The 72,089-nt window shown below is 42.6% G+C and overlaps 3 protein-coding genes, 1 long non-coding RNA gene and 1 pseudogene across 4 annotated transcripts in view; 1 reads left to right on the forward strand and 4 right to left on the reverse strand.

Annotated features, from left to right (window-relative positions):
• Positions 1 to 22,270: 22,270 nt before the first annotated feature.
• LOC108922490 (uncharacterized) lies at positions 22,271 to 24,205 on the reverse strand. Its single transcript, XR_003797550.1, has 3 exons — positions 24,159 to 24,205; positions 23,773 to 23,878; positions 22,271 to 23,229 (listed from the first exon to the last, which is right to left on the reverse strand). It is a non-coding gene; the product is annotated as an uncharacterized LOC108922490 (long non-coding RNA).
• Positions 24,206 to 27,818: 3,613 nt separating this feature from the next.
• On the reverse strand, positions 27,819 to 32,158 carry LOC114909041 (uncharacterized). Its single transcript, XM_018732667.2, has 2 exons — positions 31,849 to 32,158; positions 27,819 to 31,660 (listed from the first exon to the last, which is right to left on the reverse strand). Exon 2 carries the CDS (start codon positions 30,855 to 30,857, stop codon positions 29,454 to 29,456), a length of 1,404 nt encoding a protein of 467 aa, XP_018588183.1. The 5' UTR covers positions 30,858 to 31,660; positions 31,849 to 32,158; the 3' UTR covers positions 27,819 to 29,453.
• A 5,986-nt stretch (positions 32,159 to 38,144) lies between these two features.
• On the reverse strand, positions 38,145 to 38,733 carry LOC114910214 (serine/arginine-rich splicing factor 1 pseudogene; annotated as a pseudogene).
• Positions 38,734 to 43,684: 4,951 nt separating this feature from the next.
• LOC108922517 (transmembrane channel-like protein 6) lies at positions 43,685 to 58,117 on the reverse strand. The gene is made up of 21 exons (XM_018732708.2): positions 57,480 to 58,117; positions 57,013 to 57,134; positions 56,700 to 56,843; positions 55,562 to 55,699; positions 54,325 to 54,430; positions 52,508 to 52,595; positions 52,134 to 52,391; positions 50,305 to 50,489; positions 49,463 to 49,663; positions 48,979 to 49,090; positions 48,559 to 48,723; positions 48,320 to 48,471; positions 47,673 to 47,763; positions 47,105 to 47,202; positions 46,784 to 46,873; positions 45,842 to 45,917; positions 45,087 to 45,220; positions 44,816 to 44,977; positions 44,574 to 44,652; positions 44,355 to 44,453; positions 43,685 to 44,042 (listed from the first exon to the last, which is right to left on the reverse strand). The coding sequence occupies exons 1-21, from the start codon at positions 57,533 to 57,535 to the stop codon at positions 44,022 to 44,024; spliced, it is 2,577 nt and encodes an 858-aa protein (XP_018588224.2). The 5' UTR covers positions 57,536 to 58,117; the 3' UTR covers positions 43,685 to 44,021.
• A 10,489-nt stretch (positions 58,118 to 68,606) lies between these two features.
• The window catches only part of syngr2a (synaptogyrin 2a), a 7,073-nt gene continuing 3,590 nt past the window's right edge, over positions 68,607 to 72,089 (forward strand). Inside the window, exon 1 of the mRNA XM_018732674.2 lies at positions 68,607 to 68,865. Within this exon, the coding sequence (XP_018588190.1) occupies positions 68,767 to 68,865 (99 nt within the window). The 5' untranslated portion in view covers positions 68,607 to 68,766. The remainder of the gene's footprint in view (positions 68,866 to 72,089) is intronic.

Genomic DNA, 72,089 nt, shown 5'->3' on the forward strand with positions numbered 1-72,089 from the left:
ATATTGTGAGCTTGTTTCAATACTCTCAAAGAGGGGAAGTGAGACAGTGTACCTCTCTGTAAATCTCTGGCAAACACTCTCAACTTGCGCTCAAATGCCAAAACCTCCTCCAGCATGTGTAGAGCTGTGCCTCCTTTCCCCTGAAGAGTTGTGTTCAGCGTGTTTAGGTGCGCCGTCATGTCTACCATGAAGTGTAGCTTTTCCAGCCACTCGGGCTGTTCCAGCTCAGGAAAAGTGAGCCCTTTGCTGCCCAGGAAGGTTTTCACCTCTTCCAGACATGCAACAAAGCGTTTCAGCACCTCCCCTCTGGACAGCCACCGGACTTTGTTATGCAGCAGGAGATCAGAGTACGTGCTTTCCGCTTCGTCCAGTAACTGACGGAACTGACGGTGATTTAAACCTTTTGCCAATATTTTATTGACAATCTGAATGACAACATTCATTACTTCTGTACATTCCGGAGGAAATGTTTGAGCGCACAAGGCCTCTTGGTGCAGGATGCAGTGAAATGTCAGCAACTTTCTATCCAGCGACTTCTGCAGTAAAGCCACAAAGCCCTTCTGCGCTCCTGTCATGTTCGGTGCCCCATCAGTAGCCACTGACACCAGGTGGGTGGTGTTTATTTCTTTGACTCTTAAACAATCCAAGACAGCCTCACATATGTCCTCCCCCCGTGTCTGGCCTTTTAGTGGTATCAACTCAATCATTTCTTCCTGTGGCCCAGCGGAGTTCACATATCGGCAGAACAGCGCTATTTGTTCAATATCACTTTTGTCTTTGGACTCATCACAGGCGATTGAGTACGCCACAGCTGAATTGATGTCTTTAATTTGCTTCCTGGTGATGTTTTCTGCCATTTTTATGGTTCTGTCTTTGACAGTCTTAGCAGAGAGAGGCATATCTCTGATTTTCTGCACAATTTCACTCTTGTTTTTGAAGTCCGTGAATAGATGTTCTGAAATCTTAATGAATGATTCTTTTATATATTTTCCATCTGTGAACGGCTTCCCGTGCCTGACTATTTCCTGAACAGCCACAAAACTAGCATATGTAGTTGAACTTCCAGACTGCATCCACTTCTTGAAATAATTTTTGCTCATATCAACCTTCCGCAACAGTTCCGGAACGGCTTTTTTTTCTCTGATCTCCATCCGGATATTTTTCAGCAAAGGCTGTGTGTTTATTGTGGAAATGTCTAGCAACATTTGACTTTTTGTTGTTTGTGAATTTTCACCACATATTTGGCATACTGGGAAGCCACTCTCGCCAGCAGTAAAAGCAAATGAATCTGTCCACATCTCATTAAATGTTCTGTTTTCTTCAGAAACTTTTCTTTTCTTGCGTTTATCCATGTTTGCCTACCTGGGGTTGAAAAGCTTGATCTGAATTGAATGGAATTTTCAATTTCGCGCCGGCGGATTTCGCAAGTCGGCAGTTATGACGCATATTTTGAGCGACAAAAAAATTAAACACGGTTTATTTTAATGTTACAAGAGCATCATAATCTTAGAATTTAGAATTAAATATTTATTATTTATTTTCCAAATCTGCAGGGAGCCGCAGCAGAGGGATGAAAGAGCCACTTGCGGCTCCGGAGCCGCGGGTTGCCGACCCCTGAACTATATCTATGCTTGCGTCACGTGGCCTATCCATCCAATAACGTAATAGTAAGAAATAGCGTGAAGAATAACGGTTTTCTCCTAAATGACCACTAGGTGGCAAAAACCCAAAACAAATCTAGGAATATCTCACAGAACAGTACACTCCCCGCCTGGTATTGAATAAATACTACTATCTAGAACAGGGGGAATAAAGGTCAGTCTATTGCTTCAGCATTCCTGAGTAGGACTGTCTCAGAGACAGGCCTCAAAAAAGTCTTTGCTGACCCAGATCTTGTGACCTTGAGTTCCACCTTCCTGACCTTCCCATCCTGGTCAAGGAATGTTCTTGTTACCAAGGTTATAGGCCACTCACTCCGCTTCGCCTGGCTATCCTTAAGCAGGACCAAGTCACCGTCTTTAAGATTAGGCTGTGCATCCTGCCACTTGGCCCGGCTTTGCAGAGCCGGAAGGTACTTGCGTCTCCATCTGTTCCAAAAGGTGTTAGCTAAATGTTGCACCTGCCTCCACTGTTGACGGTGGAGATCCTTGGTGTCAAAGTTTCCTGGAGGTGGAGGGTACGTACACAACTTTTGTGTTAGGAGAGAAGCAGGAGTCAAAAGAAAAGGCGACTCTGCATCTGAAGAGATAGGTGATAGGGGCCTAGCATTAATGATTGCAGTGATCTCTGCCATCAAAGTAGACAACGCCTCATGCGTGAGGCGAGAAAGACTTGTCTGCTTGAGCATAGAGTCAAGTATGCGTCTGGTGATACCAATCATCCGCTCCCAGACTCCTCCCATGTGGGAGGAATGAGGGGGTTAAAGACCCCGGAACAATCTTCTTCTCCCAAGTACCTCCTGATGTTGGGCTGATTAGGATCAGTAAGAAGTATCTGCAACTCCTTGCAGGCGCCTGTAAAGTTAGTGCCACAGTCAGAACGGATTTGTTTAGCAGGTCCCCGTAAGGCATAGAATCGTCGCAAGGCGTTGATGAAACTTGAAGTATCCATCGCCTCAATGAGCTCTATGTGCACCGCACGGATGCTCATACAGGTAAAGAGTACTCCCCAGTGCTTGCTATTGGCCTGTCCACAAGTTCGCCTTGTGATAACAGTCCATGGGCCAAACATGTCAACACCCACATAGGTGAATGGTAGCTCTGTGCTCAGGCGATCAGGCGGTAAGTCTGACATCTTCTGTACCGTCATTCTTCCACGAAGCTTGTTACACATGACACATTTATGTATGATACTATTGATGCACTTCCTGGCTCCGATAATCGGAAATCCTGCTGCGCACACAGATCTTTCTGTGAAGACACGACCTTGGTGCTTAACCTTCTCATGGTAATGCCTCACAAGCAGTCTGGCAATGTGACTGTGGCCAGGAATGATGAGAGGGAGTTTCTCTCCTGTCAAATGCTAATTGGCTGAGCCTACCCCCAAGTCTTAGAAGACTTTCTTCATCCACACAAGGGTTCAACTTCCTCAATGGGCTGTCTTTTGGGATGTGCTTTCCCTCAACCAGGCAGGTGAACTTGTTATTATACGTCTCTTTTTGCACACACCTGATGATCAGAGTTCCTGGCTTTGCCAGGTCTTCGGCTGTGGGAGGTCTTTTACACTGATGCCAACCATTACATGTCGCATGCTTAGGTTCTCCTGCATTTCTTTTGGACTGAATGATGTGTGACAAGAAGGCTCTTACCAGAGACTTCCAGGAAGAAAACCGCTCAAAGCGATGGGATCCTAGATCAGGTGGAGAAACACTTGTGACATGAGAATGAACCTCAATGTCAGAATCTGGGTTAACTAGTTCATATGACTCCTCCCTTAAGGTGGATACTCCTGCAGGAAGAGACAGGAATGGGGGTCCTGTGAACCATGTTGTGGTAGCTATCTCAGCTGTGGACACAGATCGAGTTGCCTGGTCTGCTGGGTTCTGAGTGCTACAGACGTAGTGCCACTGATCGGGCTTGGTGAACCTCAGGATGCGTTGTACTCCGTTGCAAACATACACATAGAACCGTCTGGTCCTGTTATATATGTATCCCAAAACAACCTTGCTGTCTGTGTAGAACTGCAAGGTATCGAGGCTAATGTCCAACTCATTCTGAATCAGCTCTGCCATTTCCACTGCCAACACAGCAGTTCCAGGCTCCAGTTGTGGGATGATGTGCACGGACAGAGGTGCAAGTTTCGTTTTTCCCAAGACAAATCCCACGTGGCACTTTCCATCGCGGCCAATCACTTTGAGGTGTAAGCCACAGCGGCAATGACCTTCACAGAGGCATCTGAGAAAACACGCAGCTCTTTTCTTTGAACAGTGGCAAACGTTGCATTGGTGTAGCGTCTTGGTATCTTGAACTTACTCAGGTCTTGCAAGGAGTCTGTCCATATTCTCCATTCTGCTTCCTTGTCCTCTGGCAGAGGGCTATCCCAGTCAAGAGCTTTGCTGTTGGTGAGCTCTCGCAGCAGGAACTTCCCTCAGATGATGACTGGTGCGACAAATCCGAGAGGGTCAAACAGCCTGTTAACTGTGGCTAAGACACCCCTACAGGTGAAAGGTTTCTCTGCCGGTACCAGTCTGAAGGTGAAAACATCCTGTTTGAGATCCCGGCTTAACCCTAAGCTGTGTTGGATGAGAGATGAGTTGTCATCAAAGTCTACATTCTGCAGGTTCTTTGCATGGTCTTCTGGATGGAAGGCCTTCAGGACATCAGGGTGGTTTGATGCTATCTTATGAAGCTGCAAATTGGAGATAGCAAGCATGTCCTGTGCTCTTTTCAGGAGGTCAGTAGCTTCAGCCTCTGGGAGTGACTTGAGACCATCGTCGACGTAGAAGTTACGTTCCACAAAATCTTTGACTTCCATAGCATACTCATTTGCTCCATGCTGAGCTGCTCGACGAAGACCATAGATGGCTACGGCTGGAGATGGGCTGTTGCCGAATACATGAACTTTCATTTGGTACTCGACAATCTCTTCGTTGAGGTCGTTGTCCTTGAACCACAAAAACCGTAGAGAGTCTGTGTGATCTTCCCTGACGATAAAACTGTGAAACATCTGCTCGATGTCCCCTATCCCAGCCACTGCCTCTTTTTGGAAGCGCAGCAAGACTCCAAGTAGGCTGTTGTTGAGATCTGGCCCAGTAAGCAGCACGTCAGACAGACACCACAATGCTGTGCACTGGAGTTGAAGACGACTCTGATCTGACTTGGCTTGCGAGGATGGTACACGCCAAAGATGGGCAAGTACCGTCGTTCCTTTCCCTCAAGCGGTGGTGGAGCTAGCTCGGCTTGATCGTGATTGAAGATCTTTTGCATGAAGTTCACAAAGTGAGTTTTCATCTTAGGTTTTTTCTCTAAGATACGACAAAGAGATTTGAGGCGAGTAAAAGCTTGGTCCCGATTGTTCGGGAGCCGCTGCCGAGGGGATCGAAAAGGAAGTGGTGCCACCCAGCTATTGGTATCGTCCATAAACATCTCTTTCGCCATGACCTGTAAAAAGAGTCTATCTTCAATGGAGAGACCAACTTTGTTATCGTCCTTGGTTCTCTGAAAGATCATACTACCAAGGTTGCAGTCCTCAAGTGTTGCAGTGTCGTGTGCAAGTCCATGCAAAGGGTTGCAGTGCTGGGCCTCAACGTCAAACCTCTCCTTGACCTGGAGGTGATTGGGACATGGAGTAAAAAAAAAGTTGGATGTCCGTTTTCCAGAATGTTGGTCCAGAAAGAAGTTACAGGACCTGGCTTGTGTGCTGAGCCCAGGCAAACATTGCCTATAACTACCCAACCGAAGTCTAATCTCTGAACATAGGGCGCGTTGTTTGGACCATTGCGTTGCTCTCTGACTTTGTGAACCTAAAGGATGTCACACCCTAGAAGCAACAGTATCCGGGCTTCTGGATCTAGCTGTGTTATTCTGTGAGCAATGGGCTTAAGATGACTGTGGTGCTGTGTGACTACTGGAGTCGGAATCTCTGCCCGATTGTCTGGCATGTGATTGCACTCAATGAGTGTGGGGAGCACCACACTTGTCTTTCCATCCAGTGATTCCGCCATGAATCCTGTGGCTCTCCTCCCAAATGTCTCGGTGATTCCTGAGGATGTGCGGAGAGTATATGGCGAGTGTGAAAGAATTCAGATTTTGCCAATGATCTATTACTCTGGTTGTCCAGAATAACATAGACTTTATTGGCCTTTCCTTGGCGTCCAATGGAATAGATCTTCAGCAAACAGATTTTAGAGCAAGATCTAGGCCCTTTACCTTCATCACAGACTTCTGTGCACGTCGAGGTGACCACGGACTGAGAAGACTCTTGTTCACCCTCCCTGCCATGCTCTGAGGAGGGGTCTGCTACATTCCACGGAGGCGGTCCAGGGTGAAACGCAGAAATGTGAGCGTCACTGTCACATTCTTTACACTTTAAAGCTGCCTTACAGTTTTTAGCCAGGTGAGTAGTAGAACAACAGCATCTGGAACAGATAGTGTTCCTTGAGGAAGGTCGTGCTCTCTTCAAGTGGTTTGCTCCGAAAACCTCTGCACTTTTTTAGAGGATGAGGTTTCTTGTGGATAACATCTGTCGATGTTACTCAGCTTCCCACTTGAGTCATCTTGCTGAGAAGCCTGTTGATGTGATGCGACTTCACTCTTGTGAGCAGAAACCTGAGTCTTGAAATATTCTGATCTCCTCTCCCCTCGTTCAGGTTTTGGTGATCCTGATGAAAACCTGTAGGAACTATCTGGCAGAGTGGTAGAGACTGTTGAGAGAGTAAAGCTAGGATCATTCCTTCTGCGTACTTCACTACATACAAAGTTCATGAAGAATGAAAATGGAGGAAATGAGACACCGTACTCTTTTTTGTATAAAGAGCCTTGAACTAACCACCTCTCTCGAAGACTAGGTGGCAACTTTTCCACTATGGGGTTGACGCCCTTGGCGGTGTCTAGGTAGGAGAGCCCAGGCAAATAGCCTTCAGACTTAGCAGACTCTAGTTCCCTAAGCAGGTCTCCTAATTCCCTGAGCTTTAAGGGATCCTTGTGACTGACTTCAGGAAAACTTTCTATCCTGTCGAAAAGAGCTCTTTCAGTTACTTCGGGGGAACCATAGCACTCCTCCAGGGTGTTCCCAGGCCATCTTCAATCCTGTAGAAGAGCTGGCAACATGCACAGGACGGATTTGCATTACATGCTCTGAAGACTGTGGGCCTAACCATTTTGCTAAGAGGTTGAGCTCCTCGCTAGCAGTTAAGTTTAGCCCTCCAATGCTGTTGCAGAATGAGGACCTCCATGCCTAATAATTTTCCGGTCGATCATTGAACTTGATGAGACCAGAATTCACAAGCTCTCGGCGTACCAGGTAAGTTGCGATGTCACTCACACCAGTCCTGTCGTCCTGCAGCTGGAATGAGGTTCTGTTGAAAGAGGGAGGCTGCAAATAAGCAGAGGGGAGCTGACTATTGTGATGGTAATAAACTGCAGGCATTGGTCCTTCAGGTAGCTGTACCCTGTGGTTGTCGTTGTCCCTCGTGATGTGTTGACCTTTCAGGCTGCCTTGCTGCATGTCTAGGTAATGTGTGAGGAGCTCCGCTGTGATCGGGAGTCTGCTTCTGTGCACCTGATGTGGCTTCGGGTTTGGTGTGGAGCAGAAGAGATGGTTTAAGCGTTGGGGGTTCTATATCACTAACAGATAGCTGGGAATGTTGTTTGACATAGTCGCGGGTACGCTGCATGGCGACACGAGCCGTTGCATGGTAACTCCCACTGTCCTCTCGACCCTCCATCTCTGCTGCTGCCTCAAAGACTTTAGCTTCTGCTACAGCTACTGCAACTTCTTTCTCCTGCGCCAGTGCTGACAGCTCGGCAGCTGTGCGTGCTTCTCGGACTTTCAACTCAGCCTCTCGCTGAATGAAAGCTGCACGAGTGTGTGCAGCTTCAACTTTGGCACGTGCTCTGACTGCAGCTAAGCTGGCTGAGGAAGATTCAGATGAAGTAGAATGTTGTGATTTTGTTTCATGCACATTGTGCTGTTGTGAAACACCCTCATCGGCAATGGACAATCATTCCAGTTCGGCTACTGGGGTGTGCGACATCATCTGCTGCGTTTCCCTTGCTTTCCCTTTACTGTAGTGCCCGCCGTGAAGATGCTTTTTTACTGTTCTGTCCTCAGTGCGCATCTAAACGCAAATTGATAGATAGCTAACAAGCTTCCAGAGAAAGTCAGAGTCAAGTTGAATGCCTTTACTGTTGTCTTCTTTCTCATGAAAGTAGTCTTTTTTGTAAAACTAAAACAATACAAAAGCAACACTACTTACTAAACGTTAATTACACATCTTTAAATACAAATATCCATAAATATACATAAATGTCTACACTGTTGACATTAACGTAAATATTGCATTCATGCTGCTATGATTTACTAAAAATGTAAACGCAACTTGCAAGCGATGCTTTCCAAGGCACAAACAAGGAGGAAAGGCACTGGAGTTGCAAGCTGACCGCATGGCACACATCGACTGAAAACACTTCCTGATTCTTAAACTATATCTATGCTTGCGTCATGTGGCCTATCCATCCAATAACGTAATAGTAAGAAATAACGTGAATAACGTTTTTCTCCTAAATGACCACTAGGTGGCAGAAACCCAAAACAAATAGAAATATCTCACAGAACAGTACAGTAAACATAAAATGTTCAATTAAACATGAGCAATCAAAAATTTTGAAAAATAAAATGACTTCTGCTCAAAAAAGTGCAAACATGAGAATTCCCATACAACTTAAACATGAACACAAAGGGGTTCTTAAACACTTACATAAGCACTGCTCACACCTTCTAAGTGAAGAGTTTTGTCTTCAGCGCCTGTGCTTTGGCAGACAGCTTTTTTGAGTCTAGCTCCAGGATCACTTTCTGGAGCACTTCAAAAGTGTAACGGAGCTCTTGTGGATAGGTAAGATTCAAAGAGTATATTAGTCGAAGTAGCATGGCTGTAGCCAATGCTACATTACCTAAACCAGAGAGAACCTTCACATCTTCCAGCACAATGCCGATATCTTCAGGGTCTTCTGTCGCATCTGCAAATTGATGCTTTACAACATAGATGCCCAAAACAGTCTTCTTGATGTCCGCCTCTTTGCTCTCAAAGTCAACATCCTTCGGGAATAAAAAAATAAATGCAATTAAATTCTATTGCATATAAAAAAAATGAAGACTTGCATATTCCTTACTAATTACAATTGTGAATGTTGGTGCCAATAGCTTCATGGTTAGCACACTGACATATAGCACAACTGTGCTCACTGCGACCTGAGTTCGATTCCTGACTCAAGGTCTTTTGCTGATCCAACTCGGTTCTCTACTGTCTTATCTACATAAAGGCATAAAAAGCCCAAAACAAAGCCTCAGAACATAGCAAAAAGAGAGTGAGGGAGTACTGGTTCTTTGCTTTTAATGAAAGAGAGCTCTACACTCACCAGATACTCCTTCACCAGATCCTGTGGATCTTCATTCAGGTAGATGCATAGCCTCTTGAGAATGAACTCTTGCTTGGTCTTTATGGTGTCATTCTGAGAATACAGACACAATGATACGTTTTATAAAAGATTTGTGTTGATGTTCATATAATTGACATAACACCCTCCAATACACATCTCTGAGCTTTTATGCACTATGGGGCGCTATAAAAATAGCTTGTATTAAAATGCAATTTAAAAAAAAAAAAAAAAGAAACAATACAACCTGAGACATTGGCACCATCACATCCTGAATCCTTTTTCTGACTACTCCACCCCTTTTGGTAAACACTTTTACCAGATCATCAGAGAACCGATCCAGTTGGGACAGGAACTTGGACTGTAAAGGAAGGGTTGTGATCCGACGAAATTCAGCATTTATCTAAAGACATAAGTTAGAGAGGTCTTGTTCATGGGCAATTCAGCATAGACACATACAGGTCAGCTCTGATATCATACAAGAAAGGAAACAGCCAATTACTTACCTCACGCACTTGAAAAAGAGCAGGCCGTCTGCTTTTAAAGTCTGCGACTAAAGGGGAATCATGGACAACCTCATGCCTTCTGTATGCGAAAGTCGTGTTCATCATCTTTCTCAGTTTCATCATTGTTTCTTTTCTTCAGTTCAGAAAGGAGCTCCACCCTCATCTTTTTCTGGCTTTCTGCTGTTTCACCTGCAGGAAATACTGGACGGTAGTTCACTTCTGCCTTCTTATGTTTTTAATCCCATAGGCAGGCTGTGCTTTCCTTCTGGTTTGTGCTTAAGGGCATTAACTGTAACTTCAGGGCATCCCAGTCTTCTCAATTTGCTCCTGTAGTTTGCAAGTTTAAACTTTAAACTCATCTTCCATCCACTGTAGCTGCTGACAGAACCAGTGCTTCAGCCACATCACTGAACTTGGAGTCAGATGGATATGCCTTGTAGCAAATAATTTTCTCTGCCAAAGCATCTAGGATTCCTGACTTGAGTTTGGGGTCAGGAATCAAAAATTTGCCATTGGTCCTGAATGCTGAGTTGCCCTGATCCAGTTTCATTTGCACATCATAAGGGAAACGAGTCAGAATGAAAGGTGTTGGCCATAATGATGACCTTGCTGATGTGGACTCAGAAGAAGACAAAATGTCAGTGTCTGAAGTCTCAGCAGATGAGTTCTCATTATCAGCATCATGGGAGTCAGAAGAATGAGAATGGGCAAGGGGATTGAACTCATCGGGCATATGGCTGAAGGAAGTGGAGCTTGAGGTCAAAAAAACAACCCTGACCGTGTCTTTGTCATTGAGGTCAGAGACTGATGTCAAATTCATAAACTCATTGAAGTCTTTATCCATATATTGAAGTTGAAATTGCTGCCCTTGAAGGCCACATTCATTTTCAATCTTTTTGGAGAGTACATTCAGAGATGCTGGCATGCCATCACTGAAAGTGAGCCTCTGTGAATTGTCATTGCCCCATACTATCCGGAGTTTGAATGATGCCATTTCTTATCTTTCCTAATCTGTAAAAGACAAGACCATGTTTTAGTGTCAATCAGATATATGAAGCCAATTTATTAACATAACTATTTAAATATGAACAATACATAGATGTTTACAATGTTTGACATAACATCATTACACGCCCAGTACGCACAGGCCACAAAAAAGCAAATGTTTTGCAGAGCCATAGACATTTTTACACAATGATTATGTAAAACAGCCTGTAAAGTTGAACCCAGCAAAAAGGGAAATCGCACATTAGCATTGCTTGGGCAGAACGTACATGTTGTACTACAAGGGAAAAGCATGACTGCTGGACCACAAACCTGTCACGGTCAGGAATCGTTTCGAAGTAACCATCCTCATAGATTCAATGGAGTAAGCTGCCAAAGGGTATGGATCTGGTAAATCAGCAACTTCAAGCAAGGTGATGTCACTTGTAGCATTTATTTCAAAGGCACAGTAGTGTTCTCTGTACCATGATGACAGCCTCTTCACAATGAAGCACAACCTTTCCTGAACCAAGCAGATTTGAAGGATCTCACAAAAGTCTGGCAGCCCACTTGTAGAGCCTTGTGCAACTATCATTCCATTTCACCCCTACTGATCACACTTTTGGTCAGGTGTACTTCAGTTGTACTTGGATACTTCAACTTAATTTTGTCAGCAGCTGCTTGATTCAAAACATTAACTGAAACTGTTGATACATCATGGGCTTCAAAGTCAGGCTTCTGTAGGCTACAAGGCCTCACATAGTAAGAAATCATCAGCTGGTGTTTCACTGCTAATGACAGTGGCACATTCTTAAAGCATTTTGTATGCTGTGAGACCTGCTTGAAGAAGCTGTGCTTAGCTTCAAAACGCATGGTCCACTGCCCTGCAAGTGGATCATATAACTTTATGAGCTCAGGATAGTGCTCCACAAAATGACGTTTTGGTCGCAACAGAATTCCTGCAAAAAGCTATGTGTACTTCTCTCTATGTTCAGTAATTTTGCATTCAAGGTATTCAATTGTGTCATCTGTGTGAAACCTAGCAACAGCAAGTTCCATAATGTCCTTCAAATCTAAAAGAACATGCCATGCCAATTCACCCTCTGGAATCAAATGACCTAACATCAATGGAAGCAACCTTAACAATGTCCAATTTTCATGTCCATTGCCTCCTATGGTGTTTATGCTTGAAAAGTTACGTGGTATCACTTGTGGTTTGTTTGTCATATCTGTTCCTGTATAAGGAAATTTAACAATGCTTTTGTTGATTTTCTACAGTGAAATATTTTTTGCATACAAGAACAGAAAGGTACTGTGCAAGCTCAACTGGTACGATTCCCTCCAATAGATCATGCAAAATATCTGGTGGATACCCAGAGGTAATACAAAAGTGTTCGAGATGCTTTGTGAACACACATTCTTTTTTAACACCGAAGGAGGAAGCATTTGTCTGCTAAGCCAGCTTCACATGAGATTCATGAACTTCTTTTGACCTTCGTACAAAAGAACCAGAGCGGACCTCATTTGTCTGAATATCTGAGCGTTTCGCTAAGTAAAATTGACAGAAATACCATACCATACCATCTTTCTCCGCTATCCGGGGCCGGGTCGCGGGGGCAGCAGTCCAGGCAGAGTCCCCCAGATTTCCCTCTCCCCGCACACCTCCTCCAGTTCCTCTGGGGAAACCCCAAGGCATTCCCAGGCCAGGCGGGAGACATAGTCTCTCCAACATGTCCTGGGTCTGCCCCGAGGCCTCCTCCCAGTGGGACATGCCTGGAACACCTCACCAGGGAGGCGTCCAGGAGGCATCCGGAACAGATGCCCGAGCCACCTCAACTGGCTCCTCTCGATGCGGAGGAGCAGCGGCTCTACTCCGAGCTCCTCCAGGGTGACTGAGCTCCTCACCCTATCCCTAAGGGTGCGCCCAGCCACTCTGCGGAGGAAACTCATTTCTGCCGCTTGTGTCCGCGATCTTTCGGTCATGATTCAGAACTCAATGCCAATAGGTGAGGGTAGGAACGTAGATTGACCGGTAAATTGAGAGCTTCGCTTTACGACTCAGCTCCCTCTTCACCACAACAGACCGGTACAATGACCGCATTACTGCGGACGCCGCACCGTTCCATCCGTCAACCTGCCGCTCCATTTTTCCCTCACTCGTGAACAAGACCCTGAGATACTTAAATTCCTCCACTTGAGGGAGCGGCTCCCCCCTAACCCAGAGGGGGCAATCCACCTTTTTCCGACTGAGAACCATGGCCTTGGATTTGGAGGTGCTGATTCTCATCCCTGCCACTTCGCACTTGGCTACAAACCTCCCCAGTGCACGCTGCAAGTCTTGATTTGATGAAGCCAACAGGACCACATCGTCTGCAAAAAAACAGAGACGAGATCCCGCACTCACCAAAACAGACACCCTCCGTTCCCTGGCTGCGCCTAGAAATTCTGTCCATGAAGATAATGAACAGAATCGGTGACAAAGGGCAGCCCTGGCGGAGTCCAACATGCACCGGAAACAGGTCTGACTTACTGCCAGCAATGCGAACCAAGCTCCTGCTCCGGTCATACAGGGAACGAACAGCCCGTAACAGCAAGCCCCGAACCCCATAATCCCGAAGTACCTCCCACAGGATGCCATGAGGGACACGGTCGAATGCCTTCTCCAGGTCCACAAAACACATATGGACTGGTTGGGCAAACTCCCATGAACCCTCCAACACCCTAGTGAGGGTATAGAGCTGGTCCAGTGTTCCACGGCTAGGGCGAAAACCGCATTGCTCCTCCTGAATCCAAGGTTCGACTATCGGTCGGATTCTCCTTTCCAGTACCCCGGCATAGACTTTCCCAGGGAGGCTAAGGGGTGTGATCCACCTAGAGTTGGAACACAATCTCCGGTCCCCTTTCTTAAAAATAGGGACGACCACCCCGGTCTGCCAGTCCAGAGGCAGCGTTCCCGAGTTCCACGCAATGCTGCAGAGACGTGTCAGCCAAGACAGCCCCCCAACATCCAGAGACTTGAGAAACTCGGGGCGGATCTCATCCACCCCCGGAGCCTTGCCACCGAGGAGTTTGTTGACTACCTCAGCAACTTCAGCCAGGGTAATGTACGAGTCCCCCTCCGAGTTCCCAGCCTCAGCTTCCTCTACGGAAGGCGTGTCGGAGGGATTGAGGAGATCCTCAAAGTACTCTTTCCACCGCCCGAGGACATACTCAGCTCAGCAACGCACCACTTCCACTGTAAACAGTGTTTGTGGAACACCGCTTCCCCCTTCTGAGTCGCCGGATGGTTTGTCAGAATCTCTTTGAGGCCGACCGAAAGTCTTCCTCCATGGCCTCACCGAACTCTTCCCAAGCCCGAGTTTTTGCCGCGGCAACTGCCAGAGCTGCGTTCCATTTGGCCCGTCGGTACCGTGAGCCAGCCAGGCCTGATAGAACTCCTTCTTCAGCTTGACGGCATCCCTTACCTCCGGTGTCCACCACCGTGTTCGGGGATTGCCGCCGCGACAGGCGCTGGAGACTTTATGGCTGCAGCTCGCAACCGCCGCCCCGACAATGGAGGTGTGGAACATAGTCCATTCAGACTCAGTGTCCCCAGTCTCCCTCGGGACCTGGTTGAAGCTCTGTCGGAGGTGGGAGTTGAAGACCTCTCTGACAGGGGCCTCCGCCAAACGTTCCCAATAGACCCTTACTATGCGTTTGGGCCTGCCAGGTCTGTCCAGCTTTTTCCCCCGCCATCGAATCCAACTCACCACCAGGTAGTGATCAGTTGACAGCTCAGCCCCTCTCTTCAACCGAGCGTCCAAGACATATGGCCAAAGATCGGAAGAAACGACTACAAAGTCGATCGACCTCCGACCTAGGGTGTCCTGGTGCCAAGTGCACTGATGGACACCCTTATGCATGAACATGGTGTTTGTTATGGACAAACCGTGACTAGCACAGAAATCCAATAACAACACACCGCTCAGGTTCAGATCAGGGAGGCCGTTCCTCCCAATCACGCTCCTCTAGGTGTCACTGTTGCTGCCCACATGGGCGTTAAAGTCCCCTAGTAGAATGAGAGTCCCCAGTTGGAGCACTTTCCAGCACGCCCCCCAGGGACTCCAAAAAGGCCGGGTACTCTACACTGTCGCTAGGCGCATAAGCACAAACGACAGTGAGAGACCGTTCCCTGACCCGAAGGCGCAGGGAGATGACCCTCTCATTCACTGGGGTAGACTCCAACACATGGCGGCTAAACCGGGCGGCTACTAATAAGCCCACACCCGCCCGCCGCCTCTTACCCTGGGCAACGCCAGAATAGTGGAGAGTCCATCCTTGGTCGAGAAGAGTGGTTCCAGAACCCAAGCCGTGAGTGGAAGTGAGCCCGACTATATCTAGATGGTATCTCTCAACTTCCCGCACCAGCTCAGGCTCTTTCCCCGCCAGTGAGGTGACATTCCAAGTCCCAAAAACCAGAGTTGGCGCCCGAGGTTTGGGTCGGCCGGGCACTCGGCCCCCACCACCGCCCAAATCACAATGCACCGGCCCCTTACGGTTTTTCCGGCAGGTGGTGAGCCCACCGAAGAGCGGCTCCACGTCATGGCTTCGGGCTGAGCCCGGCCAGGCCCCGTGGGCATAGACCTGGCCACCAGGCGCTCGCATGCGAGCCCCCCCCCAGGCCTGGCTCCAGCGTGGGGCCCCGGTGACCCCATACCGGGCGGGGTAAGCAAAAGCCTTGGTTTTATTTTCTTCATAAGGGGCTTTTGAACCGCACTTTCTCTCGTCTGTCATCCAGGACCTGTTTGCTATGGGAGACCCTACCAGGGGCATATAGCCCCAGGCAACATAGCTCCTGGAGTCATTCAGGCACTCAAACCCTTCCACCACGGTAAGGTGGCGGTTCACGGAGGGGTCGACAAATTTTCTCCAGAAAAGTTTTCAGTAAAGCCTGCTATCCCATGCGCTGCAAGGTTATATGCTACTCCAAACTGAAGAGCACTTTTGAGGAATTTACCCAATTGAGAGACAAAGACTCCATGTTGCTCAAGAGTACGCAAATCTTGAATGAGAGGTTCCAGAACTCTATGGTACCCGAATTTCTTCACATCAGTTTTACAAAGCAGTGCTAAGTAAATATTAGACAAAGCTGAATGTGATCCAGGAGGTCGATTGTTTAAAATCCAATAAATAGCACAGAGTTTGTGTATTTTCCAAGAGGTACCAAGGGGATTGCAGATTTCTAAATGATCCACATATAAACTTAGTCTCAACTCCTCCCCTGAGAAAAAAATGTTCTTTGTAAACTTTGCCATTCTGAAAAGTTTTGTACTCTTTACAATCACTGTGCTGCTGAACTCTGTGGTTCTGAACAATGCTGTCCACTACATCTGTTCTTTTCAAGATCTGCTGTAAAGATTATAATATGGGGATATACTGATAAGTTTTGTTTTCCTTAAAATCAAAAATATATTAAATTGGCTCTACAACATGAAAATTGTCTTTGTAATACCTCCTGCGCTGGTAATCAGAGCTAAGAGGACCACCCTTGCCAATAGCTTTGAAAAAAGGGGTAGATGCGGAGGCTGCTGAAGCAATTTCCTGTACAACTGCTTTATCAACAATAATGTTATGGCTCTGCAACACGTCCTGAATATTTTTTTCGAGAGGGGCGCCGATGCAGATGTATGCAAAAAATGCAATTCCTCTAAAAATCTGACTACAGTAGCTGGCACATGACTAACATGCTCTAATTTTAACGGCGCTGCAGCAAAATTAGTCAATTATTTTTGACAAGTCTAATACTACAGAATCACTGTTTTGATAAACATTGACTGTTACAGCTACAGTACACACATCGTCATTCTCCAAAATGTGACCTTGCAAGTCCTCAGATTCCCCTGCAGGTTTAGCTACACCAGGCTTGAAATCTTTGACTGAATGCAGATTATGCTTTCTGTTCTTGTGCGACTGATAAGTTGCATATATATTTGTGTGAAAGCTACAACCAATAAATACACACTGGACTGTCTAATTACTCTGTAAATGGGTATTAAAATGCAGAAAAAATGCCCTCTCAAATGCAAGATCACTACATGCACATACAGGGCAACTAAATGTTGACAAAGGGATTTGTTCTTGTGTGTTTTTTGTGGACTCTACTTAAATGTATACAAAGGCTATTCCATGTTTTGAAGGTTCTAGGGCAAGTCAAATATGGACATGGATAACGCCTGCTACAATAAAAATGCCTATGCTTTAGTCTGTAATGTTTAAGCAACCCAGACCTACTGGATTCTACAACAGCACACTCTCTACACTTCCACATGCACTGAAAAAGAAGAAAGAGAAAAATTAAAAAAAAAAAAAAAAAAAAAAAAAATGTAGCTTTGGACCATTTGGAGCATAATGAATTTGCACTTCCCTCTAGTCAGTTACAAGTAGTTACAATGGTTTGTGATGATGACAGTGTACTCAAATCTAAAATAGAAAAACAGAACAGGAACCAAGTCATAACCAGGATTGTCAATATAAAATAAATCAATAATCTCGCTAACATGCAAGTTGAGTAATTTGTAGATAACGCTCAGGTTGTGGAAGTAGTACACAAATTCTATAACATTTAAATGAACTTTAATATTTTGCAAAAATAATCATGTACATTAATTCATGGTACTGAATATATTGACAGGATTTTCTGTCCTCTCTGTTCCTATTACACCTCGAGATTCATCATGCGATTTGATAGTTTTAGTAAAAATGAATGATTGAACATATTAATGACTGCACCACATGTAGCTGAGACCTGAAACCTAATGTCAGCTACAAATGACACTCCAAACAGCTATTTTTCATACAATGCTTATAGAACATTTATTTTCTGATATGCAACAAGATGTTAATAAGCATGTTTTAATTAGTTAATTTACATTAAGTACATGGATGGTGATTGATTAAAAATTACTACTTACCTATCACACACGTCCGCCGCTTAACAGTCCATCTGCATCAAAGTTTCCGTTGATGACGTACATCCAGTTAAGACGAACAAAAAATATTCATGTAGACTCAATTTAAAAAAATTAGGTAAACCTAATTTTTTGAAAAATTACATTGAGTACATTTAATGAAATTAAGCTGGGACCATTTTTATCAAGAGTTGTGTTGTATGTGCTCATTTTAATTAATGAAATTAAACAAATAGCAAAAATAATTTTTTGAGTGTGCAAGGAATTTGTCTTGGTGACAGAAACTTCCACAGCACAGACAGAATGACAGTGACAAGACAGATGAGAAGATAGAATATGTGAATGAAGCATAAAAAATATATAAAAATATTAATTACCCAATATACAAAAATAGTCACTAGACATTGTGTGTATGTACAGATATGTTCTATACAAATGCAAGGGAGTGTGAGTAAGAGATATGATGTGATAAATAAATATAAATATAAATAGTGTTGTGTATTGCACTGGTTTACTCTCTAGGGTAGCTGTTCATGAGGTAGATGGCCTGAGGAAAGAAATTTTTCTTGTGTCTGGCTGTCCTGGTGCTCAGTGCTCTGTAGTGCTGGCCAGATGGCAAAGGTTTGAAGAGGAAGTAGCCTGGATGTGAGGGGTCTAGAATGATTTTGCTAGCCCTTTTACTGCCTCTGGACGAGTGCAATTCTCTGAGAGCTGAGGGGATGTGCTGATGATTCTTCCAGCAGTCCGAACTATCTGCTGTAGTCTTCTGATGTCTGACTTCGTAGCTGAGCCGAACCAGACAGTTATAGCGGTGCAGAGGACAGACTCGATGACTGTGGAATAGAATTGCATCAGTAGCTCCTGTGGCAGCTTGAACTTCCTCAGCTGGCGAAGGAAGTACAACCTCTGCTGGGCCTTCTTCACAATGGAGTCTATGTGGGGCTCCCACTTCAGGTCCTGTGAGATGGTGGTGCCCAGGAACCTGAATGACTCCACTGTTGCCACAGTGCTGTTCATGATGGTAAGTGGGGATAATGCTGAGGTGTTTCTCTTAAAGTCTGCAATCATCTCCATTGTTTTGAGCATGTTCAGCTCCAGGTTGTTATGACTGCACCAGACAGCCAGCTCTTGGACCTCCTGTCTGTAAGCAGACTTGTCACCATTCCGGATGAGGCCAATGAGTGTGGTGTCGTCTGCAAACTTCAGGAGTTTGACAGAGGGGTCTTTTGCAGTGCAGTCGTTGGTGTACAGGGAGAAGAGCAGTGGGGAGAGCACACATCCCTGGGGGGCGCCAGTACTGATCGTGCGGGTATTGGATGAACATTTTCCCAGCCTCACTAGCTGCTGCCTGTCTGTCAGGAAGTTGGTGATCCACCGACAGATGGAGGTGGGCACAGAGAGTTGGGTTAATTTGGACAAATAGGAGGTGTGGGATGATGGTGTTGAAGGCCAAGCTGAAGTCCACGAACAGGATCCTCGGTATAAGATATATGGTATAAGATATGGGCATGGAGGCCCACATCTATGGTGCCATACGGATTTCTTACAAAATAACAAAATAGATAACATAAATGCAAATAAAGGTTTTTACTGAACATCATCAAAAGCAAAACACAGAAATATAAATTAAAAAACATAGCAAAAGATCTTAACTAAAACAAATTTTCATTACTAATGAACATACTGAACAGATAACTATAAACGTGATTTGATAGGTTATACATACACATGGATATTGGTTTGATTGATCTTTAACCTGTGGTGACCTTTCCCATCACTACACCTAAGCTGAACCAAAATCCCAATGTCAGACCTTTTTGTTGGCAAAGTCACCTATAATGTCTTTGAAGTCCAGCTGTCTGCTTAGCTGGCTTTCAATTGAAAGAAGGCAAGGCTATTAAACCTCTCTTGGGTTATTGTGGACCTGAGAGTTTTTGACAAGCATCAACTTGCTGAAAGCCCTTTTCCCAGCAGAAACTGTGACAGGTAGAGTGCAGAAGATGTGGATTGCGACACACGCTTCTCCAAAAATGTTCTGGAGCTGCATCCTGTAGATAAAATTAGGCAGGTCGAGGGGAGTCTGACAATCTGCAAATGTAGCATTTTACACAGACTTAAGATGTCTCACTTCATTCGCAAAGCCTGCTGTAAGATCCTGTGTATATTTGCTCACTGATGGGTGGCCGGCTGGGTGCGTTTGATCTCATAAGTCTTTTATCTTTAAGACTGCAGCATATCTTCACAGTGGTTTGGAAGCGGGTATCCAATGCGGAGATTATCCAATGCCACAAAGAAGACATTTTTTTCAAAACCAATTTTACATTTATTCATTTAGCTGACTTACAATGTTAAGGCCACAATTATTACATGCTTACAATCATTTACCCATTTATACAGCTGGAAATCAGCAACTTGGTCGAGATCATTGTTTTTCAAGATGAGAATTTGTGAGAGCAGCCACGTGTTTGCGCAGGTGTGTGGATCGAAGGTATTCTGGATTTTTAACACCACACTCACTTGCATAGACCCTAAGACAGTCTTGGCCTCTGTAATGACTTTGACAGTTGGGTCTGGCAAACAGGAAGCCATTGCTATCCGGCACTCCACATTTATTTCTCTTGTGTACAAGCAGTGTCAGTGCCTCAACCATATCTGGCGAGAGAAGAATGGCAACCTTTCTTTCCCTTTTACCCCTGATCTCAACTCGACTAAAATGGCTGCAGAGCTTATGTTCAAACTTGCTTAGGCCAACGGCAGCATCATCATGGAGAGAAGTGCTGCCCCTTTCATTGAAACTTTTAATATGCATTTTTGAGACCTCTCCAGCACGTCTACCATTGAAAACAATGATTCTCTCAAGTGTGGTTTTACCTAGTTCTGCATAGCTTTGAGCTGATGCAGTCTCTCTTAGTTTCTGACATGCCATATGTGCAGTCTTCTCAAAGAACTGATGAAGACACTACATCCTGGGTAAATGGTAGTGTTGAGGGCTTGTTAAATTTTGCCTCATTCACTGTGACCAAAGCAGTGTGTGAGATCAGTTCAGACCACTTTGAGGAGTAGAGCTTTTTGAAGCTGTTGAGCTGATTACTGCACTGTCCTCTAGGGCTGTGTATCACCAACAATGTCACGATACGATACGTATTGCGATATGGGTCAATTTGGAATTTAAATTCCTTTTGAGCAGAATTTATTAACGGTAATATCAGTTTATTGTGCATTGAATAGCCAGTGTTATAACAGCTGTGATAACTGAAAAACATTTTTGTTTTTGTCATTAAAAAAAAACAATATAAGTTAAATGAAAATGTCACAAAAAAAACTTAGAATAGCTCTTCCTTCTGCTTTTAAAGTCTCTGCTTCAATAACTTAAATGACACAGTGTCAAATGCTGAAGCATGTCAACAAGGCTCAAGGACTAAACAAAACTTAAAACATATTCCATAAAAGCAAAAACTGTAACAAACTTAGTTTTCTCACACACTTCACATTTTTAAACAGCTATTTAACATAGTGGCAGGTTATCGTAACATGCGACTGGGTTGCTCTCAAAGTCCAAGCATCACAGGAAATGGAAACTCTCTGCAGAAGAGAGTGACAGCAGAACGTCTCGTTTAACTTCATCATACAACCGGGAATTGCCGTTTCTGTTAAAAACTGATGTGTTGGTATTGTGTAGCGCGGTTCACACTCGTGAAGCAATTGTCTGAAGCCGTTATCCTCGACAACGCTGTATGGCCGTAAATCCTGACATATGAAGCGCATTAATGCATTTAGCTTTTGAGAGCGCTGAGACATGGATGGGAGTTTCGAGATAAAACATCGGGCAACGTTGGCTGCTTCTGAGATGACAGGTGTGTGCTGCTACCTGCTGCGACCAGGGCTGGCTGGTCTGGATGATGTCTTGTCATATGCAGAGAGAGTTTTGTCATGTTGCCGCAGTACTTTTGCTTTGCAGTTCTTGTATATCGCATGACTCATGTGTAATGTCTGACTTTCTGTTTTAGTGTAAAACCCAAAATTGTCCCATATTTTTGATTTTACTTTTGTCAGCGCTGGCAAAATCCTCTTATCCATGCACTGCTGCTCACGTTGCTAAAATGCCAGCCACTCGATGTCACGTGATAATTCAAAAGGCGCGGAAGAATCAATACGGCAGCAGCTGTATCGGTGCGCGCATCGTCAGGAGTTCATGACGATGTATCGCTGTATCGATATTCTGAGCATAGCCCTACTGTCCTCAGACATCAGTGCTCTGCAGTGAATGATCTCACAGACTTTCTTCAATGAATGACCCAGTTTTAGTGCAAGGCTTGGACTTTGGTAGCAGTGTCTCTCTTCATTATAGGCTGACACCCGCTTGAACAACTCTGTGAAAATTGGCAGGTATTATAGCCTCTTCCAGACTTTAAATGGAAAACTCTCTCGGCTATATCAACAACAATCTTCCAGTTTCCCTGAGTTTCTGTCGTATATACTCAAATTTAGTAGGGTCATGTCCATGCTTGTTAAAGAAAGACTGTGCCAACTGAAGAATACAAAAGTAATTTCTTGCAACTGATGAAGTGTCATCTTGCTTCATCACACGTAAGAGCTTCCAGACTCCTTGAGATATCTGCTGACTGAATGCAGACTCTGCTACAGTTGCCAGACCCAAAACCCTAGTCCTCCCTCCCTCTTTACTGGCAGCCTCAGGTTTTGATGGGCACCTTCGAACATGACGCCATAGATCTTTCCGAACAAACATCCCTTTGCAGTACGTGCAATGCACAAACTGTTTTGAATCACATTCTCTTTTTGGTACCCGTTTTACTTTGAGTGCCCCTTCTCCACTCTAAAACAGATGTGTTATGCTCATAGTTACACTTGTTCCTGAGTTTTTGCAGCATTGCTTTACGTTCTTTTGAGTGTAGGGGGAGTGACAATGCCTGTCCAACTTGAACCTCAGTCATATAGGTTTCTAAATGTTGTGCTATTTTGGACTGGGGTTTCCCACAGATGTAACAGTAGTTCTTATTTGCTGAACAGGAAATTTTTGATGACTGCACACACTGGTCTGCTTCAGCCATGCTAGTTGCACTCCCTTCCTCTTGAAGCTTACTTGCTGTTAAAACTTTTTCACTATTAGCCTCTTCACTCAGTGATCTGCCTGATGCAACTACCTCTGTGCCTTGCTTTGCATTAACCTTTCTGAAAAGGTGCCATCCACCAGAACTGTCAGTCTCACTATCTGTCTCAACATCTGACGATTCCTCATGGCAAAGTAACTCAGATTCTTCATACATGCAAGCTGCTTCCCTGGACTGTAAGGTTCTTTTTCCTTTGCCTTTGGGTAACGTTAATGGGGATACATCTGAGCTGTTAAGTTCATTACACTTAATGGATGTAACTTCCTGTATACAGTATATGAGTGGTGTTTAGCTTGGTCAGTGGTTGCTGGTTTTTTTGCCAGTTCAGTTGAACTGTCTGTTTCACTGTCTGACTCTTGACTCCGGTATGTATTCCTCATCTGACAACACCTCATCTTCCTCTGAACTTGTTTCCTAATATCAACATATTTAGAATTACTTTAAAGCACTTGCAATTCATAAAACTAGAGAGCAAATATACACAATAAAATACATCCTCACCCGTGATGGCCGTGTTCTCTTATTTTCTTGAAATTTTGCATAGCAGGTGTTATGCCAAAATTGGAGCACACTATGAGAGAAATCATCAATGTATCAGGACATTTTCACGTGTAACCACAAAGTTCTATGCCTAAGCATGCAATCATGTGAAAATAAAATTTCACCCAGTTTCTGATGACCTGGATTTACATATCAGGCTATTATAATAAGTTTGATCCTCACCAACTTTTCTAATTAAATTATATTCATATATATATGTATTCAAATTATAACCTAACTTCAAGTAACAAAGGGGTTGCATATTAAAAGTGCTGAATTAAAAATAACTTCGTAAGTGATACAAAACCTGTTTGTCATGCTGCCAAACTTACGGTAACAAAACATACTAACATTTACACACACACACATTTTCAGAACCGCTTGTCCCATACGGGGTCACAGGGAACCGGAGCCTAACCCGGCAACTCAGGGCGTAAGGCTAGAGGGGGAGGAGACACACCCAGAACGGGACGCTAGTCCGTCGCAAGGCACCCCAAGCAGGACTCGAACCCCAGACCCACCGAAGAGCAGGACTGTGGTCCAACCCACTGCGCCATTGCGCCACCCACCTAACATTTACATCTCAGACAAATCCACTTCAGAGCTGCAACAGGTCCCAGACATGCTGCTCATTTGTTCATGCTTGATATCGGTGCACTGACCACATCATGCTTGCACACCTGCAAAGAAAAAAGTATGAACGTGTGTGATAAAGGTTTAGACTAACATTTTTCTACCAACCAAGTAAATTAATTAATTAGATTTCCCAATCAATAAACAGTTTCAGTTCTTTTTGGTGGAAAGTAAGTTATGGTCATATCATTAAAAAGACTAGCTTATGAGACCAGTTATAATCAGAGAAAACCTACAGTCACAAAACATCTGACATGTAGGAACAAGAAGTCTGGCAGAAGAACTTTGTTCTACAGGTCACTTTTTAAGGACAAACAATTGTTTTACCTTCTTGGATATCTTCTGAGTTGCTGCAGAAGTAGCTTGTTTTTCTGGTTGCAGCTGATTCTTCTCAGTTATCATCTGAGGAAGCAAGTTCATGTAATGTGAATGTGTAAAGCAAGTTACAGACGTGAGCAAACACAATAATTATATAATCTTAATCTTTGAAAATCCAAACACAAAAAAAAAAAAAAAAAATCAACAAGTGATTGATTGTATGCTTGCTATTGTTATACTGAAACACTGTGCAATTAACAACAATCGTCAAAGGCCAACTAGATATTAAAATCCTTCAACACCAAGAATATGTCTACCAAACACTCCGGTCTCTCCAAAAAACTCCCTGAATAATATCCCGAATGATACACTCCCAAAGGAGGCTTGGGCCACATGCAAGTTGACACACACAATTACAGAACCCTGTGCCAGTAATCACTAGTGTCCTCATAGACAAGATTTTTGCCAAACTAACAACACACTGACATTCTTCAGCCAGGTCACACATTGAGAACATGTTCTTAAGATGTCCTTACAAAGCAGTGTCCTCACAAAACACATCTGGGTCATAGACAACTTAATAAAAACAAATTGCTGAACACAGTCCTAGTAATCACTAGTGTCCTCATAGACAAGACTTTTGCTAAACTAACACACTGACATTCTTCAGCCAAGGCAAACAAAAACACATTCTTAGGACATCCTGACAAAGCAATGTTCTCACAAAACAGGTCTAAGCCACACACAATAAGACATACAGACATCATAAAAGCAATGAACATTACCTTATGAAACACATAGGGGGAACTACATTAAAGCATAAACCTTTGAAATAACTCTATCATTTGTCTTTTCTTATTGTAGAGGTTTAAATACTGTGCATTGCCATGGCCACTCTGAATCATCATAGTTGTAAGTTATCTCCTTTCCAGGACAGATGCTCCTTATCGCATACAAACACAGATGAGGTTTTCCATCCACATGGATTGTCTTCATTTTGCTGTTGGGATTAATATGATTATCATTCACAAGTCTTCCAGGGGAACCGTTATCTTGAGCTGCATCAACACTAAACACGTAAGAGTGTAACTTTTAATAATGGATTCTTACTCACTCCTAAAAACAGAAAAAAAACAGAATACCTCAGACCAGCAGTGAGGACCTTCAAATAAATTATTCTTTGCATTTCATTAATGGTCACCCACTGTCTGTTTTAGAGATTATGTAATTAATAATTTCCAGTGCAAGCCACTAAATTGTCACTGCCTAATTAAATAGGCTATAATTACAAACACAAACAAGTACATATCAAATATTTGTACATACCAAAGGAGCTTTTATTGTAATGGAATTCAAACATGAATACTTTGAGTGCATTATGATATATTCTTTGCCTCTGCTCACATTCTTTTTTGCTTATGAGTTCACCTCTGTACTCCAGCAGGAAATCCCCCTTATCAAACTCAGGACAGCTGAATACACCTCTCCCTAATGAATAAAGAATTAAACAGCATTACTGTAAATAATATGTCTGAGCCAACTTTAAACCAAACCCACCTGGACCCTCACAGCTCAAGCTCCTATGAGGGGAAAAAAACAGGCACCAAATAATTTTAATTTTTTTTTAGTGCTACTTAAGAATTAACTTTTACATTTTTAAAACACTTTCAGTCATCCTGTCATGTGTATGTCTGCCCTCTTTTTACAGTTTCAGCATTTTCATCTATCTTGTGAATGTCCTAGGAATTGAACGTCTTTTCCAACTTGAGAACTATATACGGTCACAAAGAATTTTCCTTTACGCAGAATCTGAGCCAGTGTCACTGACCATAATTATGTCAGCATCACTTGACCATTGAGTGTAGTTTGGCTTCCTCCTCCTCTTTGCAGAAAGCCAGCATTTGACACATGATTCAGGATCAAACTCTTCAAGTGATGGGCCTTCTGTGCTGATCCTGATCAAGTCTTCCAAGGTTGAAACATGGAGTGAAATAGATTTTATCCTGTTTTGAGCTGAAATACCACATTCACACTGAGTAGCCGAAATTGGTAGGACAAGCAATATCTCAACTAGACGCAAAACATTCTGAAAATCTGTGCAGTAGGGCTCTTTTGTCAGTAGGACTTCCCACAGGCTGCAATAGGATTTATCTGAAAACTGTCCTTTTTTACAAGAGTTTTCAGCAACCTCCATTCTGCCTGTACAGCACTGCTGTCACATCCATTTTTCAGCAAGATGCCTTGATACCATTTCAGCAGTCTCAGTTTCATTTTCTCCAAAAGTGTGGATGTTGTCTGGCCATGAATCATGACACCAAGAAACATTGAATGATCTCTGCCTCTTGCATGTTTTTGTGCTGTGTGTTCTCATTTCAAACCTCTTGTACTGTCCTCTATACTGCGTTAGGGGTTTGACAGTTAGCTAAACTCCTAGCCTTCACACGACTCTGAAGACAAGTGTTTCTTTTGTCCACAGGTTTAATGGTTTTAGGCAAGGGTGAAACTAGAGACGAAGAAATGAACACACAATATATCAATAACCCATATCCGAATGAGTATACAACCATAAAACATTGCAATTTGTCTGCTCTACAAAAGTAAATATGCATTACTCAAATGAATCCTTACAGATTTGCTCTGATTTATGAAACATTCTCAAAGAATTTTTATACAGTATTGCCAGAAGATAACACCATCAATAAGTTATTAACATAACTACCCAAATTATAACATCTCGTGACAAAATAGACTACAACATTAATAAAGTGAAACTGAATTGAAACATACAGGCGATGCTGTTGCAGGGCTGAGGATGGAAAAGATTCAAAGAGATTAGGAGAAGAGTTCACCATGTGCACTGACGATAATAACAGAACTACTTCCTGCTTTCTTTCAGAGAGGAAGCGTAAAAGTCTCAGTATTATGTAAAATATACAAGAACCCGCCAGTAGATGACACCAACTCACATTTCGACTATTAAGAACTAAAAAACAACTTACGTTCAACACTTGCTCAAGCTTCAAGCCCAAAAAGAACTATAATCAGTTAACTAATAACTCACTGTAACAGCACACTCCCCACCTGATGTGGAAAACATGTCACTACCCAATGACATGGTTCTAGCATTGTCCGGGAGCAAGAAGGAGAACACTGTCGGTGACAAGTCGCATAAAGACCCTAGGCCCTTCTTTCTTGAAGACCTTGATCTCCACTTTCCGGACTTTATCTTTATCAGGAAAGATTTAGACTGGAATTTAGCATCTTCCGGAGTAGACCGTGTTGTCATAGAGACTAATCCCAACATTTCGTTTCCTATGTTGGAAACATCCTCAGGGTTCTGCATCGTAAACCATTAGACGTTGTCTTCATGGATCATTGATGTAGTCTGTTAGGTTGATTGAGGAGTTCGGGTATTTATAGTGGTTGGTGGGCAGGGCTGTAGTCAGCGAGGGGTGTGATTGGATCGTGTATCTGCTGGAGGACGGGGTCGTAAGTAGTAAGGGGTCCTATTGTAAGCGTGTAGACTCCCTTGAGGGTCTGTACCAGCCGGAGGCAGTTCGTCTGTTGGCTGTTCACGAAGGATTTGAGTAACCACACCTATTGGCCACTCATTACGTTTTTGTTGGTCATCCTTGAGCAGCACAATACTTTCTTGTTGAAGATCAGGCTCAGAGGATGGCCACTTCCTCCTAGGCTGTAAAAGGGTCAAGTATTGTTTTTTCCATTTGTCCCAGAAGATTTGGGCTAGGTGTTGAACCTGACGCCACTGTTGTTTGTGGAGGTTTCTGATCCAATCCTCAACTGGAGCTGTAGGAGTTGTCACTTTCTCTGTGAGAAGGGTGTTGGGTGTAAGTATGAATGGGTCATCTGGGTCAGTGGACACAGGGATAAGAGGTCGAGCATCAATTATTGCAGCTACCTCTGCCATCAGAGTGGAGAGTGCCTCATGTGTCAGCTCTGAAGGTCCAACCTGTCTAAACATTGTGTATAGGATCCTTCTAGCAATGCCAATCATCCTTTTCCATGAACCACCCATGTGAGAGGCATGGGGAGGGTTAAACTGCCAGATGCACCTTTGGTCTGAGAGGAATTTCTTGACAGAATTATTGTCAGTGTTGGACGGAATGTTGAGCTCTTTACAAGTGCTGACAAAATTCGTCCCTCAGTCCGAACAGATGAGCTTTACAGGGGATCTGATGGTCAGGAAACGTCCGAGAGCATTAATGAAGCTGGACGTGTCTAAGGACTCAATAAGCTCAATGTGCACAGCTTTCGCACTCATGCAGGTAAACATCAAAGCCCACCTCTTACTATGTGCGTGGCTGCCTCTAGTACATTGTGCTAACACTGTCCATGGGCCGAAAACGTCTAAGCCGACATTCGTGAATAGGGGGTCAGTGGAGACATGATCTGGTGGGAGGTCAGCCATCTTTTGGGTTTGTAGCTTCCCACAAAGTTTACGGCATGTGACACACTCGTGAATGACCTTACAGACACACCTTTTGCCACCAACTTTCCAAAAGCCAGCAGCACGTATGGCAGTGAATAGTCGTCCCTGGTGCTGTATTTTCTCATGATTGTATCTGACTAATATGGTTGCAATGTGGTGTTTACCAGGAATAAGAAGTGGTTTTTTTTTTTTTTCCACTTAATTGGTGGTCTGCTTCGGGAAGGCGACCACCAACACTCAGAAGGGTATCTTCATCTACGAAGGGGTCTAAGCCCTTAAGAGGGCTGGTTTTAGGGAGCTTCTCTATTCTCTTCAGACACAGGAATTCTTGGGCATATTCTTGTCTTTGAACAGCTTGAATGATGATCTTTTCAGCATGGAAAAGCTCTTCAACTGATAATGCTAGGGAGCAGTAATGCCAACCTCTGCAACCTGGTGCTGGTGTTGTTTGGGTTTTGGAAAGCTGACGAGATATATGGACAAGGCATGCAATGGCCTGCGTCAGTGATTTCCAACTGAAAAATTTGGAGAAGCGTACTGTACTGACAGAGTCTAGGTTTTTCTTTAACATGAAAGACATAAGGATAGGGTTGAAAGACGGAAGGCCGTCGCTGTTCTAGGACGTTGGTGCAGAACATACTCACTGTCGTGGACTTGTAAATGCTGTTCAAACAGATATCGCCGACTATCACTCATCCTAGGTCAATCTTTTGGGCATAAGGGGCGTCATGAGGACCATTCACCTGCTTGCGGATCTTATACACTCGGATAATGTCACGACCCAGAAGAATCACGATGGGTGTCTCTGGCACTAACTCCGGGATGAAGTCTGCTGAAGGTCTGAGCTGACAGTACTAGCGAGCAGCAGTAGGTGTGGGAATTTCTGCTCTGTTGTTAAGGATGTTGTTGCACTCTAGTAGACTTGGTAAGGGGATTCTCACTTTCCCATCTATTGACTCAATTTGGTAGCCAAAAGCTTTTCTTCCAAGTATCTCTGTTACTCCAGAACAGGTTTTGAGGGTATATGAAGAAACTCGGCCTTTTTCCTTGAATGTGTCAAAAAACTCAGAGCGAGCTAATGACTTGTTGCTTTGCTCGTCAGGGACCACATAGACCTTGAGTGCTTTGTCACGATGGCCATTGGGAAAGATGTTAACTGAACAGATCTTTGAGCAAGATCTGCTGCTAAGATCACCTCCACAAACTTCAGTGTAATGAGCTGCCACTTCTGATGTTAGCATGGGGTCTTCCTCCCCACCATACTTTGGTGAAGGGTTAGGTTCCTGAGCTTTTGGTGGTGGGCCTGGATGTAGTGCAGAAATATGTTTCTCACTTCCATGCTCTGAGCATGTGACATTATATTTACAGATCTTAGCTGTGTGTGATGTGCCTAAGCAGCATTTGAAACAGATGCCCTTTTCCTTCAAGGCACGGCATTTTCGGAGCAAGTGGGGCCTCTTGTGAATAGGACATAGTCTTTGAGCATCTTCAGTTTTCTTTTCTTGTCTTTCTTTGCTGCTGGGAGCAGGAGACAAGTCAGTCTTGTAAACTGAGATTTCTTTCTGTCTACTTGTTTTCCAAATGCCTTTGTCTGCTTTAGGAGGTGGCTCTCCTTGTCCTGGGTCATTTCTTATTCTAGCTTGCTGACAGATGAAGCCAACTAAAGCTGAAAAAGGGGGGAAAGGGACACGATATGTCTCTTTATAGCTGGAACCATATGATAGCCACTCCTCTTGTAAATTGAATGGTACTTTTTGGACTATAGGGTTGATGCCCCAGGCTGTATCAAGGTATGACAGCCCTGGAAGGTCCCCATCTGCTTTAGCTGACTCCACTTCCATAAGGAGGTCTCCCAATTCATGGAGCTTAGAGTAATCCCTGCTCGAAATTTTAGGAAAACTATTGACACGTCTAAACAGTGCACTTTCTATTACTTCTGGAGCACTATAACACTCTTCCAGTCTGTCCCATATCATTTTGAGACCCTTATGAGGTTGGTTAATATGTACTGACCTCATGCATTTAGCATGTTCGGTTGACTCCTTCCCCAGCCATTTGACTTGCAGATCCATTTCTTCACTAGGTGTCAAGTTCAAGCTGCTGGCTGCATTGCAAAAAGAGCGTTGCCAGGCTCTGTAGCTTTCTGGTTGGTCATTGAACTGGATCAGGCCAGTGTTGACTATCTCACGGCAGGCAAGGTATCTGACGAAGTCTGTAATGTTAGAATTATCGTACTGGAGAAACTGAGATCGGGGCATTGGAAAAGGAGGAGGAGGGCTACATTGCTTAAATCGTGTCTAATGTTTACAGTGGTCCTTTTGCTCATTACTTGCGGGCTGAGGCACATCGGAAGTGAACTGTGGTGGTTGGGATGATCTATTAGTGTGAAGATCAGCATCGTCTGGACCATTCTCTGTTTTGAGACGTGAAGCAGGAACAGGGCTCGATGCTTGTAGCTCTGTGTGAAGCTGTATAGTCTCATCTAAAGTAGATGGATCTATGTCTGGTGCTGATCGTGTGATGTCGTAAGCATTAGAGTGGTCAACGTACTCTCTTGTCCGCCTCATAGGAGCGAGAGGGGTTGCTTCCAGGTGAAGCTCATGGCTGCGTTGCTCACTCATGTCAAGAGCTGCCTCTAGTACTTCAGCTTCGGCTACTGCTGCGACAGTTTCTCTTTTCTAATGCCATTCTGTCCAGTTTCGCCTCCAGTTCGGCTTTTTCCAGCTTTATTCTCATTTCTTGAACTACATACGCTAAGCGTGCCTTGGCTGCTTCTGCTCTGGCGACAGCAGCTGCTGTGTGTGTAGATAAACCACTTGACTGCTTGGATGAGCAAGATGCACATGATCTAGTTTTCAGTGACGGTGCAGACTCCAGTGTCTTCAACAAACGTACTTTGTGTCACTCTGAGCTCCTCTTACCTTGCAGCTGCCTTTTCACTGTACTGTCCTCTACGCTGCGTTAGTGGTTTGACAGTCAGCTAGACTCCTAGCCTTCACACGACTCTGAAGACAAGTGTTTCTTTTGTCCACAGGTTTAATGGTTTTAGGCAAGGGTGAAACTAGAGACAAAGAAGTGAACACAATATGAATATATCAATAACCCATATCCAAGTGTATCAATAACCCATATCCAAGTGAACCACCAACCAAGTGAACCACAAAACATTGCAATTTGTCTGCAATTATAACATCTCGCGACAAAATAAAGACTACAACATTAATAAAGTAAAACTGAATTGAAACATACAGGCGATGCTGTTGCAGGGCTGAGGATGGAAACAATTCAAAGAGATTAGGAGAAGAGTTCACCATGTGCATTGACGATAGTAACAGAACTACTTCCTACTTCCTGCTTCCTTTCAGAGAGGAAGCGTAAAAGTCTCAGTATTACGTGAAATATACAAGAATCCACCAGTAGATGGCACCAACTCACACTTCGACTATTAAGAACTGAAAAACAACTTATGTTCAACACTTGCTCAAACTTCAAGCCCAAAAAGAACTATAATCAATTAACTAATAACTCATTGTAACAGCACACCTCTTTTCAAGTTCCTTAAATGTAATGTTGTCTGGGGTGATCCAGGTTTCATTTAGGGCCATGAGGTCCAGTGAGAGATGGGAGGTGTAGGCTGGTATGAAGTCAGCCTTTCTCACAGCAGACTGGCAGTTCCAGAGTCCCATTGAGAAAGTAGAGCAAGATGGAAGGTTTGACAGGTGAGGATAGACCAGGTTACTGTAGCAGCAAGAGCGCCCAGGTCTCCGGTGGTGGCGAAGTCGCATGGCTTGCTTACCGCAGAATACTTTGATGGTCGACATGTTGGACGCATGTTCCCTTACGGAACACGGTACCGGCGGCCTTTCTCAGTAGACTTCCTCATCTTTGCACCCCCAGTCTTTGCACCAAGAGGCTGCCGCAACTGCTGCCGCTATTGTTCACCAGCCACTATTTAAAAAACTGGGCTAATGCCTATCAGCTGAGATTCTTAATCGTTACTGAAACTACTGCAACAATGGTGACCATAACAAACAACCAAACAGACGCGATTAATCGAACCACGGAGTCAAGCCCACTCCCCACTACGGGACACAGAAATGAACCGGAGAACGTGCACCCTAACAAACCACTACATACTATTATACATACTATTATATCTACACAGCTACACAACACGAATGCGCATCGGGAAAAAGCAGTAGCAAAACAACTACACTTACCTGAAACACTACGAACAGCAGAGACGGACCTCCAACGCAAAATATAATGCACAATGTCTTGTTTAGTATGATAAGGAAAAATGTACAACATGTATTCAATTTCAGTGCAAGTCAGTAGTCAGGTAAAATGTTTTGTTTATTTATTGGTATATTTTTAAATTATACTGTGGAAATTGGATTGGCATTTTGTCCCAACCCCCCACAAAAAAACTCACCTAACCTATAGTTGGCAACAAATGTACTACAATACAATCAAAATTAAATAAGTATGCAAAAATGAACTAAATATAATAAGTTGAGGATTCCAGTCTTGTAGCTTGATACTTTTAGAGTTAAAGGGGCGCTGTTTAAACTCATCAAGGGTGGCTTTTGTCAGTTTAAATAATATTGCATCAGTGAATTCAATGCTAGAACCCTGTATAAGTTTTTGGAGAGTTTGTTTTAAGCTGTGCCAACATATGCTGTAATCTGTGTGATCTTGTCAGTCTTACATTTATTGCAAGCTGTTTTGGTTTTGGTTTTAGGGAAACCAGTTAGAGATAGGATGGATGGAATGCATGCTTCTAAAAAAAAAACATGATGCATTAAAAATACCTTTTTACATACAAAAACAATACCTATAGTATTTTATTTAAAGTCATTTTATTATGATTTTGGCATTTGGTCCATAGAAAAAGAAATCATTTAAGGAATGTTGGAACATATGAATTACAGGAAACATGCGGTATACAAAAATATAAGTTCAAAGTATATGTAGTCATGTAGTGCTACTACTTTGTTTACACACACACACACACATTTTCAGAACCGCTTGTCCCTTACGGGGTCACGGGGAACCGGAGCCTACCCGGCAACACAGGGCGTAAGGCCAGAGGGGGAAGGGGACACACCCAGGACGGGACGCCAGTCCGCCGCAAGGCACCCCAAGCGGGACTTGAACCCCAGACCCACCGGAGAGCAGGACTGCGGTCCAACCCACTGCGCCACTGCACTCCCCACTACTTTGTTTATTTTTATTTATTTATTTTTTTTGAGGGTTTAAATAAAGTTACACAATTTCAACACATTGTTTGAAGCCATTCCAGCACGTTCTGGAACGGTTACAACCAATGTGTGATATTGTCAGTCTTGAATTTATTGCAAGCTGATTGGGTTTGGTTTGAGGGAAACCAATTAGAGATAGAAGGGATGGAACAAGGAGTGGGGCGGAAGCTTTGAGATGCTTCTGGAAGAATGGCGTGTTCTCGTAATCTCCAAGATGTGAGGTGAAGGGAGTGAGTTTTGTGCGTAGCCTGCATGTGGTTAATGGCAAAAAAAACTGTTATGACCCAATTTGGGACTGCAAAGTTAAGCACAAACAAGAGCGAGAGAATACAGAACAAAAAGAAAAAACATGGGAAGAACGCTAGGGAGTTTATAGTTTCTGGTCGCTCAGAACAAACCAAAGAAAGAAAATATTGTTTTATTTTGATTCTGTAAAGACAGGCAGTGTGTTCTGTTTGGAGAGTTGATGAAGCTACGTCTCCGTTTTGTACTCTTTTGTGTCCAACGAGTCCAGTTGTTTTAGAAAACTGAGGGTCTTCAGCCCGTCGCGTGGAGCGGCCACGGAGAAGGAGAACCCGATAGCGCTTCGTGCTACTGACAACGCACCAAGTTCCTCGGGCCTCGCTGGAGTTCTCATTCGCTCCTGAAACGCGAATGGATGAGCCTGACTTCTTGATTTTTGCATGGACAGCAGACGAGGTAAACTGTGGGTTTTCCCCCCCTTGCTCTTGAGAGTGAATCGGCCATTATATTTTTGGTCTCAACGTGCTCAAGTTGCGATCAGGCCTGCAACGTAAGGGTGTTTTTCATAAAGTTCAAATATTCCGGAGTATCCCAGATACTAGTGTTATTGTGTTTGAGAGTGAGATGGTTTTCAAAGAAACTTCTAGACTATGTTTTACATGAGGGTATAACTGTGGTGTACTTGCTGTTTGTAATACTTGCTGTGGAGGCTTTTATTTTATTAATGTTTTAGTTGTTTGCATTTATTTCAGTAATCTGCTGAAGGGACTTTGGGTAAACATTTGTGTATTGAACAACACAATTCTTCAGGGCAAAAGTTTATTTGGTTTTTTTCTGTTTACAGAGTTTGAGATAATTGGATGTTCATCCTGTTACAACACTGTTTTGGGTTATAATATTTCAGTCTTTAGAACAGAACCCAGGGCACCGCCCTCATAGTCATAAGTCCTGAAGTGTTTTCACACTAGTATCAAGTTGACTTACTGCAATGACTAACCTTCCAAGTTCTCGCATTTTTTGAGCAATGTATGCATGCTGTGTGTTGTCATGACCATGCTTTACTTAAAGCATATTCCCATATTTATATATTAATTTATCACTTTTGACATGCATAGAAATTTCATCAGATTGCATCTTCAGTTATATTACTTTGCACTCTCCAACATCCTCATCAGGTAAAGGAACAAGATGCATGGATGCTGCTTGTACTCGCTTTCTTATAGAAGACTTAGACTCTACCTTAAGTCTGCAAGAGCCTTCATGCCTCTAAAGGTCCTTCTTCAAGAAAAAACCAAAACAGTGCTGACGGAATATAATCACTTGCAGATGTACTGGTTGAAGGCTGTTTCCAAGTGACAAGTTCACCACAACCCTCTTTGAGAACTTTAAGGTTATGATAGTAGTCCCCCTTGATGCGAAGTTGTGCAAGCAGTTTCTTTCTAGGGTTTGAACCTTTGTTAAAGCTAAAAACATGTGCCACTTCTACCTTTGTTGAGTGCCATTGTTCGAGGTGACAAGCCATTTTTGTGTTTGGTTTGTGACAACAAACACAATAGTGTTTTTTATCCCATTTCCGCTTACCTTCCAATGTCTTGCTAGTTTGTTTTACAGTTATTGATTTTTTACTAAAGTGTCCAACTGTAGGAGGCTGAGAATTCAGGGTAGTTTGGTCACAATCAAAACATTCTGATGTGGAGTCAGACTTACTGTTGGATGGTTGATATTCTGATCTGCTAGAGACTGACTTCAAATTCTTCCGCAAAATTATCATTGTACCGTGCTCTGATGTCTCTCTGCTCTGATGAATTTTCATGTGAGTCTTCATCTAAATTATTAGCAACTCCACATTCCATTTCAGATGCTGATTTTTTCTGATTCAGATTCAGATTTTTTTCTGACATTGACCTAAAGTAACAAACACATCTGTAAGCATTTGGACTACTAATGAATACATATATAAGGGACAGACATTTAACAGGTTTTAAAACAAATTTTTTTTTTTTATCATCTGGCTTACTGACAAGTATCAAGAATGTAAAATTTTGATATCAAAACAGGAATTTCTAAAATAACTCACACACACACACACACACACACACACACACATTTTCGGAACCGCTTGTCCCATACGGGGTCGCGGGGAACCGGAGCCTACCCGGTAACACAGGGCGTAAGGCCGGAGGGGGAGGGGACACACCCAGGACGGAACACTAGTCCGCCGCAAGGCACCCCAAGCGGGACTCGAACCCCAGACCCACTGGAGAGCAGGACCAGGACCAACCCACTGCACCACCACGCCCCCTCTAAAATAACTCAATTACTGATATGAAAACACGTTTAAAATAATGTAAAATACCTGGAAATAAAATCTGAAATTCTGAACTTCCGTCTCATATTCATCTTTTGACCTTAAACTCCCAGCTCTCTGGTAGAGGACCCGAGATTGACGAAGACACATCTCACCATAGGGGTGAGAAGGGAATTTTTATAAATATGTTACATTAATCTGGCTAGCACACATGAACACATTTAGTTCATAAGGCAAAGTAAAATGTAAAAGCTTACCTGCCAAAGTTTTTGATAAAGTTCTGAAGTTTCTGGCCTTAACAGCAAACATGCACGTTTAGTCAAGTTCCTCACATTTACTTCTACCCTGGCTCCATGCTCAACCCTGTTTGTTAGGCAACGGCCATACATTGTATCAATTTGAGAGGTGCCGTCAGTTACCCTTGTGTCCTGTTCGTATTTTTGTTACTCAGTTGGTGTTCATGGGTCTTTCAGACCCACAACATTAGTGGGTTTTAAAAACAATAAAAATATAAGATTTTATGTCAAACTACTTAACAGATGTTGACTTTATCTTACTTATAAATAATATAGACAGCAGCAGATATGTTTGTTTACTATTTACCTCTGATAGATTACATTTTTCAATGAAAGTGCTGTTTGAGTCATAAAATGTGATTTCTGTGTAGAAATCAATAATAATCAAGACAGAGGTGGAATATATCATATTAATCTTGAACCAATAGGAATAAGACAATGTTTCCAGAGTTATTGATGTTTATTGTATTGAACTGAACGAACTGAAAGAACAAAGCTGACTTACAGTGCTATATTGAAATGATATAATGAGTCCAAGTTGAACACAAATTCATAACATCTACACACCACATGGAGGACAGTTTTACAGTGAGTCTATGGCAATATTATCTACTTTGCCGTGGTCTGCTGGGGGAGCAGCATCAATGCCAGAGATGCAGGCAGGGTGAACAAACTCATCTGTAAGGCCGGTATCATCATTGGACAGAGCATGGAGACGTTTGAGTCGGTGAGGAATAGGAGGTCACTGAACAAACTGCTCTCCATTATAGACACTCCATCCCACCCACTTCACAGCACACTGCAGAGACAGCGAAGCTCATTTTCTAAAAGACTCATTCAGCTCCGCTGCCGTAAAGAACGGTTCAGGAAATCATTCCTACCGTTCGCAGTAACTTTGTACAACAGCTCACCTCTGTGTGACAGATGAACTATTCAGCACTATTGTTAGTTCATTTTGTTACTACTTCATAATGATTATATTACCGTTTTGTACAACTTGTACTTTACTGTTGCACTACATACTGTTTTAATTTATTTATTTAATATACTTTTTATTCTTTTATTCTTCCAACTGTATACATAATTGTACATACTTATATTTTTAACTTGTATTTTTCCACTTGTTATATGTTTTTTTGTTTTTTTTTTTAATATATATTGCAAGTATTTATCTGACTTGTGTTCTGCTGCTGTAACATAATAATTTTCCTTGTGGGATCAATAAAGTATATCTATCTATCTATCTAATATTATTTTTTGCACTTGAGGCATCCAAATTGTGTCTTCCTGCCTTTTTTGGGTCTACAAGCATTGCATTTCGTCTTGCTGCTACTAACAGCGACCTAGAATGATGAAAATGCTGGTTAGTTCTAAAAGTCTACTAACACATCTTAAAGTGTCTCTATTCTAATGTATATATATACAGATATATATTCAGGCAACATTACTCACATTTACTTTAGGTTCTGCAGTTGGTGGTCCTGTGGCTCCAACATCCTCCTCCTGAACCCTCTTCACAATGGCTGCAGAGGCAGGGGTCGTTGCGATTTGTTGTCTGTGTTTTTGTTTTGAAGTGTTACCAATTTTTTGTCCAGCTCTTGAAGAAAGAGTCTTCGCGAACAAACTCTACAACTCCAGTTCCATCTCGGAAGACATCAGGGTAACATAAATCACCCGCTTTACGCATCTGATCCTTTAGATCCTGCCGCTTGGAGGAAGCCCTGAAACGATTACACGGTGCTCAGATTGTCTGGATGGGGGTCCGTATCAGCCCCTGGGCAATGCCACCTTTTCCAGTCCCCCTTCCACTTCTGGGGAACGCCACACGAAGGCGGTAACCATCATAGTCATAGCTGTTCCTTCCATACACCATGTCCTCGGCATCTCTTGGGTCATCAAACTCCACAAAGGCGAACGGAGGTCCCCCTTGGCGATTTTTCAGGTTGATGTCCCGGATTTCTCCGTATTTATAGAACACCTCTTCAATGTCTTTGGTCCAAATATCTGGTGGCAAATTTCCAACATGTATTCAGTAGCTTTTGTTCCACTGATAACACCTGTAACCTGTAAAGTGCCTTGAGGCATCTCGCTGCGAAAGGCGCTACATTAAATTGAAAGAGTCCTCTCCTCTGGAGCATTCCTGAATTTGGATTCAGTGCCATCCAGATGACAAATGCATTGTAAGCGGAGACGTCCAAGATAATGAAAAATATTACAAGTAGGGTTCTTCTTTTACAGCTGTAGCCACTCACCAACTTATCCAAGTTATCTACTCCTCCTGTCTTTCCTCCTGCTTGTTTTTTCTTATTGTTCCTTCCATTGTCATCATGCAAAGTGGGTGCTCTTTCCACGTTTGCTTCTTCTAACATAACTTATAAGGCCATCTGAACAGATTTCCTTTGCCATACTTGTTGGAAAGGAGCCACATATGTAGAGCTATTCATTTTTTGTGTTCCTACTCAATTCCATTTTGAAAAGAAATAAAAATGATTGGTCTAATGGGATTAGTTATTGTGTGTGAAAGAGAAAGGTGTTGGAGGTTGGATAGGTATGGAGGACTTGAATGGGGTGTTCATGGTTTGATGTTTATCTAAGTGATTGGTCTGACGGGATTAGGTTTGGAGTAGTTGGAAACTATGCCTCTGAAGTGGTGTTGTTGTTTTTTAGTTTCCACACCTTAACTGCTCCCACCAATGAAATATAAATGTGTTAGGGGATGTCACAGTATGTCCTCAATAAAAATTTGTCCCTTAACATGTTCTTCAAAGAAAATGGGTCTCACAGATCGGAACACCACACAAGGGTTAAGGGCCCTTTATGCTTCTCCAGTAGTTTTTTTGAGAGTGTTCTTTTGAGATCTGTATGGTTTTTGGTAATTATAGTTTTATTTTAAATGGGCACCACCCGATTTACCATAATAATGGTAGCATGTTTGATTACAATCATTGCTTGGATAATTTAAGTAAATTTAGTTTGTATAATTCGAAGGGTATCATCAATGTAAATGTTTTAAAGCAATATGATTTTCAAATGTTTACCATATTTCATGCTTTTTTCAGATTTCTTTAATGTGTGTGTAATAAGTACTTAAATCCAGAATCAGACCTGCTTGAGTAAACTGCTATTGAAATGTCAGGCATTTGGTCTAAGGTGAAAAGCTCATGCCGCCTAACCCCTCCCACAACCGATGTTTCTATGACAACTCCGTACAATGTATCAAAATGAGTACTGCCACGAACTGAAAGCGCCTCAATAGTCATTTACATTTACATTTATTCATTTAGCAGACACTTTTGTCCAGAGTGATGTACATCTCAGCAAAAGTACAATTTATGCATTATGTTAAGAGAAGGAAATAGCTGCAGACATGAAAGTCTCAAGCAAACCTAGTTTGTTCCCTACCACTTGCTGCACCAAGGTTCATCGTTCGAGTAGGTGCATAAGACACAGGATAGACAAATCCCAATACCCTCCCACCAATTCTTTTTTTTTTTTGTTTTTTTAATTTAAATTATAAGGTACACAAATGAGCAAGTATAATGCCAAAGTAATGGCTGAATAAAGGTTGTATCTGGGGATGTTTATGAAGTTACGATGCGTGAACAGTTATACCATAAATGAGCTGGAGAGATCTTGGGTGAAGTGGATCTGGAAAAGGTGAGTTTTCAGACCATTTTTGAAAATAGACAGAGTTTCCGCAGTTCTGAGTGACATGGGAAGGTCATTCCACCACAACGGACCCAGAACCGAGAACCTCTGAGCTTTGCCTTTCATGCGCGGGACCACCAAGTGAGCAGAAGTAGACAAGCAAAGGGGTCTGGCTGGGGTGTACCGGTTGATTGTCTTGTAAATAGCTTGGAGCAGTTCTATTGATGTATTTGTACACAGTAACCAGGGTTTTGAATTTGACTGTGGTAACTATAGGAAGCCAGTGTAGAGAAATGAGTAGAGGAGATACATGGGAGCACTTTGGCAAATCAAACAACTCCTGCAGCAGCATTCTGTAGAAGCTGCAGAGGTTTGATGGCATTAGCAGGAAGGCCACATAGGAGAAAGTTGCAGTAGTCCAGATGGGAAGTCACCATGGCCTGGACAAGTAGTTGGGCAGAGTCAGTAGTGAGGTAGGGACGGATCCTATGAATATTATGCAGGATGCATCTGCAGGACTGGGTTGTGGCTTCGATATGTTGAGAGAATGACAGACTCGAATCAGTCGTTACTCCCAGACTCTTAGCAAAGGAGATAAGCGAAATGAGTGAGTTGTCCAGTTTGATCAAGAGGTCGTGACAGTAGGACAGGCCAGCTGGGAGGTAAAGAATCTCTGTTTTGGAGAGGTTGAGTTGGAGGTGGTGGTCATACATCCATGAAGAGATGTCCGACAGGCAGGCAGCGATGCGTGCGGAGATGTCTGACGCACCAGGTGGAAATGAGAGGAAGAGCTGGGTATCATCAGCATAGCAGTGGTATTTAAATCCATGGGAGGCTATGACCAGACCGAGGGAGGAGGTGTAGATGGAGAAAAGAAGAGAACCCAATACCGAGCCCTGCGGAACACTGGTTGAGAAAGGCAGAGGAGAAGAACGAGAGCTCCGCCAGACCACTTGATAGGATCGGTCAGAGAGGTAGGACTCAAACCATCTTAGTGCTGCACCTTTGATCCCAAGCTGGTTAAGAGAGGAGAGTAGAATCCGGTGATTGACAGTGTCGAACGCTGCAGACAGACTGAGGAGGATGAGGACCGAGGAGAGGGAGGCAGCTCTAGCAGCTTGGAGAGCGTCAGATACCGCCAGAAGGGCGGTCTCAGTGGAGTGACCAGCTTTGAAACTAGACTGATAACCATCAAGGAGATGGTTCCGGGTGAGGAAATCAGACAGTTGATCACAGGCTGTCCCAACTCAAGGGTTTTGGACAGGAAAGAGAGGAGAGAGACCGCTCTGTAATTTTCAACCAGACTGGGGTCTAGGGAGGATTTTTTTAACTGAGGTGAAATTAGAGCGGTTTAGAAGACAGCTGGGAAACAGCCAGAGGAGAGTGAGGAGTTAATGATAGAGAAACGAAAGAGGAGAGTTGCGGGGAAATGTTCTGAAGGAGTGATGATGGGATCGGATCAAGCGAGCAGGTGGTGGTTCTCGCAATATCAGGGGGTCAGCGACTTCAGATCCGGAGAGTGGCTTGAAGTTGGAGAGGATAGCTTCGCAGGGAGGTCCAGCGTGAACCGGGCCTCGAGAGGAACCAGTTGAGGTGGTTCGGGCATCTGATAAGGATCCCCCTTGGGCGCCTCCCTTTGGAGGTATACCAGGCACAGCCAACTGTGACAAGGCCCTGAAGTCGGCCCAGGACCCGCTGGAGGGATTATATCTCCCAGTTGGCTAGGGAATGGCTGGGGATCCCCTGGGCTGAGCTGGAGGAAGTTGCGGGGGGACAGGGACATCTGAGCCTCTCTGTTCTCCCTGTTGCCAGCACGACCTTAGAAGGACCATCGGGCAAGAAAATGGATGGATGGATAGATTCTTGTTGTGATCTTAATTACAGCTTCTGGTAAAATAAAGACAACTACAATCTCCAAACTTTACTACAATTCTGCCTTAACAGAGAAGTATTTTGTACAAGTCAGTAACCAGCATGTTTTAAAAAATAAACAGAAAACAATTAAATGTGATGTTTTTAAACAGGCCTTACATGTTGCTTTATTTAAAATGCATCACACAAAATGGCAGACATCACAACTTAATATAACGACATCCGTTCTGAACAACAGCTAGATACTCGCTATTTCTTTATATTGACCAAAGCCGCTAAATTTGACAGATATTTACCTGTTTTGCTCCCTTTTCCATACTCAAAGCACATCAAGTCTCTATTTTCTTGGACTCCGAAAAAGCACCCTGCCCTCCTCCAGTCACGAAAAGCCTTTCAAAACTCTCCTGAGTTGCCTGCTGAACAATGGTATGTTTACATTGTATGTAAATTTTATGTAAATTACACAAATTTATGTAAATACAATTAATATTCACGTTAAAATGGTAACTGGACAGTACAGAATACTAACCGCATTAATCAATAGTAAAACTCCTTTAAAGCATTTTATATTGGGCCCCCAATTTGCAAACCACTGAGACCAGAAATGTTGGTAACTTTTAAGTCACTTTTCCCATTAAACTACAATCAATGAAAAATGAAAAATAAACACACAGGTTGGGTTTTGCAAAAACATGTTGAAAAAAAATAAGAAAAATACATTTACATTTATTTATTTGGCAGATGCCTTTCTCAAAAGTAACTTCCAGTGAACTCTCTGTAGTGTTATCAGCCCACACACCTTATTTGCCAAAGGTGACTTACACTTCTAGATACACTACTTACTATGGTCACTCATCCATACATCAGTGGAACATACTCTCTCTGTCACTCACACACTATGGGTGAACCTGAACAGTATGTCTTTGAATGGTGGGAGGAAACAGGAGCACCTGGAATACACCCACGGAGACAAGGGGAGAACATGCAAACTCGACAGACTGTGCAGGGATCTAACGCATGTCCTCTCGCACCATCCAGGTGCTGGGAGACAGCAGCGCTACTCACTGTGCCACCGAGCTGCCAGATCAGATACCCAGATATTTTTTTCATTGAGGTTCTTTAGAGGTTTTTGTCTTCAATAACAAGCTATGACAAACTTAAAATTTAAAGTTGGTTTGTTAAAGTTTTCACCATCAGTTCTCCATCATAAGCAGGAGCGGCTGCAGGGCTTTTCCTGTGTCTTTTAGACCACTCAAACTGTCTTATATCCTTGTACGAGACACAAAGACCTCCAAGGTGTTCTTCATTCAATTTCTGTCGAGTGGAACTTTGCCAGTAGCAGAAACCCAGCAGATGATTTCACAGACACAGATGAAATGCATAGACATAAAAACCATATAATGAATCGTAAAAGAGATGTAAACATAAATATTCAAACATAAACCATTATTTAATGAAAGTAGCTTAATGTATAAAATAATAAGAGAAACAGGTACACTCCCAGGTAACAGAGCTTAAAGTTCAGTTATGAACCAGTCATCTTTTCTTCTTCCTGAGAAAAACAGTAGAACAGCAAGACCTAACTGGGAGAAAAGCTATAAACTTCCTCTGTAAACAGGGTGTTTCCTCTTCTGGGTAAAGGGCTGTTCTTTCTTTACTTGTCCACTGAGGCTCAGGGTAAAATGTCCAGCAATCTCATGGCGTAGCAACACTGTACAATGGAGCACTACTGTGTCCAAAAGAGGCCCTTATAAGATTTGTCTTCCAGCTTCTCTCTCAAGCTTGTCTGCCTTAGATGTCATCCACTGCATCCTAAAATGAAAGGAGTGTTTCATGTTATCACGAAAGTACTGTGTCATTTGTTTACTGACCTGCACATTCAGCATGGACAAAAGGCAGGAGTATCTTTCACTTGAACTGAATTGAACAAGGGAGGATATATTCTGGTCTGGGGGACAGGACAAGATACTTGGGTCAGCCGTCTTTCTTGAAAGCCACAGTGAACACAGAGGACCCACAGTAAGGTCACCTGCTCTACACAAACGGAGCAGTAAAGACCTGGGCAAGAGGTGGATCAGCATGCTTTGCAGTTCTTGAAGAGCAGCACTAACTACCCACACTCACCTTGCCGCTTCTGCATCTCCCACTGCAGGCAGGATGTGGCCGTGTCTGTTTGTGTAAGGCTTGTATCTTACAGATGAGGAACTTTTTGTCCTTCCCCTCCTGCAGATGGACACAAATTCAAGCTACAGAACAGCACAGAACAAAAACTCATTTGGCCGTGACTGAGTCTATAAGGGGATGATAAACCCAATACTAAACAACTTCCCCAGGAGTACTCACATTTTCAATCTGCTCCTCTAAAAGGCTGATAATCTTCCTTTGACCATCTACTACTTGTGTGTGAAAGTAAATTATAACTCTAAAAGTGTAAGAAGAGAAGAAAATTTTTAAATGTTAGTTATTTTCCCTATAAGCAGCAAGCATGACACTCAGTTTGACTTTCAAAAAAGGATTCCATTCCACTCATGGTGTAGGGTTGATACACCACGTCAGCTGCTCTGTGTCTTTGAGGACTGACTTACAAGAAAATGCTGCTGAAGAGGAAGAGGGGTTTTTTCACCAGGTACATGTAGGCCCAACTGAGCCCAGGGTTGGTGATCTTCAGCCTTTCGATCCATTGGTTTAATGACTGAGACATGGTGACCAGGTTCCTAAATGGCCCACAGGCTCCTGAAGGCTTCAGGCTGGGGGTTCAAATTCACACACGTACAACATATGAAGACTTGAGAAAGTGTTTGAATGTGAGTGCACTGAATAAAGAGCAGAGCTCAAGGATTAGAGTCACACACTCACGTCGACATGGCATAGATGACATATACAAGAGCCCCCGAGAAGAAGGGGAAACACAGCACTGAGAGAAAGAAAGAAGTCATCTTCTTGTCCTTCCAGGGTGTCTGGGAAACTTGGTAGTTCCTCATCAAGCTGGCCTAAGAGCAAGACACAGAGTCTATAAGTGACAAGGCACATGGAGCCAGTCAAAGAACTTCCCTTATGAAAGGCACCTCCACAAAATGTATAGCTCATTAAAATGATCTTTCTACGAGAATTTTGAAGAGGGATGTGGTGTTACTAGTTTTGGGATCAGCAGGTTGTTGTTCACCAAAGTAGCAGGACTAAGACAACAAAAACTGGGCTGATGCCTTGGAGTTGAGGCACGAGACGGGTTTAGAAGGACATCTGCTGGAAAGGACAAGTGCTGCAGATGACAGCCAGTTCCTCAACCTTTCCACAGGCCCATGCGGTCCTCAGGAAGGACTGAACTAGACAGACAGTATTTAAAATTTACATTGGAGTTGTTAAAATTAATAATAATAATAAAAAAAAAAAAAACTCTTCACTTCTCCATTTGGCAATTTTTTTCAACACTTCCGCTGTCAGAATCCAAAGCCATTATTATTTTTTGGTGAAGAAAAAGCTCCTTGCTGTAAAATGGTCTGAACAACAAAGACAGACGTCAGCATAACAGTATACTAGGACTGTGTTAAAAATTCGATTATGAAAAGATTGTCAGAGCTGTCTCACAGCACGCAGCCGGTGGACTTTCGTACCTTTTTAATGTAGAAAATCATGAGCAGCTTGACGATTTGGGCTGCAGGAAGTAATGGTGAGAACAGAAGACCCAGCCTGAAAGCGGGAGAGGTTCTGCAAGTTGTTATTTCCTCTTATTTATGATCCCAACCTCAGATGCAATCGATGACATTTCAATAACTACTTTGGTTTTAAATTCAAATAATTTACTGAAATGAATCTGTTCAATGAGTAATTTGTTTTTAAAATATGCATGTTTGTTCTACACTGCAGGTAGGGTAGTGATTAGATCCACAGCCTTACATTTAAAGGACTCAGGTTCAACTGTAGCACCCTTGCTACCATTTACCCTACATTGTCTCAGTAAAAAAGTAAACAGCCTAAGCCGATTCTAATAAAATTATCAGATAAATGAACCAGTAACTGACTACTAACTAAACTATACATTTCCTATCATTTAAGTGTCCTTACTCCTTATATTCTGTAACAATAACAATAACAATCAGGTCATTCAGGCTCAGAGGAAGTGGTTCTGACATCATTAAGCATGATAGTGGAAGCAAACACCAGCGTACACATGGACCTTCTATGGATAGACTCCTGAGCGTCAGGCCTCCACTCAGGGGCCGAAAGCGACACCTGCCACTAACCCAGGAGACTCTGCATGAAAGGGAGCCCTGGAAGCACCTCGATGTGGAACCTCTATGAGAAACCGCAGCGCGTTCCCCTCGTTCATTCCTGTTTGTCTTTTCCTGTTTTTGACCTTTCGCTTGTTCTTGGATTCTGAGTATTGTCTATTCCTCTGTACCCTGTTTGCTGATCACCTGACCTCAGACCATCCCACAACTATTGTTGTGCCTAACCCTAGTAATAAAACAACAAACCCAAACTTGTGTCAGTCATTGTTTCTGGACCCCAACCTGACACTGAGCAAAATGCCAGCACCGAGGAGGTGAATTTACCAGATGAGAGTTTGCCCGTATATGAGCTCCAGCATGTTCTGGGGGATGTCAAATTCTGGCTTTCTCCTCAGCAGCCCCTGTGTTATCAGCCTAGGGGAAAAAGGACAATCAGCAGTGGAGAAAAGATACCGTTAGATACATTTGACTAAGAAGAGGATGATAAGCAGGAGGAGCTCTCACAGCAACCCTTTGCCAAAAATGGTCTGTAACGGAGATCCTCACAGAGCTCAGCGTTCCATAAAATGCATCAGTGTTGTCTCAGACAGAACTACAGGAAAACTAAAAAAAATATCCACATAGTTAACTGATTGGTTTCCTTGCCTCCAGAGGAATTCGCCAAACAGCGTTTTCACTACAGTGAGCAGGAAGTCCATCATCAGCAAGCGATACAACTCCTGGCCAACGAAGCTCTCCCAACACTGCACACAAGTAAAGGGCGATGTAACATCATGTGGGGCTTACTTCTGGTTCAGAGATTTCCCAACTTTTTGATAATAACCAGAAAGTTTGGTATTTTACTGTACATAAATGCTGGACACAAAACACTTTAGTGCACATAACAGAATTAAGCTCAGTTTTGTAGAAAACTAGTGATACACAGCATTCTTATTTTCCAACAGTAAAGTGCTTTTTCAGAATCAAAGTAATCAGTTGCATATTTTACATCTAACTGACTCTTGTCTCTGAAGCAACTTCCAAAGCTGAGATACTCACCCTGATCTACTCATATATGTAACTGGGCAATGTTACTGGGGTAATTGAGAATAAATATTTTGCTCAAGGGTGTAAACCTGCAAGGTTTAGGTTTAAAGGCACCAACTCTAACCGCTAGACTACAAGCTGCCCTGGGCTCATAGAAGCTATAATATCTGAGGACTATTTCTCTGACCTGTAACCCGAGGCTCTTTGGGGATTTGGCTATTTTTCCCAGCCAGTAGTAGCACAGCAGTCCCAGCATCATCACTTTCAGGAGCAAATTCCTGTCAAAAAAGAATGTCACCGGCTACAGTGTTTGGAACAGAGACCACAGTTGGCCCCAATTTCTTTTTAATAGATTTTAGAAAGGATACATTCTGAAGGCAGAATGATAGAATGAGTATATTTTAAACTGGAAAAGTGCACCGCTAAACAGTTTTTGTTATTGCCATTTAAGAACTCAAATATGTTCAATGAGAATTTTTCATTCAATTTAAATGAAAAAGAGTGAGGGCTCAAGGTCAAAAGGTGACAATATATCACAGGTATGATCAGTCACCGTTTTCTAATAACTTTCAGAAGAGTGCCCAGACATTCCATTAGAATTGTTGTACACATCAATTGTCAAATTTTCTGTATGTGGACATATTTGCAATTTCTCTGTGCACTGTTTCTACCTGTATGTTGCTGTGACTCTATGATGTTCATAAAAGCAATAAAAATAAATAAATAAATTTAGCTGGAAAATAAACTTCAAAATGATCTTTCAAAGGGAAATGTAACCTTAAGAGACCAAGAAAACAGGCAGAAATGAGTCCTTTCCACATTTCTGGAACTCACCTAAAGATGGTGACATACGTACACCAACTGGGAGAGTCGTACCACTCCAAATAGGCCAGAATGCTGAAGAAGATGGGCAGCAGCATGCTTACGACAGACACAGTGATGGGCACAACCATCAAAGTGGCCCACTCCTTTGGCAAATCCTCATCCTGGGACTCATTGAAACACATGCAAATGTGAAGATGATGCAAATATGCGATTGGCTGCATCAAGTTAAGACAGAAACCATGTCTCACCTTATGAATCACCATCGTAGGCTCTGAGAAATTGTGGACGAAGACTAAGCAGGCCACTGCGCTGCCCATGAACATAACCCACACCAGCATATGCAGTCCTTTCCGTAGCAACGTCTTCAGCACACCTGCACCAGTGTTATTGCAGGTGTCTTTGGGCTGCAGCTCCTGCAGGCACCATCAGGGTTATTCTAAGAATTTTCCTCAAAACATAAGGAGATGAATCAATTTATGAGAGCAAGTGAAGCTCAGACATAGTGTTATTTTGTATATACAGGTAGTTCTTTTATAATGCATTTTGCAGCTCACGTGTGCTTAGTGAACAGGGGAATTGTTTCAGTAAAACATGGAAGTCATGTTGGCTTGTGAACAATTTTTCCCAGCGCATTCAGAAAGAAGAAAAACAAAACCAAAGCAAGTTGCGTTGCTCTTGAAAAGGAGGTGGGATTTGAAAAAGCTAAGGGTGAGGATGCTGAGGTGCTGCTGCAACCATGTGCTGAGGACCTTTCTACAGAAGATCTGAGAGAACTTGTTGCTGAGAGGCAAGTTGAAGATGGAGAAAACGTGAAACAAACTTCCCTCACTTCTCCTTTCACTCTGACTGTGGGACTGAGGAACAGCTGCAGTGGGTGGAAGGTAACACTTGCGATGCAGAATGCAGCAGGATTGCAATTTGTGCCAAACATTTTTTTTTTTAACTGTGCTAGTACTTTTTGAATAATTGTTATTGTTTTGTTAGTTCTCTGGTTACAGTCAAACAGTTTAGCTTTTCAGAGGACTGCTCCTAATTCCATTTTTCCCTTAAGCCCTGTTATTTTTAAAGCCAATTTTGTATAATGCCTACATCAGATTGTAGCAGAACATTCAAAGCAACTTTATAATGAGTTGAGTACTTTACTGGATTAACCTTTGCCAATGGTACAACAGCAGTGACTTTTGTGGGACCTGAACCAGGCGAATTACCTTCAGCTGCATGCAGATGCTCTCCGATTGCAGTCTTACCGATGTCTTCTTGAAGATCTTGAAGTCCCAGCAGCAGAACACCTTTGCAGCCACACTGTGTTGGGATTTGCATGTGGCAGAATTCCAACAAGAGGATCTGGACACGCTTCCAAGGAAACATAGAGCTCCTTTTACACCTTGTCTCAATTCTACTTATACATCTAGACCAGGAAATCTCACAACAAATTAAGGTGAATTACTTTTAAAATCTCAGCCTAAGCCCATAGACATCCAATGAAATGTTATATGTGGAAATGCCACAAAATACTATTACATACTAAGTATCTCAGAAATATATAAATTATAATATATACATTTCTTATATTATTAAATAAATATATATGTATATTTCAGTAGAAGATACCTGTGGACATTTTCACTGAGGAAGTGCCTAGTTATTAAAGAAGAACATTTCAAACACCTGGAAAATTCAACATTCATCACAAATCTTTCTTCGTAAAACTAATTTCATCCTGCAATAAATAATGAAAGGAGCATTTTTGTACACTGAAGTGTGCCTACGTTTTCTGAGACACTAGCAATTCGTTAAGGAGATTTTTATTAATAATTCAGTTCTTTTATTCTAATTCTACTTACATTTAGCACCAAAGATTTTTTAAGAATTTGCTAAACACTAATGTAAATATACATTGCATACAGTGCATGCCAGCCCTCTAGTTGACCTCGACACCCCATTCTAGGCACACACGCAAAACACTGACTGAATAAGGGGATATGGGTACCAACCTATACACCAGAAAAAGACAGGTGACAAAAAAGGCTATGCCAGTGGTCGTGAAATAAGCCAGAGGGATGTTGTAGGATGAAGCCAGATAACTACCACCCGAACCACAGCCACCGAATGTTGATTGACAGCTCAGCACAGAGTTGGTGTAGTAGCCATAAAACATCACTGAGTCTGTAAAATAGCCCTAAAGGGGGGTGGGGGATGGGTTGAAAAGGACATGCGTGCAATTCACAAAAATCTCAGTGGACATGCACACAACTCAAAAAGCTTTGCAGACAAGATTTCATTAAAAAATTGAATAATTTTTCCGTTGTTATTCATTTTGATTTAATGTGTTGCAACAACTTTTTCCATTATGATACTAGGCATCATTTACGATGATCTTGGGGTGAACATGAGATGGGCTTGTGAAGAACTGGAATTTTAAAATAATAATGGAATAGATCATTTTACAAGCAGTCCCCGAATTATGAACGAGTTCTGTGTCCTCTGTCTTTAAGTCGGATTTTGACGTAAGTCGGAACAGTTAGGTATGGTGGGTATCTGATATCAGTTTGTCAGATGTTTGTCTTAGTATATCGTGTAGCTTTCTATGCATAAAAAAACATTAAAGAAACACTTCCAGATACACTAAAACATCTGTAATATAACACACACACACACACACACACACACTTTCTGAACCGCTTGTCCCATACGGGGTTGCGGGGAACCGGAGCCTGACCCGGCAACTCAGGGCGCAAGGCTGGAGGGGGAGGGGACACACCCAGAATGGGACGCCAGTCCGTCGCAAGGCACCCCAAGCGAGACTTGAACCCCAGACCCAGCGGAGAGCAGGACCCGGTCCAACCCACTGCGCCACCACGCCCCCTCTAATATAACAATACAGTAATAATAATAATAATAATAATAATATAATAATAATTGTAATAATACAATGTAATGATAACAATAAATGTAACTACAGCATTTATAATAGAGAGAAACATAGAAAGAGATAATAATGAATGTTACTACTATCATGATGAACAGAAGACATGGAGGAGGAGGCTAGTCCCAAGTGCAGGATCAATTATTCAAAGGACTAGATGTATTCTCGTGGTCAAGGACGGGCAAACGATCAGTCGATCGGTGAACTGAATGGAGGCAAGGATCCGAAATTGTGGTTTGAGGGACTAGGCGGTCTTTCATTATCAAAGAGACATGGAACAGGACTTGGAAAAGCAAAGTGAACAAGGGTTGTCTGGAGTGAAACTCCGCAACTGGGAAGAAGTGTCTTTTATAGTCCAGTGCTCTCAGAGAAAGAGAAAGAGTGTGTGTGCAAAACATTAAAGAAACTTTAATAATGGCTTTTCCACTGTTCTTTGATGTTTCGCAAAGTAGTGCCTGTTTGTTATTACAAGCTGTATGTACAGTAATTTGAATTTTTAATATAATAGGCTTAATTATGAAGTTTTCATTTGGTTGTTACTTAAAAGGTGACTTAAAAATCAACTTCCGGTCAGTTAGGGGGTGGTTCATAAGTACGGTTGTATGTAAGTCGGATGTTCGTAACTCAGGGACTGCCTGTATTATATAGTTTTTCAATATCAAATCTGTTTTCAGGAATGTATTAGGACAAGTTACAATTTAACTTTACTCTTCATACATTATGGCCCACAAAAGAGTAACCGTTTTTGAGGAAGTTAAGGAACATAGTTTTGGAACAACAAAGATGTATTTTTGGCACCAACATTTTTAACTGTCCTATGACAAAATAAATTGTTCACTGCCGTGGAGGCAGAACAGGTGCTGAGGACCCAAAAAGGAACTCCAGGCCTGCCCTTACCATCCCTGTGAGCAGCTCCTTGCCTGTGAACCTGGCACTAGTGCTTGTGCGCATAGGAGCAAGGACCGTCTGGGGGCCAGCAAGGAAGATGCCGCTGATGAGGACGAGGACGGTATTGTAGAGCAGGAGGGTCTTGAGAAAGATGAAGTAGGAGAGAACACCTGTTCCAAAGCGCCCACTCACATTCTTCTGTACTCCCTGCCATAGGTGGAGGGACTTCAAAAAAGACAGCCAGCTGTACCAGATTACCTGCACGGCCTGCAGAGGTCAAGTGTTACATGGAACTTTTACTCCAGTCAAGGTGCTCACCACAACTTTCCTACTGGCATGTGAATAAACAAAAGGGAATAGGGCAGGGATAAAATAATACCCACCATGACACTGTAATACTTGATGCTGCTGCACAGAGACATGTTGCTAACAGAAATGGACTGGGTGCATCTCTGGTTACCTGTCCCTTTCCTGGCAAAATATTTCCGAGAACACTCAATTATTTTTATGCCAGTGCAGAGGATTTTAACTTTTCTAAAACCAGCAGAAATATATCTTACAGTTCAATTGTAAAATACAGGCATTCCTCAATTTACTAAATTAAACCTGAAAGTGGTGCGGATATCAAAACTTCGGATACCAAAAGCCTATTTCCCATTTCTTTAAATGTGGAAAAATGTGTTCCCAGCCCATCCAAAGACCCCAAACAATTTTTTTATTTTTTTTTTTAAGAAAAAAAAAAAAAAAAAAAACACGAGAACACTAAAATGCTTACATAACTATCAACACATGATTTCAACATCATACAAAACACATTTACACACTTACTACTCTGGGGTAATTCCCACTTTTCTTTTTAACTGATCAGTTTGCCACAGGAGGATCAAGCAGGGATCCCCTGAGCATGCTGTGAACAACTTTCTAAAACTGTTGCCTAAATGTACAAATATAGCAGATGTCTTCTCACACCCCAGGAAAGAACTAAAAGACAATACCAATCTTTGCTCTCTTGAGTTTATTGGAGCTGTGAAGAAATGGAAACACACCACACACTGGTCACTTTCACATAAGTCCCTCTCAACCACCAGAACACAGAGTGGGGATACCATAAATAGAAATGGGGGAAGCATCCCAGAAAATTAGGGTAAAACTGTGTAATCAAACAGCTGAATGAAGAAAAGCTATTTGATGTGACAACACACACAAAAAAAAGGAAACTAAACACCATCACAGATACAAACTGGTAACTTCCTGTTTCCCCACAAATAGGTCCGTCTGTAGTTGCAAAGGTAAAACTTTGGCTTCTGTTTCAGTCAGTTTACTCACTCTGTTACACATATATACAAAAAAACCCATAGATTAAACTTTTCCTCCTAATTGCTCTGATACCTGCACAATCATTCAGTTAAATGACACACTCAACAGATGCTGCTATGAAATTTCACACACTTCCCATAATGCTCCACTCTCTTAAAGCAACACTCTCACATTCCTAACACCAACTGACAGAGATCTGAATGCAGACACTCCAGTTACAGAACACTACTGTGCTTCTGCTTCACTTGCGCGACATCCAATTTTCAGTTTTTTTTGGACATGCTTTGAATAAATTTCAATATACTGCTTTTTGCATAAAGCAAAAAAAAAAGAGTCTCAAGCAGCGTTATACTGAAATTTCAGATACAAAGATGGAAATCAAGGGATGCCTGTAGTATATATTAGTATAGCATCTTTACCATAACGCATATGTGTGGTATAGCATCTGTATGCTATAGCATCTGTGTAGAGTTTGCATGTTCTCCCCTTGTCTGCATGGGTTTCCTCTGAGTGCTCTGGTTTCCTCCCACAGTCCAAAGACATGCTGTTCAGGTTCACCCATAGTGTGTGAGTGACAGAGAGAGTGTGTTCCACTGATGTATGGATGAGTGACCCCTTGTAAGTAGTGTATCTAGCAGTGTAAGTCACGTTTCTGAACAAGATGTGTGGGCTGATAATACTACATACAGTCCATGGGAAGTCGCTTTGGACAAAAGTGACTGCTAAATAAAGAAATGTAAATTAAATCTTAATTATACCTCATTTTTATAAAGGTAGAACATTCTGAGAGCTCTTAATTACTGGACAGAAGAGTGCTGTCCCGGACAGCTCGAGAGAACTTATACAAGCTTGGGAAGGATGATCAGAGTAGGGCAGGCCATACCTGAGCTTACACTTCTCAGCCAAGCTGAGGGGCATTTTCCGCAGCAGACGCACGCGGTCACCAGTGGACAGTCTCTGTAGGTTTATTGCCAGCCTTTCCCTCTCCTCTGAAAGCGGTATATGCAGCAGGGCATTATACAGTTTGCATACTGTACATGGATATAGTCACTGACTCCAACATCTCTTTCCTACCATGCTGAGCTGGGAATTCAAGCTACCATATAGGAACAATATCATTATTACTTGTACACTCGTTTAGAATTGTTACTTAATCTAGAATTGCGCATGAGGGGTGGGCAACCACTGACCCTTGGACCCCCAGAGGTTTTTTTCTCCCTCGATTTTCAGTTGGGAGTTTTGTTCCTTTCCTCCGTGGCCAGTAGGCATACTTATAGCTCTATAAAAATGCTATATCATGGTAGTTATTAATCAACTGTCTTCTTTGTTTGATGTATTTGTTTTTCTTGCCTTATGCCTGTGTTAAAGCGCTCTGTGTCACTGCGTGAGAAGAAATAAATTGAATTGAATTGAACCGTTATAACATTTCACAGTACAATTTATCTTCCCCAGCTATACAACACAGCTGAGCAATCCTAGTGAGATCAGAGGAACACACCCTTAGAAACTCGGCTCTCATTGGCTTTATAGTGCCTATTTGTAAAATAAGTTTCCTCTTCTCTATTTAGTGCTGTAAAAGAATATCTGCTCCTTTTCTATTTTTTTTTTAATTTTTGAAGCTTTCTTACATAAAATTTGTTTTTTTGTCAACTTCTAGCAATATACGAATGGAGCCTGGGAAAGCAAACTTGACACATGATGGCAAACAATCACAAAATGATATTTTAAATGTCTTTTTCCTGTATGTTTTAGCTGAAACTCTGCCAAAGCTCCTGGTCAGTTATGTACTGCATAATTCCACCTCCCTGCAGTGAATGAAGCCATCCATTGAAGCCTCCCACAGATAATAAAATCACAGTTTCAGTCAGGGAAAGGTTTGCAATCTACTTTCACGGTACACATGACCAATATTGTTCAAGGTCCCCAAAGTCCTTCCTTGTCCATGCACACTTCAGACAGTCTGTATTCTGAATGCACTGGGCTCTTATGCCAATGTGACAGATTATTCAGATCTGGCAAGTGTCACTTCTGCTTTAGTCACTGCCAAACATGGACCTTGTCCAAGGCTCCTCTCCGAGGTACAGGGAAATGCAGGGGATCCCTTGGAGATAAATACTCACCTTGCTCTGAATCAGGCCCGGCATTCCGGTTGATCTGGAAGGAGCAGGAGAGGTTTCGTGTGGTGGACAGACTTTGGCGATGGCGGCGGATATGCAGGCGGTTGAAGTAAAATGAAAAGATCGCACTTTGGCTGCGGCCTGAGTTATTAGGGAAAAGATGTGATTGAAGAGATACATGATGCAAACTGGTGGTCTCTTACTAAGAATACAACACTTGGCAATGAGCTCTCCATCTGACCTAATAGTGTGCAAATGGTTTTGTTTTTAATTATCTTGTGCTTCTCTGTTTCTTACGGTTGTATTATTAGCCTCTGAGACTTCATCATATATGAGTTATGCACACGAATTATGTGCAGAACTGCTACAGCTGCTGTGAACGGAGTACACTACATTCCTCTATTCACAGGAAGTTGCGTATCAAAGTCATTTTTGCAAACCAAATGCTTCTCAGCACAGAACTGAGAACTGCTTCTTTTAACACCCAGTTTTCCAATGGATACAACAAATCATAATCATCGTAAATGATGATGTCAGTGCTGCCACAGATCGTATAACCTTAATTTTGATTTAAAATGTTCTGAACAGGAAATAAACTGAAAAATAGGAGGCAAAGAGGAAAGAACAAAGATAGAAACAAGCAGAGAGACAAATGCACACATTCCGGTCTCAGTCCAGCGCACACACTGAAACTAATTCACCACACAAAATACTATATTTGTCTGCCTGAACATGTAGGCTGTCTACCCTTCTACCCATCTCAGCTCGTCATCTACAATGCACTTCTCAAAACAAACTACTGTGTAAAAGCAAATAAACTGTAGAACTGAAAACACACCATGATCGTGAAGGCGCAACTATCTTTAAGGAAATTTTATATTACTGCTAAAATTATTGCTGTTTCTTGCGACTCAATTTCTCAAATATTTTGCCAGAATTAGGAATGGAGACAAAGCAATATGCAAAATGAGAGTTTCTAATTCACTTCAAGATACTGGTAGAGTTTTAACAAACCTTTGGTTCGCCAAGAAACATTAACTGCTGACTTTAAGTACACCCTTCTGAGATGGGTGTCTATCAAGGGTGTATTTAAACTGTTAAAGAGGAACTCCTGATAGGCTTGAGGGTACAGTACACTCACTGATGGTGTGGCTGGGCATGGAGGAGAGCACTTGCAGGGTGGCCCTGGACCAACCACTCTCATTCTGCCTCTTGCCATGCCTGCCCTGCCCACTTTGACAGCCTTGACTGCTTGGCTTTTTCCTCATGTCCTTTGGGTCCCCTGCTGTGAAGACACAAGTTCAGCCTGGAAGGTGTCAATGTGTAGTACTGTTTAGGCTATCACAGTATTGTGTCAGATATTAACGGCACAAGGAGGAAACGTGACAAGAAAATCCTGTCTTAATTCTCGATCATACTTAAAATTATGTGGACAACTCTGGCTTGCACTGTACCTCTGCCACCTGTTGAAAGGCCCTCCATTTCAAGGGCCTCCAAGCTGGTCTTCTGACTGCTGCTTTGGTCTTCCATTGGGGACAGTAACAAATGGTCGACCACACCCTCATCCACGGGACTTCTGTCACTCAGTCAACAACAGTTCTTACAGTTAAAACACCTTTAAACAATGCCACTCCTGCAAATACTTTGCAACAGTCAGGTGGGGAATGTCTGATAAAGTCTTTCTGGAAATTTAGCTTTTGCTATGTTCTGGAAGGTTCTCAGACATTAATTTTTCAGGGCATGGCACCTAAGCCTCCTTTTTTTGAAACATTAAAAAATTTTCCACAAATTTGTTTAGTTTCTCTAGATGCGGTATGACTCCATATATAGTTTTCATAACTTCATGATAGGGGTGTTTGGAGAAAAACTCAGCTCACACACCCAAAGGGTACTCAGTGAGAGAAGTGAGAAGTCGACTCACCCTGCTGCGGCCTCAGCGCTGTGAAGATCCAGGTCAAAGCACACATTGCGATGCATCTTCCCTGGTCTCAGGTACTCCTCGCTGTCTGGCTGATCATACACCTTTACACAAAAATCATCACTGGCAGAGGACTAGAGGACATGAAAACCACTGATCCAAGTTGCTTTTCTATATCTCCCAGGGTGCCTTACTTCCCCATCACAGGATGAGAGAAATTAGAACTTCAGCATCAGAAACAGTGAGCAAAAGCAGAAAGTGATTCAGGGGGTCCCTTGACAAAAACGCAACAAGATAATTTGGTTAATAAGGTGATGATGACCAAGGAGAGGTCCTCAAGGTTTTCCCATTGCTTCTCAAAATCAGTTTTTCAGCACTGACATGTTTAGACAAATTTATTTTATTTATAAAGAAGGGGGTGGGCTGAACAATATTCTTTCAGAGGGGTTAGAATTCCTAGCTCTGTTGCTCCTGCCAAGACACTTAAAAATGATGGTATAAAAAAAAAATTGTAGACAAAAGTAAAACCCGAGGCTAAGTTTAAAACAACAGGATGGGGCGAAGTTGCACTTGCTATGCAAACTTTGTGTTACTATGCAATAAGTTTAAACAAAAAGGGATGCAAATATGAACACAACTAGAAAGCAAAGGGAAATGCAATCGACTTATATTGTATACATTTTCATTGACATATTATTGATATTTTCAATCATTTTGTGTCAGACTTGATTTTTGTTTATTTATATTTTCATTTTTTTCCTTAACTGACCCCAATGTAGTTCGCTACTTCTAAACATACCGCTTCATCCAGCTCTATTGTCTATAGGTTAGGTACCTTGCTCAAGGGTGTTAGTCCTTGAGCAACAAGTTTTTCAAAGTACATTTAAGCATCTGTTAATGTTGAGTTTCGCAACAGACTGCCTCTAACACAATTACACCAGTGAAGTACATCTGAACTTGAATTCTGACTTTGCGGAGAGACAGGGAGTAGAAAAGAACAAAAGTGGTCAGGATGTCCGGTGCAGCATGAATCGTGAGATACTAAAAGGCCTCATCTGGGAGTAAGCGCTCACAGAAAAGAGGAAGTTTTTCTATGCGATCATTCTAGATAAGACTTACAGTGTTTCGGTGCCATGCACCTCGCACAACAGTGGGGCCAACACCAAATCATTTTTTAAATTATGGAGCACAATGTTCCCATTATTGCACTCTTCAATAACACACCTGTAGGTGCAGCTGTCTAAGTAGCATTTGGCATATAAAATGCACACACATCTGCACGCAGAACAGACAAAACTGGTACAGGTTCTGTAACAGTTAAGGTTAATGTGCCTTGTACCCTGAGGGCTAGTACTTCGAAGCCCATTCTGAGCTCCTGTGGTTTTACAACTGGGTCAAGTGCTGTGACACTCACTCACACACAGTAACCCTTTAGCCCAGCTCTGGATCATGGAGGTGCAGAGCCGCACACACACACACGCACACGCACAACCAGTAATTCGGAGTCATCAATTCACCTGACACGTCTTTGAACTGTGGGAGGAAACTAGGGTACCAGGGAAATCCATGCAAACATGCAAATTCCTCACAAATAGAGACAGATTCTAACCCACATCAGGACCCAGAACCTAACAGCTATAAAGTACACTGTTTCATCTTTGAGATATTGTAAGTTTAGCCTTACCCATAAAATGGTTATGACGGTATCTTATGTATTTTAAACATTCATTCTAAAAGGACTATGGATCATTTCCTGTGCTTGTCAAAATCTGAGTGTGATTTATTGAACAGACTGGACAGGCCAGAGACAGCAGGTAGTAGACCAGGTCATCAGATTACGAAGACAACTAGTCTGCTCACATCTCGATTCATTTCTAGACACGTTCCACAACACAATCAACAGAAGCTGCATATTACAGCTCTCCCTAGAATTATTTATATGGGGTAGATTCTGTAGAATCCTCAGATAATGCTATAAATAATAAAAAATTTCCTACAGGACATTTACTTATTTATTTATTCTATGTTCTTCACCCGCTAGTCTCACGCTATGTACCAGAGTCTTGAAGACAAAAAGGGTGACACAGAGGAGACTGTGAGCAGAGGACACCAGTCCGTCATAGGACTTTTAATTAATGATTTTCTTAAACCAAAACAACATTTTGCAACATTAGTTAGCATCTGGTTGCTTTCAGTTTCCTTTATTATCTATACAATATATTAAAGCATAAAAATAGAGGCGTATCTCAATTTATTTGCTGGGAGGGTACTGTAAAAATGTTGGATAATAATAATAATAATTTTACCTGGACCTTCACAATTAATAAAAAAAAAAAAAAAATATGCTGAAAGGCTTTTATTCTAATATCTTCTTAACTTCAAGTGACTTAAAATGACTAAAAATAAACTGTCTTCACAATTCCCCACTTAATGTTTTTTTTTTTGACTGAATCATCCCATTAACATATGCAATCCTCCTCATTTTAAGAGTCAGGAACATCAGCCAGGAGCTGTAAACTCTGGGGAAGCCAGTGGAATGAATCTGGTCCCACAATCCTACTCTCTTTGGACACATTTCGCTACCAACTATATCTGAACGCAGTAACACAGTTAACACTTGCTCCACAACAAACACACACTTTCTGAACCGCTTGTCCCATACGGGGTCGCGGGGAACCGGAGCCTAACCCCACAACTGAGGGCATAAGGCTGGAGAGGGAGGGGACACACCCAGGACGGGACGGCAGTCCATCACAAGGCACCCCAAGCGGGACTTGAACCCCAGACCCACTGGAGAGCAGGACCCGGTCCAACCCACTGCGCCCCCCCACAACAAATGTATTTTTAAAAATAAGTGAAGAAAATGCCTTTAAAAATCCGGAAAATAACCGGAAAAATGTTCATCGCCTTGAAAATCTGTAAGTCGAAAACAAGGACCAAGTGCATATTTCTTCAAGAACCCGACTTCCAAAATGGAGCCAGGTCGAGAAATTCTTTCGTAAATGTCCATGACCTCAATAAAGGAGCACAATGTGTAAAATTTGTCAATGAAAGAACAACCACAGGCCTGGGAAGAGCATCAAAATCTCTTAAACAAGACTAAACGCCTTAGTTTATGAGTCAGATGATCACTTAGTCTACTATTAATAATAGATTCGTAAGATCTACGAAAGACCATTTGTCCATGCAGTGTCACTGATCTCACAGGCACTTACATGTACTCATTTAGCTGACATTTTTCATTTTCCAACCTACAATTATTCACCCATTTGTACAGCTGGGCAACTTTAACTGAAACAATTTAGGGTGACTACACTCCTGAAGGGTACTACAGCTGGAGGTGGGAGTCAAACCTGCAACCTTTAGGTCCACAGGCAGTAGTTCTAACTGCTATACCTACAGTACTACCAGCTGCCCATGTGAGACTGGAGTTCCGAATGACACTGACAGTGACAGGAGTCCAACAGCAGTCGAGAAGGAGTTGATCTCCACTCATTTCGCTGTCTATACACGTTCTTGGTGTTAGAAACCATTTGAGATGCTCTAAAATCTTTGGAGAGAGTGTTCACCCGCATCCTGAGACAAAGCAGTAGAGTGTAAATCTCCACTTAGAGTCTATTAGTAAGGATTACTTCTATAATTCACAGGGTCCAGTGGAAGTGACCTGAGGTGAAATCCTACAGTAAAGTAATTATAGGGGCACCCACAGCCCCCTATTCTGCGCCAGGATACTCTGATTTTTCGTTTGCTGAAATTACCACACTTTACTTCATTAATATATATAATAAACCAGCTCATATCTCACAAAAAAAACAGTCCTGCAATCAATTACAAAACAAGACTGTTACATAATCACATCACCGCAAATTAACCATTCTCTGAAACAGTCAGTGAGAACCAAGTGCGCCGCTTAAGTGACACTGTCACACTGTCCTTTTTTTTTCACTCACTGCGTCTCGGATATTTTTACGTTATCATACACTGCAAATGCTCACATATTTGATTAATCATCTTCACAAGTAATTGATAAGCACTGCTACAATCACAGAGCCTCATATTAATTAGAGATATATATCTTCTTTATAATTTAGTCTGTATGAGCGCCTCCAGTACACGTCTGCGTCATAGTAAAAACGCTCGGAAAAAAAGAAACACTTACCGAGTAATAAGAGCAATTTTTTATAAGGACTTAATGTCCTTCTGAGCTGCTCTGGTGCCTTCTACTGAAAAACGGATGTAGCCGAGCGGAGAGTGGCCACTGCCCGTCCTGACTAAGGGTTTGCCACCAAAAACAGGCGTGAAAAAAAAAACGCGCTGTGTCACCGTGCAGCTCAACTGCACGGTTTATTTACGGGTATGTTTTTTCTTTACCTGGGTAATGCTTCTTGTGTTCTCTCTGTTTTCTCTATTGATTTACGGATGGTTGGACCGGAGGAAGTTATACACTAGTTTTTACTTTGTGCTCAGTTGGAAGGTTTATTTCATTTTGGAAGCTGTATCATATAGTATATGTTTATTAAAACGGTAAACGTCACACCCCTCGACTTACGCAAATAGACCCCTTACGTAAGTCAAAAGTTACGTATCTCAGAGTCCCCCTCCTCCCCCACCATTCAACATCACACACACACATACATTTTCAGAACCGCTTGTCCCATACGGGGTCGCGGGGAACCGGAGCCTACCCGGTAACACAGGGCGTAAGGCCGGAGGGGGAGGGGACACACCCAGGACGGGACGCCAGTCCATCGCAAGGCACCCCAAGTGGGACTCGAACCCCAGACCCACCGGAGAGCAGGACTGCGGTCCAACCCACTGCGCCACCGCACCCCCTCTACCATTCAACATAATATTAATAATTTTTACATCTCAATTATTGGGCACATGGTGGCACAACAGGTTCAGCTAGCTGTGTGTAGTGTGTCTGAGGTTCACGTCCCGCTTGGGGTGCCTTACGATGGACTAGCGTCTGGTCCGCGGTGTGTCTCTTCCCCCTTTGGCCTTGTGCCCTGCGTTGCCGGGTTGGGCTCCAGTTTGTCGCGACCCTGACCGGGACAAGCGGTTATTGACGCTGGATGGATGGATCTCAGTTATTGCACCTTGACTTTTATTCATTATTAGTGTTGTTTCACTCTAGGTGTTCCTTTCACGTGCTCCTTCACTATTGTACTTATGGTCAATAAAACTGGTTCCTGATAGACGATAATCTCTGTCCACCTTCATACTTCCTTAGTATTTTTAATTTAATTTCTAAAGCAATCGCTGTACCCTTGCGAGACGGTTCTCATTTTCCTTCAAGTGCACATTTACCACTGGAGCCCTGTGAATAATGAAATGGGTAAAAAATATGCGAGTAAAGCACTACACTAACGAGAGGAGATGCGTTCACGGCTCAAAATGCGAGAACTGAAAAGATGTATCTTCCTTCCCTGTCTGGCTACGCCGACTTGCGTTTAACACATTTCAGATGTTTTGCGTAAAATAAAAGTGCTATCCGTAAATAATGTGTGTGCTGGGAATTTTTTACGTAAATCCGGATTTACGTAAGTCAAATTTACGTAAGTAGAGGGGTATCTGTACTGTATCCTTTTGTGAAGGTATAATTTCACTTGGCTCACCACAGAATACGTATTACCTATGTTTTACATAGGCCAGCGAAGGAAATTGCCGGAAATGCGATTCAGAAGTGTTAATGAACAACAATTTAAGAATACCGTTGTAGTAAGTTGTGTAGTGTAGAATGCCACACTGTCTGAACTGCTCATCTATTTTTTTCTCCACCGGATAATCCACCCTAACGTTATTTTGCTGAGAGGAAAACAAAATATTTTGATACATAGAGATGTTTTCATCTTTTTAAGCCAGGGGCACGAAATTAACATTTTCCTAAATGATGCTTGAGAACAATGTCTTGTAGTACATTGAAGAATTTCCAGTTTCAATGCGTTCATCCAGATGGCAGTGTTTGCACCCACAGAGATAATGAAAGAATGACAAAAAGCTCCCAACAGAGAGCATTCCATGCAATGTCACATTTATCACACAATACATTCCATCATAATCACAACCAAAGAGCTCAGCTGCACCATAAACTGGAAAATCTGGCATGCTGGAATATGGGATATGAATATAGGACTGTAAAACAGCTGTGACCAGCACATAGAGGTGAATGTGAACAAACAAGGTTAATGTGCTGTGAGTTACGAATTGTGTGTCTTGTGCTGACAAAGGTCACTTCTGCAATCATCACGGTGACAAAAGTGTCACAGAGAAGTGTTTCTTTGACAACACTGCCACCCTATAGCTTTAGTGTAAAGTAAAGTACACTTTGGTTCAGCAGCAATAGAATAGAGATGTGGATTGTAACCCTATACATCAGTCTTTCTGTCTGAGGGAAGGGAATTTTTTTATAGAAAAATTGTATTTCCTTCATAAGAATTCTTAACAACTCTTTTACACTGAAAAACTGAAGCCCAAGAGCAGTCGCTGTAAGAGCCAGAAGTTTAATGATGAGCAGGATCTGTAGCTTTTTGTGTCAAGGTACTAAAATTATGAATTGTAAAGTGCAGATTAGTGCATAGTTTTCCATTAGTTTATCTGTGGTCAGTGGTCCATTTTTACAGTTAGAACTCTGTATAAATATGTTTTGCTGCCAAAAAAAAGTCTCAAAATTTCCAACAAAAATCTACGTGTCTCATTTATACATTTTTAGGAGGGCATGAAAAAACAAGACTGTCCTCCGTCCTTGTCTGACTTTCACGTGTCACATTTCTTCCATTTTATTCCGTTTCCTTTTGTTTTGTGGTGGAATTTCTGAGAAAAAAATTAACGTTTTGAAATATTTGACACGAGTCACAAATATATTGAAGTACATAACTATTTGTTTCCAAAGCTCAGCATGTAAAGAAGCAACAGAGTTAAATGTTGAATAAATATAATTTCTTCTACACCATAAACTGGCTTTTCTGGTTTGTCGCATTACTGGTGTGTTTGTCTTGTCAAAAGTGAAATATGGTCGATGTTTAAAACATAAAACGTTAAGGGTAAAGAGAACTATTTTCTCTATTCTTAAAGACATTTTCATTCTTCACTAATAACAATGTGACAAGTTGAAATTATGAGGTGATGTGAAACGTGATGTTAAATATGTGAGACAATCATGTTGCAGTATATAAGGAGCCTCCAAAAAAAGGCTTCGTTTTTCAAGAGCAAGGATGGGTCAAAGAGCATCGATTTGCCAACAGCTGCATCAGCAAATAATCCAGCACTTTGAGAACAACTTTCCCCAAAGACAAATTAGGGATCTGGGGCATTTCACTCTCTACAGTGCACAATATAATGAAAAGATTCAAGGAATCCGGTCAAATCCCTGTGCGTAAAGGGTAAGGCCGAAAACGACTTCTGTGTCTGTAATGGATATCATGACATGGGCTCGGGAATACTGCGGTAAACCTTTGTCAGTCACAACCATTTGCTGCTGAAGCTATACATCAACACGGTCTAGAAGAGCTGCTGACTTCTCTGAGCTCGGTCTCATCTGAGATGGACAATCGTGCAATCGTGTTTTGTGGTCCAATGAGTTAACAAGTCAAGTAGTTTTTGGAAAGAAACAGCTGTAGTGTTCTCCGGGCCAAAGAGGAAAAGGATCATCCAAGCTGTAATCAGGTTCAGGTCCAAAAATCAGTGTCTGTCATGGTATGGGGGTGTGTCAGTGCCCATGGGAGGGGTATCTTGCACTTCCGTGAGGGCACCATCAGTGTAGAAAGATACGTAGAAATTTTGGAGCAACATATGCTGCTGTCCTGACGCTGTCTTTTCCAGGGACGTCCCTGCATTTTCCAGCAGGATGACGCCAAACCGCATTCAGCCCGGATTACGAGTTCATGGTTGCGTAAGCAGAGTGTGCCGGTACTAGACTGGCTTGCCTGCAGTCCTGACCTGTCTCCAGCTGAGAATGTGTGGCCTCTTATGAAGTGCAAAATATGGCAACGAAGGTCCTTTACAACTGCACAGCTGCATACCTGTATAATGGATGAATGGAGGAAATTTCTACTTGCTAAATTTAACCAACTGGTGTCTTCAGTGCCCAAATGCTTAGTAAGTGTTGTTAAAAGACAGTGCTAAACACTCGATTGTCCCAACTTTTTGGAATTGGAGTTGCACTGTACAATACAGTGTAGTACAGAGTAACACAGTACCGAGTAACACTCTACTACAGCGCAGTACCGTGTCTAATGTGAACAACGTGTAATACATACTTTGGGGTGCAAGATGTTAGCCTGTGCTATATCTGTTCTGCAGTATATTACTTATGAACATCATGGTGATGCTTCACAAATGTAGAAATATGTATTTTAACTAACTTGTTTCTCCAGTGTTCATGTACTTACAATGCTTTACCCATTTATACAGCTGGGTAAGCTTCTTTTTCACTTCATGGAGCAGTTCAGGGTATGTACCTTGCTCAGGAGTACTACAACAGGGGTGGGATTCAAACCCACCACCTCCAAGTCCAAAGGCAGTGGCTATAACAATCACACCACCTATTGCCCCTACAGGTGCGGCCAATGGCAATGAATGAGGGCCAACACATAGGCTACAGTACATATAGGTTCCCTATAAGTGCAACTCACCAATATTACACGCACAAGGCAAGGAAAGCGGTTAATGTTCAACCTTGGTGTTTGCCCATCTACTATCCACCTTCTTACAATGGAGAACAAGTTGTTTATCCAGCTATTTAATCTACCACCACTTACAGTATAATGAACACGTCTTCGGGATCCAGAGACTCACACACACACACACATTATCTGAAACAGCTTGTCCCATACGGGGTCGCGGAGCCTAACCCGGCAACACAGGGCAGAAGGCCGGAGGGAGAGGGGACACACCCAGGACGGGACGCTAGTCCGTCGCAAGGCACCCCAAGCGGGACTCGAACCTCAGACCCACCAGAGAGCAGGACCCGGTCCAACCCACTGCGCCACCACACCGCCCATTTCAGGGACTCTCACATGGCATATCATAAAAACCCTTGAGCGGCTGGTGCTGGATCACATCAAACCTCTTGTGAGACCACCTGGACCCCCTGCAGTTTGCGAATCAGGCTCTTATTGGTGTGATTGTGCTGAGGGTCAGTGCACTGCTTTAGTCTTTCTCACTTTAGTTCTAGTGTTTCTGGAACTTTTCAATGTTGATTTGCCATTTTATTATTTATTTTGTTATTTATTGTCTTTGATGGCACTATAACTGCACTTTGTTGTTATGTGCCACATTGAGCTGCTCTGTGTGAATTCCCCTGCAGGGATTAATAAAGTATTGTCCTGTCCTTCAGTTTTATTGCATGTGACCTGGTGTCACTGACTCTCATTATTCCTAGACTCTATTATTATTATTATTAGCATTTATTTCAGGAACTCTTATGATCCAAACTAGCTTAGAACACCAGATAAGCATTCTATAATTGACCCATTTATTGAGCAGGGGATTTTACAGTAACATTTCAGGGTAATGAATGTTACCCTAGAAGATCCTAGACTACTACGCCCTCTTGTGTCCAGCGCAAACTTCTCCACACCGCTTGCATAAAAACAGCAGTATCCTAAACTACCCCTGCCCCAACTTTTTTAGAACGTGTCGCAGACACCAATTTAATAAACGTATGTCTTCAAAAAACAATGCAGTTGCTTAGGTAAAACATGGTCTTTATACAGTTCTTGTCTGAATACAAGTCAATTTACAAATCATTTTCTTTTTGTTTTTATTAGCATTTTCCTTACTGTCTCCTGTCTTACTTTTTTTGGAATCGGGGTTGTAATACACTGCATTACTCTCTACTGCACTTCGCTGTACTAGACTGTGTTACACTGTTACTCTGCACTGTGTTGTACTACACTGTTACTTTGTACTGTACTGCACTAGACTTTACTTTGAACTGCACTGCATGGTACTGCAGTGTACTGTATTGTACCACAGTGTACTAGACTTACTCTGTACTGCACTGTGTGGTACAGCTCTATACTACACTGTATTAGACTGTTACTCTGTACTGCACTGTATTGCACAGCACTACACTGTTACTCTGCACTGCATACTACTACACTGTACTAGATTATTGTTCTGTGCTGCACTGCACTGTACTAGACTATTACTCTGTACTACACTGCATGATACTATGCTGTACTAGACTGTTACTTTGTACTGTACTGCATGGTACTGCGCCATGCTACTCTGTACTGCACTGTGCGGTATTGCGCTATACTACACTGTGTTACACTGTTACTCTGTGCTGCACCGTACTGTACTACACTGTACTATACTGCTACTCTACTGTGCTGCACTGTATAGTACTACACTATACTAGGCTGTTACTCTGTACTCCATGGTACTCCACTATACTACACTGTAACTCTTTACTGCACTGTACTGTGTATACTACACTGTACTAGACTGTTACTCTGTGCTGCACTGTGCGGTATTGCGCTATACTACACTGTGTTACACGATTACTCTGTACTGCACTGCATGGTACTACACTGTACTAGAGTGTTACTCTGCCCTGTACTGTATGGTACTAAGCTGTACTATCTATACCGTTACTCTGCACTGCACTACACTACACTGTTACTCTGTACTGCCCTGTACTGCATGTACTGCACTGAACTAGACTGTTACTCTATACTGCACTGTGTTACACTGTTACTCTGTACTGTACTGCACGGTAATGTGCCGTACTACATACACTGTTTTACACTGTTACTCTGTACTGCACAGTACTACAGTCTTGCATGGTACTACACTGTACTATACATACTCTGTACTGCACCATACTCCACTGTGTTACACTGTTACTCTCTACTGCACTGTACTACACTGCTACTCTACTGCACTGCACTATATCATATGGTACTGCACTGCACAACAACACTGTACTAGACTGTTACTCTGTACTGCACGGTACTGCCCTGTACTAGACTCCGACTATTACTCGGTGCTGCACTGTGCGGTACTGCGCTATACTACACAGTGTTACACAGCGTTACACGTTACTCCGTACTGCACCGCACTGTGACTGTGTTACTACTTACTACGCCGTACTTCTCCGACCGCCTGGCAGCCTGGCTGTACGCTGGACTGACGTGCAACGTATGTTTCCGTACTGGGCGGATCTTTCACTTTCAGGAAACGGCAGCGAAAGCAATCTGCTGCGAGGTGTAACGAGACAAAAAGCTGAGCTGAAATAACACTTCTCTTCTCTGCGTGATCAAGACTCGCGAGCTCTTGGGCAATGGAGTCGGGCGCGTACGGGGCTTCGCTGGCGGGGGGCTCCTTCGACTGCGTCGCGTTCCTCAAACAGCCGCAAACGATCGTGCGCGTCCTCAGCTGGGTGAGTAACGCGCGGCCCCGAGCAAACTCAAAGCACCGCGCCGCGTTTTCCACGTAACCTTTCTTTGAGCTTTACCTTGCGAAAACGCCGGTGTCCGTTTTCAGGAGAAAGCGCCAAAGATACGCCGGTAGCTCGCCACAACAAAGACACCTTAACTTATTTTTTGTTTACCATACGGCTGGAAAAGGGAACAGCCGCGCAAGTACGCGTAGCCTGTTGCGCTGCACAAAAAAACGAAATGCCGCATTTTGGCGGTGCCCCCCTCTCTCTGCCAGCAAACCGAGCTACCTGCTCTGCTCTCATACATATACATATATTATATAGCACTTTCATTCAGTTACTGCAAGCAGCGTGTTGTTACAGCACCTCCAGCCAGGTAAAAATAAGTCAAGAGAACTTGGGTTACCGCGCTAAACTTTGTGTTTGAATCCGGCTGCCAGCGGTGAGAAATCATGAGTAGTGGGTTCGTTCGGGCAGCCCTGTTTCATTTCTTTAACCACACAGGCAGCACATCCTGTCACGCACAACAGAACTGGTTACTATTTAAATAAAAAGAGATAACCCAGCAGGGAAAAACCGGTCGGTGTGTATTTTATATATGCTTGTGTGTGTGTGTGTGTGTGTGTGTATGGATATGACGTGTTTTTTTTTTTTTTTTTTTTTTGGTATCATTCATTTACCTTAAATGTCCAAAGCATTCATGTTGGAAATATAAAACAAACAAACAAAAAAAAAAAAAATAATAATAAATGCAATATATTCCAGATATGATATAACTCATCCTGAGTGTGCTATCAGAAAACCCTTTTTTGCCGAAATCGCTCTTGCCCAGATGATCCCTTACTTCTAGAACAGTCACAAAACTGTGCCTCAGGTTCTGTAACGTTTGAAACTTTACCCTAGTGCACTCCTCCCTTCAAATATTTATACTTGGCTCTTGGCATATGTGTGATTGATTGTTATTGTAAGAGTCTTGCTGAACATTGTGCTTTGCTCAGTATGGATTTTGCTGGATACGTGGAATGGTTTCTACTGAAAAGACATTTATTATCTCATACAAAGGACCGGTTGTCACTTCTGGATGCTGCGGAGGAGGTGGATACACCCAGCGACAAAGTTTAGTTAGCAACAAGTGAGGTGTTCTCAGATTATTGTAATAGTACGTTTAATTAACTGTTAGATAGATGTCCCCCCAAAATGAGTCGTCGGGTGTTTTCTGGACGGGTACTGAAAATGTGGCTTTCAGCCCTTTTTTGGAAATACCCCAAAACTCCAGGTGGCCAGTGCTCACACAAAAAGAAATGTGTGTGCCTGTCTTTCTGACAAATTAAAACTCCGCCCCCAGTCCTTCAGCCCACCTCTTCTCCACCCGGCGGGCAAAGTGAAACTAAAAAAGAGGATCTGTTTTCCTTTGTCGCAAATTCCCCTCTGTGTCTGGCCTTGTTCTCACAAGGCAGAAGCACCTCACAAACCATGACTTGTTCATGCATCAGTGAGGGGCAGTTCTGCATTTATGAGCAGGACTTTCAGACTCGGGTCACTTTTGGTCTCCTTTTTCTCTACGGGTTCCTCTCCTCATTGCCACCCTTGGTTATAAATTTCAGGGCAGAGACATGTAAAGTGCTGTGTTTTCAGTGAGAACGAAGATTTGGTGGACCTGGAGTTGTCACCCGCCATGTGATGAGTGGTGTTTGCTGCCGGTGGACTCTTGTGCAGCAGCGTGCAAGAAGTGTGTGATCCTGGGTTGACGTTGACATTTGAAGATGCAGAAGGAAGAACAATCCAGTCTATGAACACCGATTCCAAGAAAAATAAGTGTTAATTTTTTAAGGCTCGATGAGTCACGTTCATGTAAAAATTCTATGGCAAAGCTCTAGAAATTTGTGTCTGACTGTCTTACAACTTAATCCTCTTCGTCCATGGTGTTGATGTCTTTAGCTTTCTTCAAACTTGTTTGTCCATCAGAATTCTCCATCTTTACTATAATTTTCACACAAACTCTTTGGAAGCTGAAATTAATCGACTGATCGCAACAAAACAACTTTACTCAAGACCACGTGCCATACTGGAAACACTGATCACTTTGTTCTTACCCTGTGGACCCTGATTGTTTGTTTTTTCATCTTGAGCTATAGTTACACCACCTTTGAAATACATAGACGTTGAGCATTCTTCCGTTTTACTCCAGTGTTAATATGTGGTTCAGCGTCATTAACTAGGTGGCACCAATTTCTAAATTTCTCAAGAAGTGGACATTGATCGTTCTTCCCTCTGCATCTTAATTTATTTTATTTTATAGTTTGTATTATGAACACAGGGCTTGTACACATACATAGTGCTATAGGACAAACTGTCCATTGCCTCCAATCTGAATCAAGCCTCATCATGATTTTTGGTTATTAAAACCAGCAGTAATACTGGCAGATTTTTTGCGAAGAAATATACGTTGGATGAGTTAAAATACCCGTGCAGTAACATTTTGGGACATTTTAAGATTAATTTAATTACACTTCATAGGGCTTGTCATCCAAATTAGTGGTTTTCGATAAATGCTATGGTTTTGTTGAGGTTAGCCGTGGTTTAAAGTTGTGCACATCGCTATTCCCCTAAGTGTCATGATCACAAAATTTAAAACAATGGAAACAGGAACAGATGCTGTTGGGAAATTTTCTTGGGTAAATGACGCTGTTATCAACTGTTTCTTTTTACTTTTTCAAACTTAGTATTGCGGTAATGGCTACACAGAAACAACAACAACAGAAACTGTCTGAATTTAGTGAAGATAAAAAGTGTCAGCTATCCAGAACTGCTGTTTGGGAAGTACGCAATAAATAAATGATATTTCTTTTGTGTTTTGGGGTGGCATGATGGTGTAGCAAGTAGCAGTGCTGCCTCACAGCACCTGTGTAGTGCGAGAGAATGTGTGTTTGATTGCTGCTCGGCACGGGTGAAGTTTGCATGTTCTACCCATGTCTGCGTGGGTTTTCTTCAGGTGCTCTGGTTTCCTCCCACAGGCCAAAGACATACAGTTTAGGCCGAATTGGTGACTCTAAATTGCCTGTAGTGTGAATGGGTGTATGACTACCCAGTGATGGACTGGCATCCAGTCTAGGGTGTACCCCCCTCAGCCTTGCACCCAGCGTTTCCAGAATAGGCTCCAGTTCATCATGAACCTGCTCAGGATGAGGAGCTATTGAAATTGGATGCATGAATGTTTTTTCCAG

Source organism: Scleropages formosus, chromosome 3 (genome assembly GCF_900964775.1).
Source record: "Scleropages formosus chromosome 3, fSclFor1.1, whole genome shotgun sequence".
Taxonomy (NCBI): Eukaryota; Metazoa; Chordata; class Actinopteri; order Osteoglossiformes; family Osteoglossidae; genus Scleropages; species Scleropages formosus.

Coding starts and splice junctions, on each gene's coding strand:
- LOC108922517 (XM_018732708.2), bottom strand. CDS start 57,535: ATGCATCGCAATGTGTGCTTTGACCTGGATCTTCACAGCGCTGAGGCC. Junction 50,490..52,133: donor AGGAGCTGCTCACAGGGATG/GTAAGGGCAGGC, acceptor ACCCCCCTTTAG/GGCTATTTTACAGACTCAGT. Junction 44,043..44,354: donor GGAGATGCAGAAGCGGCAAG/GTGAGTGTGGGT, acceptor CTTTCATTTTAG/GATGCAGTGGATGACATCTA.
- LOC114909041 (XM_018732667.2), bottom strand. CDS start 30,857: ATGCCCCGATCTCAGTTTCTCCAGTACGATAATTCTAACATTACAGAC.